Genomic DNA, 72,089 nt, shown 5'->3' with positions numbered 1-72,089 from the left:
AAACTTCTCTCCCATTTGAGGATTTGGGAAACTTAAAAGACCCGCTTGATAGGAAGGCCGAGGTGTTCCTTAAAGGAGCTTGGGAGACGTCAGCGGGATCCCTGAGGCCAGCAATTGCGGCCACCTGCACAGCCCGGTCGTTGATGGTGTGGCTGGGTCACCTAGAAGACCAACTCAAGGATAAAGTTCCTAGGAATGAGATCCTATTGTCTATGTCCATGATTCAGGATGCAGCAGCCTTCCTTTCGGATGCGTCAGCAGATTCCGTTAGGCTGGCCGCAAGGTCCTCAGCCTTGTCTAATGCAGCCCGTCGAGCTCTTTGGATAAAATGCTGGCCAGGAGACTTACAGGCCAGATCGAAGCTATGTGGCATCCCCTGTGAAGGTGTTCATTTGTTTGGCCCAGTACTAGATGAACTTCTAGAAAAGGCGTGTGACAGTAAAAAACGTTTCCCTCTTTTGAAAAGGCCCTTCTATAGGCGGGATTACAACAGAGGAGGGCCGTATCGCCGAAGATCGGACAGAGATTCAAATAGAGAATCAACCAGATATAACTCTTACAGAAGAAGAGGTAGAGGTTATATGTTTAACTCCTCTAGAGACTCTAAAAAAACCTCAATGACTGGCGGTCCAGGTGGGCGGTAGGCTTTTAGCCTACTACCCAGCCTGGTTAAGAATCACCAATAGTCCATGGATACTCAGTATCATTAAAGAGGGGTTAAAGTTCCAGTTCCATCATATCCCTCAGGACAAATTTAAATTAACTCCTATCCGTTCTTCTCCTGCAGAACAGTTGGCATTGGAGTCAGAGGTTCAAGATCTCCAACAAAAGGGGGTTCTTATTAAAGTACCCACGGAAGAACAAGGTACGGGGTTTTATTCCCCTTTATTCATGGTAAAGAAGCCAGATGGGTCATATCGTACCATCATCAATCTGAAAGGCCTGAATGAATTCTTGCTGGTCCCATCCTTTAAAATGGAATCTGTGAAAACGGCAATAAAGCTTCTTTTTCACAATTGCTTCATGGTTGTCTTAGATCTGAAAGACGCCTATTACCATGTCCCGATACATGTAAATCATCAGCGCTTTCTCAGGGTGGCGGTTTCACTTGCCGGCACAGTGGAGCACTTTCAATATCGGGCACTCCCCTTTGGTGTTGCAGTCGCACCACGGATTTTCACTAAAATTATGGTAGAGGTTATGGCACACCTTTATGAGCAAAACATACTATTAATCCCCTACCTGGATGATTTATTGATCGTTGGGCGTTCAGAGTCACACTGTAAAGAGCAATTGGAGAAAGTGATGACAGCATTACATAACTTAGGATGGATTATTAATCTCAAAAAATCGCGTCTTCAGCCCTTAACATCACAGCAATTTTTGGGTCTTATTGTTGATTCGGGTCAGGAGGAATGTCGCCTGCCAGACTCGAAAGTTGATAGTATTCATCGGCTGGCCTCCAGAGCAATTAATAATCCCGTAGTCTCCTTAAGAAGTGCTATGTCACTTTTGGGTTCTCTTACTTCTTGTTTTCCGGCGGTGCTGTGGGCACAGTTTCACTCCAGGTCTCTGCAGTGGGATGTTCTACATAATTTTCGCCGGCTGGGCGCTAACCTCAATAAGAAATTTTCTCTATCTGTTGAGGCCACTGATTCACTAATTTGGTGGACGCACATTCCAAATCTACGTAAAGGGGTACCCTGGACAAATCAAATAACGCGAGTAATAACAACTGATGCTAGCCCCACGGGTTGGGGGGCACACTGGGAAGATAATTGCATTCAGGGTCTGTGGTCCCAGTCTGAGCGAGACATGTCTTCCAATCTAAAAGAATTGTTGGCGGTAGAACGCGCCTTGAATGGATTCCTTATACCTCTGTAGGGTAGACATGTCAGACTACTCTCTGACAACCAGGTGACCGTTGCTTATGTTAACCACCAAGGAGGTACGCGGTCTAGGTCATTAATGAACGTTACAAATCGTATTTTTCAGATGGCCGAAAATCACCTACTCTCCCTTACGGCCCTTCATATAAAGGGAAAACTAAATACCATGGCCGATTATTTAAGCCGCAACGAACTCAAACAAGGGGACTGGTCTCTAAAACCGGCTGTCTTCAATCAGATCGTACGTTTATGGGGGTGTCCAGAAATAGATCTTTTTGCCAGTCGAGGAAACAGGAAACTACATAAATTCTGTTCCCTAAATCCAGAGGACAACCCGTATGCAGTCGACGCTCTTCTAATCTCCTGGAACTTCAGTCTCGCCTATGCTTTTCCCCCTCTGAATCTGATTCCTATAGTTCTGAGGAAAATTCGGGAAGACCGGGCCCGAGTGATATTAATAGCCCCGTTCTGGCCCAGAAGGTCGTGGTTCCCATGGCTGAGAAGCATGTCCATTTCCCAGCCATGGATCCTCCCAGAAACACCAGACCTCCTTTCCCAGGCTCCAGTCCTGCATCCACGAGTAACCAACTTACACCTGACAGCGTGGAATTTGAGAGGTCACTTCTGAAGGGGAAGGGATTTTCTCAAAGTCTTATAAATATGCTGCTTAAAAGCAGGAAAACCTCCACGACTAACATTTATGTTAGGGTTTGGAAAAAATTCCTATCGAGTTCAGGGGCACAAATTAATCAAAGACCTGATATTACTCAAATCTTAGAATTCTTACAAAAGGGCCTAGAATTAGGCTTAGCCACCAGCACCCTTAGAGTTCAGGTTTCAGCTCTAGGGGCGCTATATAATTCTAACTTAGCCAGTAATCACTGGATAACAAGATTTTTCAAAGCGGTTACCAGATCTAGGCCGGTTATTAAACAAAAAATAGTCCCATGGGACCTAAATCTTGTGCTCTCAGCTCTAACACAAGCCCCGTTCGAGCCTATTGACTCTGTCTCAATCAAGATCCTGTCGGTCAAAACGGCCCTCTTAGTTGCCCTCACATCCGCGAGAAGGCATTGTCCAGACATCCATATATGCAATTCAGGGAAGATAGAGTGGTTATGAGACCTGACCCTCTTTATCTTCCAATGGTTGCTTCAAAATTTCATAGATCCCAAGAGGTGGTCCTACCTTCATTTTGTCCTAATCCCTCTAACGACAAGGAACAGAGATTTCATTGTTTGGATGTACGAAGGTGTCTTCTCAAATACATTTCAGTAACAGACGCCTGGAAAAAAGATCACTCCTTATTTTTATCATACCAGGGAGTTAGGAAGGGGCTTAGAGTATCAAAAAATACGCTAGCCAGATGGATTAGGGAGGCGATATCTCTTGCTTATACCGCAGGTGGCGTGGAAATTCCAGAAGGTATAAAGGCTCACTCCACTCGTGCGGTAGCCACATCCTGGGCTGAGAGAGCAGAAGTGTCGATTGAGGACATTTGTAAAGCGGCCACATGGTCTTCTCCATCTACCTTTCTTAGACACTATAGATTAGATCTAGGTGGCTCCTCCGACCTCACGTTTGGGAGAAGGGTGCTGGAGGCAGTGGTCCCTCCCTAGTCACTTTTTCACTTCTCTGAAAGTCTCTCGTTGTGCTGTCATGGCGACTGAATAAATACGTATGCTACTCACCTGGTAGCAGTGTTTTTTCAGGAGCCATGACAGCACCCTTATATTCCCTACCCTCTTTGCTTTATGGGTTCAACACTTCCTTTAGTTAATCCTAAGTTTATTCACTGGGTGAATTGTACCATATATTAATATTGTTTATGTGCTAATAACCTAGAAAGTCCTTTCATACTCTGTAAACCAACTGGCGGGGGAGTGAGGTGCCGCCCTTTTTATGTCTGAGGTTTCCTGTCCCTGAAGGGCGGATCCCCTCTCTCGTTGTGCTGTCATGGCTCCTGAAAAAACACTGCTACCAGGTGAGTAGCGTACGTATTTTCTTTTACTGTGGACCTTCTGCCGCCTGAGTTCCAGCACCGTTAGCTGGTTCTTGGCAACACAATCTTATCTAGGTCCCCCTGGTTCCAGCACCGTCAGCTGGTTCCGGGCAGAGCCTTTGGCTTAGGTGCCTCCTTCTGGGTATCCGAGTTCCACCAACATCAGGTGGTCCTTGGTAGTGCTTTGTGGCACGGATACCTCCTGCTTAGTAACCGGGTTCCAGCACCGTCAGCTGGTCCTCGGTCGTGCCATTGGCTCTTCTACCTTTGGGTAGCCATCCAGGTTCCAGTACTGTCAGCTGGTTCTTGGCAAGGTCTTTTGCTCTTTTACCTTCTGCTCCCCATCCTGGTTCCAGCACCATCAGCTGGTTTCGGGCAGAGCCTGTGGCTTAGGTGTCTCCTTTTGGGTATCCGAGTTCCACCAATGTCAGGCGGTCCTTGGTAGTGCTTTGTGGCACGGGTACCTCATGCTTAGTAACCAGGTTCCAGTACCGTCAGCTGGTTCTCGGTCGTGCCATTGGCTCTTGCGCCTTGGGCAACGCATCTGGGTTCCAGTACATTCAGCTGGTTCTCGGCAGTGTTTTTGGCACGGGTACTCCCTCCTGCCCAGCCTGGTTCCAGCACCGTCAGCTGTTTCCGGGTAGTGTCAAGGTCACTTAGACTCCGAAAAGTTGTCCTGTCGTGTCGCGGTCGGGTTAGCCGACTCCATGGTGCCTGTAGTTTAGGTGCTTCCTATGTGGGCTGCGGGAAGTGGCAATCAAGGCTGGTTCTGTAGTGCCAAAAGGACAAGCTCTGTTATGAACTGGTGGTTTAGGAGCAACATGGGATGAGCTCTGAAGGAGGTGGTACCTGTACTGACCTCAGTCCCTAAGCTCAACACAACACTAGAAGTAGCCGTGGGATGCTCCTGTCACTCCCTAGGCACCTCGTCACAGCCTGAGAATGAACTACCCCTAAAGATAGAAACAGGAAAACTATCTTGCCTCAGAGAAAATCCCCAAAGGATAGATAGCCCCCCACAAGTAATGACTGTGAGTGGAGAGGGAAAAGACATACACAGAATGAAACCAGGATGTAGCACAGGAGGCCAGTCTAGCTAGATAGATAGGACAGGATAGAATACTGTGCGGTCAGTATTAAAAGCTACAAAAATCCACACAGAGTTTACAAAAATCTCCACACCTGACTAAAGGTGTGGAGGGTAACTCTGCTTCCCAGAGCTTCCAGCTTAACTGAATTAATCCATACTGACAAGCTGGACAAAACATAGAATGCACAGAACGAATAAGTCCACAACATGTGGACAGAAAAGAGCAAAGCAAGGACTTATCTTTGCTGAACTGGTCAGGATATCAGGGAAATCCAAGCAAAGATGTGAATCCAACCAGGAACCATAGACAAGTGGCACTGGCTGAAGGGAAGAGCCAGGCATAAATAGCCGAACAGAAAGACAATCAGAGGAAGCAGCTGCAGACTGCTAAATCCAAGGAGCAGCCATTCCACTTAAAATCACGGGAGGGAGCCCAAGAGCAGAACTCACAAAAGTGCCACTTATAACCACCGGAGGGAGCCCAAGAACGGAATTCACAACAGTACCCCCCCTTGAGGAGGGGTCACCGAACCCTAACCAGAGCCCCCAGGCCGATCAGGACGAGCCAAGTGAAAAGCACAAACCAAATCGGCGGCATGGACATCGGAGGCAACAACCCAAGAATTATCCTCCTGGCCATAACCCTTCCAGTTGACAAGATACTGAAGCCTCCGCCTCGAAAAACGAGAATCCAAAATTTTCTCAACCTCATATTCCAACTCTCCCTCAACCAACACCGGGGCAGGAGGATCAACCGAGGGAACAACAGGCACCACATATCTCCACAACAAAGATCTATGGAAAACATTATGAATGGCAAAAGAAGCTGGAAGAGCAAAATGAAAAGACACCGGATTGATAATTTCAGAAATCTTATAAGGACCAATAAACCGAGGCTTAAACTTAGGGGAAGAAACCTTCATAGGAACATGACGAGAAGACAACCAAACCAAATCCCCCACACGAAGCCGGGGACCAACACACCGACGGCGGTTAGCAAAACATTGAGCCTTTTCCTGAGACAACTTCAAATTGTCCACCACATGAGTCCAAATCTGCTGCAGCCTGTCCACCACAGAATCCACACCAGGACAATCAGAAGGCTCAACCTGCCCCGAAGAAAAACGAGGATGAAAACCAAAATTACAAAAGAAAGGTGAAACCAAAGTAGCCGAACTAGCCCTATTATTAAGGGCAAACTCGGCCAACGGCAAGAAAGCCACCCAATCATCCTGATCAGCAGACACAAAGCATCTCAAATAGGTTTTCAAGGTCTGATTAGTTCGCTCAGTTTGGCCATTAGTCTGAGGATGACACGCCGAAGAAAAAGACAAATCAATGCCCATCCTAGCACAAAAGGCCCGCCAAAACCTAGAGACAAACTGAGAACCTCTGTCAGACACAATATTCTCCGGAATGCAATGCAAACGAACCACATGCTGAAAAAACAATGGAACCAAATCTGAGGAGGAAGGCAACTGAGGCAAAGGTACCAGATGGACCATTTTAGAGAACCGGTCACAAACAACCCAGATAACAGACATCTTCTGGGAAAAAGGAAGATCCGAAATAAAATCCATGGAAATATGCGTCCAGGGCCTCTCAGGGATCGGCAAAGGCAAAAGCAACCCACTAGCACGGGAACAGCAAGGCTTGGCCCGGGCGCAAGTCCCACAGGACTGCACAAAAGCACGCACATCGCGCGACAAGGAAGGCCACCAAAAGGACCTAGCAACCAAATCTCTGGTACCAAAAATCCCAGGATGACCAGCCAACACTGAACAATGAACCTCAGAAATTACCTTACTTGTCCATCTATCAGGAACAAACAGCTTCCCCACTGGGCAGCCTAAAATTCCCGAAGCACCCGCCGCAAATCAGGGGAGATGGCAGAAAGATTCACCCCTTCCTTAAGAATGCCAACCGGCTCAAGGACTCCAGGAGAATCAGGCAAAAAAACTCCTAGAGAGGGCATCAGCCTTAACATTCTTAGATCCCGGAAGATACGAGACCACAAAATCAAAACGGGAGAAAAACAGGGACCATCGAGCCTGTCTAGGATGCAGCCGCTTAGCCGACTCGAGGTAAATCAGATTCTTATGATCAGTCAAGACCACAATGCGGTGCTTAGCTCCCTCAAGCCAATGTCGCCACTCCTCAAATGCCCACTTCATAGCCAACAACTCCCGATTGCCGACATCATAATTGCGTTCCGCAGGCGAAAACTTTCTGGAAAAAAAGCACACGGTTTCATCAAAGAACCATCAGAATCCCTCTGAGACAAAACGGCCCCTGCCCCAATCTCAGAAGCGTCAACCTCAACCTGAAAAGGAAGAGAAACATCCGGCTGACGCAACACAGATGCAGAAGTAAATCGGCGTTTAAGCTCCTGAAAGGCAGAAACAGCCTCAGAGGACCAATTCGTCACATCAGCGGCTTTCTTCATCAAATCAGTAAGGGGCTTAACCATACTGGAAAAGTTGGCAATGAAACGGCGATAGAAATTAGCAAAGCCCAAAAATTTTTGAAGGCTCTTCACAGATGTGGGTTGAATCCAGTCATGAATAGCTTGGACCTTAACAGGATCCATTTCCATAGACGAGGGAGAAAAAATAAAACCCAAAAAAGAGACCTTCTGAACTCCGAATAGCCACTTAGACCCCTTCACAAATAAAGCATTATCACGAAGGATTTGGAATACCATCCTGACCTGCTTCACATGAGACTCCCAATCATCGGAAAAAATCAAAATATCATCCAAATATACAACCATGAATTTATCAAGATAATTGCGGAAAATATCATGCATGAAAGATTGGAACACAGATGGAGCATTAGAGAGCCCGAATGGCATCACGAGGTATTCAAAATGGCCTTAGGGCATATTAAATGCAGTTTTCCATTCGTCACCCTGTTTAATACGAACAAGATTATATGCCCCTCGAAGGTCAATCTTAGTAAACCAACTAGCCCCCTTAATCTGAGCAAACAAATCAGAAAGCAAAGGCAAGGGGTATTGGAATTTGACCGTGATCTTATTAAGAAGACGATAATCTATACAGGGTCTCAAGGAGCCATCCTTCTTAGCAACAAAAAAGAAACCCGCTCCCAATGGTGACGAAGACGGTCGAATATGCCCCTTCTCCAAAGATTCCTTAACATAACTCCGCATGGCGGCATGCTCTGGCACAGACAGATTGAAAAGTCGGCCCTTAGGGAACTTACAACCTGGAATCAAGTTAATAGCACAATCACAGTCCCTATGTGGAGGAAGGGAACTGGACTTGGGCTCATCAAATACATCCTGGAAATCCGACAAAAACTCAGGGACCTCAGAAGAGGGGGAAGAGGAAACTGACATCAAGGGAACGTCACTATGTACCCCCTGACAACCCCAACTAGTCACAGACATAGTTTTCCAATCCAGCACCGGATTATGTTCCTGTAACTATGGAAAACCCAGTACAACAACATCATGCAGGTTATGCAACACCAGAAAACGGCAATCTTCCTGATGTGCTGGAGCCATGTTCATGGTCATCTGCGTCCAGTACTGAGGATTATCCTTGGCCAATGGTGTCGCATCAATGCCCCTCAAAGGAATAGTGCTCTGCAAAGGCTGCAAGGAAAAACCACAGCGCCTGGCGAATTCTAAGTCCATTAAGTTCAGGGCAGCGCCTGAATCCACAAATGCCCTGACAGAAAAGGACGACAATGAGCAAATCAGGGTCACAGATAAAAGAAATTTAGGCTGTACAGTACTGATGGTAACAGACCAAGCGACCCTCCTAGTACGCTTAGGGCAATCAGAAATAACATGAGCAGAATCACCACAGTAAAAACACAGCCTATTCTGACGTCTGAATTCCTGCCGTTCTGTTCTAGTCAAAATCCTATCACATTGCATAGGCTCAGGACTCTGCTCAGAGGACACTGCCATATGGTGCACAGGTTTGCGCTCGCGCAGACGCCGATCAATCTGAATGGCTAGAGTCATAGATTCGCTCAAACCAGCAGGCGTAGGGAAGCCCACCATAACATCTTTAAGGGCTTCAGAAAGACCTTTTCTGAAAATAGCAGCCAGAGCATCCTCATTCCATTTAGTGAGCACAGACCATTTCCTAAATTTCTGGCAGTATAATTCTGCCTCTTCCTGACCTTGACACATGGCCAACAGGGTTTTTTCTGCATGATCCACAGAATTAGGTTCGTCATACAATAATCCGAGCGCTTGAAAAAATGCGTCTACATTCAGCAATGCCGGATCCCCTGATTCAAGGGAGAATGCCCAGTCCTGAGGGTCACCACGCAGCAAGGATATGATAATTTTAACTTGCTGAATGGGATCACCAGAAGAACGGGGTTTTAAAGCAAAAAACAATTTGCAGTTATTTTTAAAGTTCAAAAACTTGGATCTGTCCCCAAAAAACAAATCAGGAGTAGGAATTTTAGGCTCCAAAGCCGGAGTCTGGACAACATAATCTTGGATACTCTGTACTCTTGCAGCAAGTTGATCCACACGAGAAAACAAATCCTGAACATCCATGCCAGAGCATAAATCCTGAACCACCCAGAGATCAAGAGGAAAAAGAAGACAAAACAGAGCACAGAAAAAAAAATGGCTCAGAATTTTTTTTTTCCTTCTTTTGAGATGCATTTAATTCATTTTTGGCCACTTGTACTGTTATGAACTAGTGGTTTAGGAGCAACATGGGACGAGCTCTGAAGGAGGTGGTACCTGTACTGACCGCAGTCCCTAAGCTCAACACAACACTAGACGTAGCCGTGGGATGCTCCTGTCACTCCCTAGGCACCTCGTCACAGCCTGAGAATTAACTACCCCTAAAGATAGAAACAGGAAAACTATCTTGCCTCAGAGAAAATCCCCAAAGGATAGATAGCCCCCCACAAGTAATGACTGAGTGGAGAGGGAAAAGACATACACAGAATGAAACCAGGATGTAGCACAGGAGGCCAGTCTAGCTAGATAGATAGGACAGGATAGAATACTGTGCGGTCAGTATTAAAAACTACAAAAATCCACACAGACAAATACAATAATCAATAAGCACGAAAATTAAGTGGCCGAGAGCATATTCAATGAAAAGAGCTCTCCCAAATAAAGAATAGTAAAGAAGTGTCACTCCCCTTTGAGAAAGCAACTTGGCGAAACGCGCGTCAGGGGTAGTGGTGAGGCTGCATAGAAGTCTGGACTGACTATGACTAGGTGTTACTCTCCTTTAGGTTATATGCGCACATGTTTTTATGGGAGAATATGAAGCTGTGTCTCTGTAGATAGGACTCCTCATTGTAGGATCAGATAGACTTTGGAACAGTGTATCACCAACCCAGTCCTATGGACTTGTATCCTTGCCCTTTAGTGTACTGGTTGATTCCTTCCTCCTTTCCATGTATTGGAATTTTTTTACATTAATGTTGTAATGTGTATGTATATTGTATTTGTCTTTTTGAATATGTAACAAAATAAAATGTTTATATTTTTATATATTTTGGTGTCTAAAGCTCCCTTTTTCGCTAGTATGACAAAAATCCACACAGAGTTTACAAAAATCTCCACACCTGACTAAAGGTGTGGAGGGTAACTCTGCTTCCCAGAGCTTCCAGCTTAACTGAATTAATCCATACTGACAAGCTGGACAAAACATAGAATGCACAGAACGAATAAGTCCACAACATGTGGACAGAAAAGAGCAAAGCAAGGACTTATCTTTGCTGAACTGGTCAGGATATCAGGGAAATCCAAGCAAAGATGTGAATCCAACCAGGAACCATAGACAAGTGGCACTGGCTGAAGGGAAGAGCCAGGCATAAATAGCCGAGCAGAAAGACAATCAGTGGAAGCAGCTGCAGACTGCTAAATCCAAGGAGCAGCCATTCCACTTAAAACCACCGGAGGGAGCCCAAGAGCAGAACTCACAAAAGTGCCACTTACAACCACCGGAGGGAGCCCAAGAGCGGAATTCACAACAAAGCTCCCCCTGTAGGACTGTTGGTTTTCGGTAACTGCGGCTGGATCGCGGCCTACCTATTTTTTCTTTTACTGTGGACCTTCTGCCACCTGAGTTGCACCACTGTTAGCTGGTTCTTGGCAACGCAATCTTATCTAGGTCCCCCTGGTTCCAGCACCGTCACCTGGTTCCGGGCAGAGCCTTTGGCTTAGGTGCCTCCTTCTGGGTATCCGAGTTCCACCAATGTCAGGTGGTCCTTGGTAGTACTTTGTGGCACGGGTACCTCTTGCTTAGTAACCGGGTTCCAGTACCGTCAGCTGGTCCTCGGTCGTGCCATTGGCTCTTGCACCTTTGGGTAGCCATCCGGGTTCCAGTACCATCAGCTGGTTCTCTGCAGTTCCTCGGCCTTCTTGTACCTCCTGCTACAGCTCAAAGTTCAAGACCCTAAGTGTTATGACCTGGTGGTCAGGACAATAATGGACCTGGTGGTTAAGAGCACACGGAATGACCTGATAGTTACTGATAATATAGGACGAGCTCTGGGACGTGGGAACTCTGCTGACTGCAATCCCTAATCCTATCAACCACACTAGAAATAGCCGTGGATTGCTCCTAACGCTCCCTATACAACTCGGCACAGCCTAAGGAACTAGCTAGCCCTAAAGATAGAAAAATAAAGCCCACCTTGCCTCAGAGAAATTCCCCAAAGGAAAAGGCAGCCCCCCACATATGACTGTGAGTAAAGATGAAAATACAAACACAGAGATAAAATAGATTAAGCAAAGTGAGGCCCGACTTACTGAACAGACAGAGGATAGGAAAGGTAGCTTTGCGGTCAGCACAAAAACCTACAAAAAGACCACGCAGAGGGCGCAAAAAGACCCTCCGCACCGACTCACGGTGCGGAGGCGCTCCCTCTGCGTCCCAGAGCTTCCAGCAAGCAAGACAACAATCCAAATAGCAAGCTGGACAGAAAAATAGCAAACCAGAGAACAACAAGCAGCCACTTAGCTTCTGCTGGGAAGACAGGTCACAAGAACGATCCAGGAGTGAACTAGACCAATACTGGAACATTGACAGGTGGCATGGAGCAAAGATCTAAGTGGAGTTAAATAGAGCAGCAGCTAACGAATTAACCTCGTCACCTGTGGAAGGAAACTCAGAAACACCCACAGCCACCAGAGAAAGTCCATGGACCGAACCAGCCAAAGTACCATTCATGACCACAGGAGGGAGCCCGACAACAGAATTCACAACAGTACCCCACCCCCTTGAGGAGGGGTCACCGAACCCTCACCAGAGACCCCAGGCCAACCAGGACGAGCCAAATGAAAGGCACGAACCAGATCGGCAGCATGAACATCAGAGGCAAAAACCCAGGAATTATCTTCCTGACCATAACCCTTCCACTTGACCAGGTACTGGAGTTTCCGTCTCGAAATACGAGAATCCAAAATCTTCTCCACCACATACTCCAACTCCCCCTCAACCAACACCGGGGCAGGAGGATCAACGGATGGAACCACAGGCGCCACGTATCTCCGCAACAACGACCTATGGAACACATTATGGATGGCAAAAGAAGCAGGAAGGGCCAAACGAAATGACACAGGATTGATAACCTCAGAAATCTTATACTGACCAATGAAACGAGGCTTAAACTTAGGAGAGGAAACCTTCATAGGAACATAACGAGACGACAACCAAACCAAATCCCCAACACGAAGTCGGAGACCCACACAACGCCGGCGGTTAGCGAAACGTTGAGCCTTCTCCTGGGACAATGTCAAATTGTCCACCACATGAGTCCAAATCTGCTGCAACCTATCCACCACAGTATCTACACCAGGACAGTCCGAAGACTCAACCTGCCCTGAGGAGAAACGCGGATGGAAACCAGAATTGCAGAAAAACGGCGAAACCAAAGTAGCCGAGCTGGCCCAATTATTAAGGGCGAACTCAGTCAACGGCAAAAAGGACACCCAATCGTCCTGATCAGCAGAAACAAAGCATCTCAGATATGTTTCCAAAGTCTGATTAGTTCGTTCGGTTTGGCCATTTGTCTGAGGATGGAAAGCCGAGGAAATAGACAAATCAATGCCCATCCTAGCACAAAAACATCGCCAAAACCTCGAAACAAACTGGGAGCCTCTGTCAGAAACGATGTTCTCCGGGATACCATGTAAACGAACCACATGCTGGAAAAATAATGGCACCAAATCGGAGGAGGAAGGCAATTTAGACAAAGGTACCAAATGGACCATCTTAGAAAAGCGATCACAAACCACCCAAATGACCGACATCTTTTGAGAGACGGGGAGATCCGAAATAAAATCCATAGAAATATGCGTCCAGGGCCTCTTCGGGACCGGCAAGGGCAAAAGCAACCCACTGGCACGAGAACAGCAGGGCTTAGCCCAAGCACAAGTCCCACAGGACTGCACAAAAGAACGCACATCCCGCGACAGACGGCCACCAAAAGGATCTAGCCACCAAATCTCTGGTACCAAAGATTCCAGGATGCCCAGCCAACACTGAACAATGAATCTCAGATGGACTAGTAGAGTTATCTCTATCAGGGACAAACAGTTTCTCTGCTGGGCAACGGTCAGGTCTATCAGCCTGAAATTTTTGCAGCACCCGCCGCAAATCAGAGGAGATGGCAGACAAAATTACCCCCTCTTTGAGAATACCCGCCGGCTCAGGAACACCCGGAGAGTCAGGCACAAAACTCCTTGACAGGGCATCAGCCTTCACATTCTTAGAGCCCGGAAGGTACGAAACCACAAAATCAAAACGGGAGAAAAATAACGACCATCGAGCCTGTCTCGGATTCAACCGTTTGGCAGACTCAAGATAAGTCAAATTCTTGTGATCTGTCAAGACCACCACGCGATGCTTGGCTCCTTCAAGCCAATGACGCCACTCCTCGAATGCCCACTTCATGGCCAACAACTCTCGATTACCAACATCATAATTGCGCTCAGCAGGCGAAAACTTTCTAGAAAAGAAAGCACATGGCTTCATCACCGAGCCATCAGAACTTCTTTGCGACAAAACAGCCCCAACTCCAATCTCAGAAGCATCAACCTCAACCTGAAACGGGAGCGAAACATCTGGCTGGCACAACACAGGGGCAGAAGAAAAACGACGCTTCAACTCCTGAAAAGCCTCTACAGCTGCAGAAGACCAATTGACCACATCAGCACCCTTCTTGGTCAAATCAGTCAACGGTTTAGCAACACTAGAAAAATTAGCGATGAAGCGCCGATAAAAATTAGCAAAGCCCGGGAACTTTTGCAGGCTCTTCACAGATGTCGGCTGAGTCCAATCGTAAATGGCTTGGACTTTAACAGGGTCCATCTCGATAGTAGAAGGGGGAAAAAATGAACCCCAAAAATGAAACCTTCTGAACTCCAAAGAGACACTTTGACCCCTTCACAAACAAGGAATTAGCACGAAGGACCTGGAACACCATTCTGACCTGCTTCACATGAGACTCCCAATCATCCGAAAAGACCAAAATGTCATCCAAATACACAATCAGGAATTTATCCAGGTACTCTCGGAAGATGTCATGCATAAAGGACTGAAATACTGATGGAGCATTGGAAAGCCCGAATGGCATAACCAGGTACTCAAAATGGCCCTCGGGCGTATTAAATGCTGTTTTCCATTCATCGCCTTGTTTAATACGCACAAGATTATACGCCCCTCGAAGATCTATCTTGGTGAACCAACTAGCCCCTTTAATACGAGCAAACAAATCAGACAGCAATGGCAAAGGATACTGAAATTTGACTGTAATTTTATTGAGAAGGCGGTAATCAATACAAGGTCTCAAAGAACCATCCTTCTTGGCCACAAAAAAGAACCCTGCTCCTAACTGTGATGACGACGGGTGAATATGGCTTTTCTCCAAGGATTGGCACCGATAAATTGAACAATCGGCCCTTAGGAAACTTACTACCAGGAATCAAATTAATTGCACAATCGCAATCCCTATGAGGAGGTAGGGCACTGGCTTTGGGCTCATCAAATACCTCCCGATAATTCGACAAAAACTCTGGAACTTCAGAAGGAGTGGAAGACGAAATAGACAAAAATGGAACATCACCATGTACCCCCTGGCAACCCCAGCTGGACACAGACATAGATTTCCAGTCCAATACTGGATTATGAACCTGTAGCCATGGCAACCCCAAAACGACCACATCATGCAGATTATGCAACACCAGAAAGCGGATATCCTCCTGATGTGCAGGAGCCATGCACATGGTCAATTGGGTCCAGTACTGAGGCTTATTCTTGGCCAAAGGCGTAGCATCAATTCCTCTCAATGGAATAGGATACTGCAAGGGCTCCAAGAAAAAACCACAGCGCCTAGCATACTCCAAGTCCATCAAATTCAGGGCAGCGCCTGAATCCACAAATGCCATAACAGAATAGGATGACAAAGAACAAATCAGAGTAACGGACAATAGAAATTTAGACTGTACCGTACCAATGGTGTCAGACCTAGCAAACCGCTTAGTGCGCTTAGGACAATCTGAGATAGCATGAGTGGAATCACCACAGTAAAAACATAGCCCATTCCAACGTCTGTGTTCTTGCCGTTCAGCTCTGGTCAAAGTCCTATCACATTGCATAGGCTCAGGCCCATGCTCAGATAATAACGCCAAATGGTGCACAGCTTTACGCTCACGCAAGCGTCGATCGATCTGAATGGCCAAAGACATAGACTCATTCAGACCAGCAGGCATGGGAAATCCCACCATGACATCCTTAAGGGCTTCAGAGAGACCCTTTCTGAAGATTGCTGCCAGGGCACATTCATTCCACTGAGTGAGCACAGACCACTTTCTAAACTTCTGACAATATATCTCTGCTTCATCCTGACCCTGACACAGAGCCAGCAAGATTTTCTCTGCCTGATCCACTGAATTAGGTTCGTCATAAAGCAATCCAAGCGCCAGGAAAAACGCATCAACATCACGCAATGCCGGATCTCCTGGCGCAAGGGAAAATGCCCAGTCTTGAGGGTCACCACGTAACAAAGAAATAATGATCTTTACTTGTTGAACAGGGTCACCTGAGGAGCGAGGTTTCAAGGCAAGAAACAATTTACAATTATTTTTGAAATTCAAGAACTTGGATCTGTCACCAAAAAACAAATCAGGAATTGGAATCCTAGGCTCTGACATCGGATTCTGAACCACAAAATCTTGAATGTTTTGTACACTTATAGTGAGATTATCCATCAAAGAGGACAGACCTTGAATGTCCATGTCTACACCTGTATCCTGAACCACCCAGAGGTAAATGGGAAAAGAGAGACAAAACACAGTGCAAAGAAAAAAAAAATGGTCTCAGAACTTCTCTTATCCCTCTATTGAGATGCATTAGTACTTTGGGCCACCTGTACTGTTATGACCTGGTTGTCAGGACAATAATGGACCTGGTGGTTAAGAGCACACGGAATGAGCTGATAGTTACTGATAATATGGGACGAGCTCTGGGACGGGGGAACTCTGCTGAACGCAAACCCTAATCCTATCAACCACACTAGATATAGCCGTGGATTGCTCCTAACGCTCCCTATGCAACTCGGCACAGCCTAAGGAACTAGCTAGCCCTGAAGATAGAAAAATAAAGCCTACCTTGCCTCAGAGAAATTCCCCAAAGGAAAAGGCAGCCCCCCACATATAATGACTGTGAGTAAAGATGAAAATACAAACACAGAGATGAAATGGATTAAGCAAAGTGAGGCCCGACTTACTGAACAGATTGAGGATAGGAAAGGTAGCTTTGCGGTCAGCACAAAAACCTACAAAAAGACTATGCAGAGGGCGCAAAAAGACCCTCCGCACCCCAGAGCTTCCAGCAAGCAAGAGAACAATCCAAATAGCAAGCTGGACAGAAAAATAGCAAACCAGAGAAAAACAAGCAGTCACTTAGCTTCTGCTGGGAAGACAGGTCACAAGAACGATCCAGGAGTGAACTAGACCAATACTGGAACATTGACAGGTGGCATGGAGCAAAGATCTAAGTGGAGTTAAATAGAGCAGCAGCTAACGAATTAACCTCGTCACCTGTGGAAGGAAACTCAGAAACACCCACAGCCACCAGAGAAAGTCCATGGACCGAACCAGCCGAAGTACCATTCATGACCACAGGAGGGAGCCCGACAACAGAATTCACAACACCTAAGGATGACGACCCTGAAGACCGAGAAGCAAAAGAACAAGAAGCTGCAGAACAAAAAGCAGAAGAACATTAAGCATAAGACTAAAAATCAGAGCAAAAGATATTATCTAAATTACAAGCAGAAGAAGACTAAGCAGTGTATGGGGGTGAGTCCGTTCCTCCTCGTGGTGCCCCTGGAAAAAACCTGCTGCTGCAGGCCAAACTGAACGCAGACAAATCCTGTTTTAAATCTTTTGTGACAGGCAGAACGGAAGGTGTAATCTTCAAACTTTGACAGATAACAACTACAGGAATGCCTGTTTGTCACACATAAGATTTTGATGAAGAAGAGGAATATGAAGGAGATTATGAAGTTGAATAGGAAGAAGAAGAGTTGAATGAGAAGAATATGAGGAATTAAAAAAAAAAAGAATAATGGGAAGAAGGTGAAGAATAAGATGAATAAGGTGAAGAAGAAGTTAATGAAAAAGATTCTGCTGAGGATGATGAAGAAGAAAGTGTGGTAGAAGTGAAAAAAAAAAAAAAGGTGCAGAGCATGGAAGTAGAGAAACATAAATATATGACAAAATCTAAAAAAAATAAACATAGTCAAAATCTTTAACTCCGAACGTCTTAAAAAATTTATAATTCCTGCTATTCCATTTGAATGCCATTAATGTCTCCTCCACCTTCTCCGATACATTCTACGTTATTCTTAGTTGTTTTCCTTCATGTGGAATTACCTACAAGGAAAGAAAGGTTTTATTTTAATTCCAATATTTTGGTCCCATTGACTTGCATTGGTATCGGGTATCGGTATCGGCGAGATCCGATATTTTTACGATATCGGCCGATCCAATCCGATACCGATACTTTCAAATATCGGAAGGTATTGCTCAACACTAATAGTTACCACTCATTTCCCTCTACATCTAATTTGGTGGCGTGCACTCCACAGTTGCTTTGTTGCTCCGCACACACGTCCATTAGTTTGGATGTCTCACTATTTCTGTTACAGTTGTGGGCGGTATTGTTGACCTCTCCTATAATGATGGTGACATACATGCGGGAAGGCACAGGGATTATCTCGCCGCTCGTTACGTGTCACATCTGCGGTCTTCACTTGTCATATTCATTCCCTGAAGTTGGAAATCCAGTCATCTCAGGCTGCGAATTGCTAATTCTGTTACCATGGTAATGGTGGGTGGTAATGTCCTAGACCCCAGAGCTTAGGTGGTGAATGCTTTTGCACTTTGTAGGCTAAGTAGCTGCAATCACTCAGAGAAATATTGAACCACCACCTGCCACGTCTGCCATGTTCTACTGTGCTGCCAGCAAAAGGGATGAGAGAGGAGTGAATATGAGTCATGGGGGAAGAGGAGACACTGGGGACATAGTTTATGACAGAGTGAGGGACTCTGTCTTCCTTCTCCTCCAGACTCCTCTTTAGGCTACGTTCACATTTGCGTTGTGCGATGTTGCGTCGGCGACGCAACGCACAACGCAAACAAAAACGCACGCTAAAACGCATAGTTTTGCGACGCATGCGTCCTTTTTTGCCAAATTTTGGATGCAAAAAAAAAGCATCTTGCTGCGTCCTCTGCGCCCTAACGCTTGCGGCAAAAAAAGCGCATGCATCGCAAAACGCATGCAAACGCATGTCCATGCGCCCCCATGTTAAATATAGGGGCGCATGCGTCGCCGTGGCTGCGCCCGACGCAGCCCGGCAGAACGCAAATGTGAACGTAGCCTTTACTAGTCCTCCTCAAGACTCTTCTGTACTAGTCCTCCTCCAGACTGCTCTGTCATTTCCTCCTCCAGACTGCTCTGTCCTCTTCCTCCTACAGACTCCTCTGTCCCCTCTTTCTGATTTTTCTGTTCTTCTCCCTCCTCCAGACTTCTCTGTCCTCTTCCTCCTCCAGACTTCTGCCCTCTTCCTCCTCCAGACTCCTCTGTCCTCTCCTCTTTCAGACACCTCTGTACTCTTCTCTTTCAGACTCCTTCATCCTTCACTTCCAGACTCCTCTGTCCTACTCATCTGCACTCCTATGTTCTTCTCTTCTTCCAAACATCTGTGTCCTCCCCCAGACTTTTCTGTCCTCCTCCTTTTCAAAATTCCTCTTTTTGCCTCCTCCTATATACTCGACTGTTCTGTCCTCCACCAGACTCCTCTGCTTCCTGCTCCACACAAATTTATTCCCTCCATATTACTCTTTACTCTCCCTGATTCTTGTCTTCCTCATCCAGAACCCTGTATCATTCTTCAAACTCCTCTGTTCACCTCGTCCAAACTCATTTGTCCTCCTCCTTCAGAGTCCTCTGTTCTCCTCCTACCAGACTCCCCGGTCCTCCCTCTAATAATCCAAAATCCTTTTTGCCCCTTCTCTTCAACTCATCTCTGTCCTCCTCTTCCAGATTCCTAAGTATTCTTCTTCCAGACTCCTCTGTCTTCCTCCTTTACACTTTTTCTGTACTCCTCCTCTTCCATACACCTGTTTACTAGTCCAGCCACTTTATCTTCCCCAGACATTTATGTCCATATCCTTTTCCCCAACCTTTGTTCTTCTCTTCCTCCAAACTTTACTACTTTGTCCTACTCCAGACTATTGTTTCTTGCTCCACACTCCTGTCTTCCTCCATACTCCTCTGTCTTTCTCCTTCAGAATCCTTTGTCCTTCTCCTCCAGACTCCCCTGTTCTCCACCTCAAGACTCCTGTCCTCCCTCTCCTCCTCCAGTCTATTTCGTGCTCCATCTCCTCCAGGCATCTCTGTTCTCTGTCTTCTCCTCCCAGACTCCTCTACACTCCTGCTCCCCACTCCTCTGTCTTCCTCTCTCCAGAATGCACTGTCCTCCTCCTCCACACTCCTTTCTTCCTCCTTCTCATTCCTTCACAGTTCTGTCATCCTGCTCATCCATACACATTGGGGTTGTGGGAGGTCTGCCTGTCAGTGCTCAGACCATACACATTGCTGCAAATGTTACAGTGGTGTGGGGTCTGCTAGTCAGTACTCAGACCATACACATTGCTTTAGCGGTTACTGGGGTGGGGGGTCCACCTGTCAGTGCTCAGACCATACACATTGCTGCAGAGGTTACCAAGGTGGGGGGTCCACCTGTCAGTGCTCACACCATACACATTGCTGCAGAGGTTAGGGGGATGGGCGGTCCGCCTGTCTGTGCTCACACCATGCACAATGCTGTAGAAGTTACAGGGGTGGGGGTCCGCCTGTCAGTGCTCAGAGGATACGCATTGCTGCAGAGGGTACAAGTGTAGGGCATCCGCCTGTTAATGCTCAGACCATACACATTGCTTCAGAGGGTACAGAGGTGGGGGGTCCGCCTGTCAGTGCTCAGACCATACACATTGCTTCAGAGGGTACAGAGGTGGGGGGTCCTCCTGTCAGTGTTCAGATCATACACATTGCTGCATAGGTTACAGAGTTGGGGGTCTGCCTGTCAATGTTCAGACCACCATACACATTGCTTCAGAGGGTACAGAGGGGGCTCCTCCTGTCAGTGCTCAGATCATACACATTGCTGCCGAGGTTACAGAGGTGGGGGTCCTCCTGTCAGTGCTCAGGCCATACACATTGCTACAGAGGTTACAGAGGTGGGGGGTCCTCCTGTCAGTGCTTAGATCATACATATTGCTGCAGAGGTTACAGAGGTGGGAGTCCACCTGTCAGTGCTCAGACAATACACACTGCTGCAGAGATTAAAGGGGTGAGGGTCCGCCTGTTAGTGCTCAGATCATACACATTGCTGCAGAGGTTACAGAGGTGGGGGTCCTCCTGTCAGTGCTCAGGCCATACACATTGCTGCATAGGTTACAGGGGTGGGGGTCCGCCTGTCAGTGATCAGACCATACACATTGCTGCAGAGGTTACAGGGGTGGGGGTCCTCCTGTCAGTGCTCAGACCATACACATTGCTGCAGAGGTTACAGGGGTGGGGGTCTTCCTGTCAGTGCTCAGACCATACACATTTCTGCAGAGGTAACATTGGTGGGAGGTCCGCCTGTCAGTGCTCAGACTATACACATTGTTGCAGATGCTACAGAAGTGAGGGTCCACCTGTCAATGTTCAGACTAAAGATATTGCTGCAGAGGTTACAGTGGTGAGGGGTCTGCCTGTCAGTGCTCAGACCATACAAATTACTGCAGAGGTTATTGTGGTTGGGGGTCTGCCTGTCTGTGCTCAGACCATACACATTGCTGCAGAGGTTACAGAGGTGGGGGTCTTCCTGTCAGTGCTCAGACAGTACACATTGCTGCAGAAGTTACAGGGGTGGGGGTTCGCCTGTCAGTCCTCAGACCATACACATTGCTGTAGAGGTTAAAGTGGTGGAGTGTCCGCCTGTCAATGCTCAGACCATACACATTTCTGCAGAGGTAACATTGGTGGGAGGTCCGCCTGTCAGTGCTCAGACTATACACATTGTTGCAGATGCTATAGAAGTGAGGGCCCACCTGTCAATGTTCAGACTAAAGATATTGCTGCAGAGATTACAGTGGTGAGGGGTCTGCCTGTCAGTGCTCAGACCATACAAATTACTGCAGAGGTTACGGAGGTGGGGGTCTTCCTGTCAGTCCTCAGACCATACACATTGCTGCAGAGGTTACACGGGTGGGGGGTCCTCCTGTCAGTGCTCAGACCATACACATTGCTGCAGAGGTTACAGTGGTGGAGGGTCATCCTGTGAGTGGTCAGAGCATACACATTGCTGCAGAGTTTACCAGGGTAGGGAGTCCACCTGTCAGTGCTCAGACCATACACATATCTGCAGAGGTTACAGGGGTGGCGGTCCACCTGTCTGTGCTCAGTCCATACATATTGCTGCAGAGGTTACAGGAATGGGGGTCCACTTGTCAGTGCTCGGACCATACACATTGATGCATAGGTTACAGGGGTGGGGGTCAACCTGTCAGTGCTCAGACCATACACATTGCTGCAGAGGTTACAGAGGTGGGAGGTCCGCCTGTCAGTGCTCAGACTATACACATTGTTGCAGATGCTACAGAAGTGAGGGTCCACCTGTCAATGTTCAGACTAAAGATATTGCTGCAGAGATTACAGTGGTGAGGGGTCTGCCTGTCAGTGCTCAGACCATACAAATTGCTGCAGAGGTTATTGTGGTTGGGGGTCTGCCTGTCTGTGCCCAGACCATACACATTGCTGCAGAGGTTACAGAGGTGGGGGTCTTCCTGTCAGTGCCCAGACAGTACATATTGCTGCAGAGGTTGCAGGGGTGGTGGTCCACCTGTCAGTGCTTAGACCAAACACATTGCTGCAGAGGTTACAGGGGTGGGGGTCCACCTGTCAGTCCTCAGACCATACACATTGCTGCAGAGGTTAAAGTGGTGGAGTGTCCGCCTTTCAATGCTCAGACCATACACATTTCTGCAGAGGTTGCAGGGGTGGTGGTGGTCCACCTGTCAGTGCTTAGACCAAACACATTGCTGCAGAGGTTACAGGGGTGGGGGTCCACCTGTCAGTCCTCAAACCATACACATTGCTGCAGAGGTTAAAGTGGTGGAGTGTCCGCCTTTCAATGCTCAGACCATACACATTTCTGCAGAGGTAACATTGGTGGGAGGTCCGCCGGTCAGTGCTCAGACAATACACATTGTTGCAGATGCTACAGAAGTGAGGGTCCACCTGTCAATGTTCGGACCAAACATATTGCTGCAGAGGTTACAGTGGTGAGGGGTCCACCTGTCAGTGCTCAGACCATTTAACTGCCACTAGATCACCAGGGTGAACGTGCTCTCTACGGTGAATTTTGGGCTAGGGGGCTGTGCTGGCACTCTTTTATTTTTTTTAAAAAAGGACCCCACATTGGGGAATTGGGCATGACATTACATTGGACCTACTTCATTCTGTCTCCTGCAATGTGTCCTTTAACAGCCACTAGATCACCAGGGTGAACTTGCTCAGTACTGTTATAGGTCGGTGAATTTTTGGCAAGGGGCCTGCGATGGCAATAGTCTATTTGTAAAAAAGGTACCCCCATTGGGGAATTGTTTGGCAGCTCATGCACTCCCTTTTAAGTCTCAGTGACCCACACCACTACATTGGGCCTAATTCTTAACTCTGTCTCCTGCAATGTCTCTTCTTTAACAGCCACTAGATCACCAGGGTGAACGTGCTTTGTACTGTTATAGGCTGATGAAGTTTGGGCAAGGGGAGCTGTGATGGCAATAGTATATTTTTAAAAAAGGTACCCCACATTGGTGAAACCACATCCTTTTTGGCAAACACTTCATAGCATGTGTGTACCTTAAAGAGCTCACTTGAAAAGCTCCTTTTTTGTGTTGCTTGGTTGCTCACATTGGACACAATACACTTCATATAAATTTGATAAAGCAATGCTGTTAGTTTGGCTTAGTAGTTCATTAAAAATATAGCTTTGTCCACTATATTGGTTTCTCTCCTTGAGAGCCATAACTGGCTGCCTCAAATGTACAAATGGCGAATATGCAAATAGCGATTTGTAAACAAGATTGAAATACTGTATACCGAATGCATTTAGACAGTCACGTAGCTGCATTTCTTGTAAAACATTTACAGATGTGACAGACAATGCTCATAGTGACAGAATCTTGACTTCACAAACAGTTCTAAGCCTCAATATGTTTGCTGTTTGTCATTGTAAAACATTAAGGTTTACTGAAACTATCCCTGTGGTGGTTTGATCTAAATTCTTGTGGCTTTTCTTTTCTAGGGGTTTATGGCCCCTCGTCTGATGACTCCATGATATCTTAGTTTCATTCAACCTTGAAGAATGGCCACTTGAAGGTCTGGGTGAAACTAGAGTTACTACATAGTGTAAATCACTGTATAAGACCAGAGAAACATGACTAAGACAGATGCCAAAACTGGGGTACCTGTTGTGAATTCCGCTCTTGGGCTCCCTCCGGTGGTTTTAAGTGGAATGGCTGCTCCTTTGATTTAGCAGTCTGCAGCTGCTTCCACTGATTGTCTTTCTGCTCGGCTATTTATGCCTGGCTCTTCTCTTCAGCCAGTGCCACTTGTCAATGGTTCCTGGTTGGATTCACATCTTTGCTTGGATTTCTCTGATATCCTGACCAGTTCAGCAAAGAAGTCCTTGCTTTGCTCCTTTCTGTCCACATGTTGTGGACTTATTCGTTCTGTGCATTCTATGTTTTGTCCAGCTTGTCAGTATGGATTAATTCAGTTAAGCTGGTAGCTCTGGGAAGCAGATTTACCCTCCACACCTTTAGTCAGGTGTGGAGATTTTTGTAAACTGTGTGTATTTTTGCAGTTTTTAATACTGACCGCACAGTATTCCATCCTGTCCTATCTATCTAGCTAGACTGGCCTCCTGTGCTACATCCTGGTTTCATTCTGTGTATGTCTTTTCCCTCTCCACTCAGTCATTACTTGTGGGGGGCTATCTATCCTTTGGGGATTTTCTCTGAGGCAAGATAATTTTCCTGTTTCTATCTTAGGGGGTAGTTAGTTCTCAGGCTGTGATGAGGTGCCTAGGGAGAGACAGGAGCATCCCACGGCTACTTCTAGTGTTGTGTTGAACTTAGGGACTGCGGTCAGTACAGGCACCACCTCCTTCAGAGCTCGTCCCATGTTGCTCCTAAACCACCAGTTCATAACAGTACAAGTGGCCAAAAATGAATTAAATGCATCTCAAAAGAAGGAAAAAAAAAATTCTGAGCCATTTTTTTTTCTGTGCTCTGTTTTGTCTTTTTTTTTCCTCTTGATCTCTGGGTGGTTCAGGATTTATGCTCTGGCATGGATGTTCAGGGTTTGTTTTCTCGTGTGGATCAACTTGCTGCAAGAGTACAGAGTATCCAAGATTATGTTGTCCAGACTCCGGCTTTGGAGCCTAAAATTCCTACTCCTGATTTGTTTTTTGGGGACAGATCCAAGTTTTTGAACTTTAAAAATAACTGCAAATTGTTTTTTGCTTTGAAACCCCGTTCTTCTGGTGATCCCATTCAGCAAGTTAAAATCATCATATCCTTACTGCGTCGTGACCCTCAGGACTGGGCATTCTCCCTTGAATCAGGGGATCTGGCATTGCTGAATGTAGACGCATTTTTTCAAGCGCTCGGATTATTGTATGACGAACCTAATTCTGTGGATCATGCGGAAAAAACCCTGTTGGCCTTGTGTCAAGGTCAGGAAGCGGCAGAATTATACTGCCAGAAATTTAGGAAATGGTCTGTGCTTACTAAATGGAATGAGGATGCTCTGGCTGCTATTTTCAGAAAAGGTCTTTCTGAAGCCCTTAAAGATGTTATGGTGGGCTTCCCTACGCCTGCTGGTTTGAGCGAATCTATGACTCTAGCCATTCAGATTGATCGGCGTCTGCGCGAGCGCAAACCTGTGCACCATATGGCAGTGTCCTCTGAGCAGAGTCCTGAGCCTATGCAATGTGATAGGATTTTGACTAGAACAGAACGGCAGGAATTCAGACGTCAGAATAGGCTGTGTTTTTACTGTGGTGATTCTGCTCATGTTATTTCTGATTGCCCTAAGTGTACTGGGAGGGTCGCTAGGTCTGTTACCATCAGTACGGTACAGCCTAAATTTCTTTTATCTGTGACCCTGATTTGCTCATTGTCGTCCTTTTCTGTCAGGGCATTTGTGGATTCAGGCGCTGCCCTGAACTTAATGGACTTAGAATTCGCCAGGCGCTGTGGTTTTTCCTTGCAGCCTTTGCAGAGCCCTATTCCTTTTGAGGGGCATTGATGCTACACCATTGGCCAAGGATAAACCTCAGTACCGGACGCAGATGACCATGTACATGGCTCCAGCACATCAGGAAGATTGCCGTTTTCTGGTGTTGCATAACCTGCATGATGTTGTTGTACTGGGTTTTCCATGGTTACAGGAACATAATCCGGTGCTGGATTGGAAAACTATGTCTGTGACTAGTTGGGGTTGTCAGGGGGTACATAGTGACGTTCCTTTGATGTCAATTTCCTCTTCCCCCTCTTCTGAGGTCCCTGAGTTTTTGTCGGATTTCCAGGATGTATTTGATGAGCCCAAGTCCAGTTTCCTTCCTCCACATAGGGACTGTGATTGTGCTATTAACTTGATTCCAGGTTGTAAGTTCCCTAAGGGCCGACTTTTCAATCTGTCTGTGCCAGAGCATGCCGCCATGCGGAGTTATGTTAAGGAATCTTTGGAGAAGGGGCATATTCGGCCGACTTTGTCACCATTGGGAGCGGGTTTCTTTTTTGCTAAGAAGGATGGCTCCTTGAGACCCTGTATAGATTATCGTCTTCTTAATAAGATCACGGTCAAATTCCAATACCCCTTGCCTTTGCTTTCTGATTTGTTTGCTCAGATTAAGGGGGCTAGTTGGTTTACTAAGATTGACCTTCGAGGGGCATATAATTTTGTTCGTATTAAACGGGGTGACGAATGGAAAACTGCATTTAATACGCCCGAAGGCCATTTTGAATACCTCGTGATGCCATTCGGGCTCTCTAATGCTCCATCTGTGTTCCAATCTTTCATGCATGATATTTTCCGCAAGTATCTTAATAAATTCATGGTTGTATATATGGATGATATTTTGATTTTTTCCGATGATTGGGAGTCACATGTGAAGCAGGTCAGGATGGTATTCCAGAACCTTCGTGATAATGCTTTGTTTGTGAAGGGGTCTAAGTGCCTATTCGGAGTTCAGAAGGTCTCTTTTTTGGGTTTTATTTTTTCTCCCTCGTCTATGGAAATGGATCCTGTTAAGGTCCAAGCTATTCATGACTGGATTCAACCCACATCTGTGAAGAGCCTTCAAAAATTTTTGGGCTTTGCTAATTTCTATCGCCGTTTCATTGCCAACTTTTCCAGTGTGGTTAAGCCCCTTACTGATTTGACGAAGAAAGGCGCTGATGTTAAGAATTGGTCCTCTGCGGCTGTTGAGGCCTTTCGGGAGCTTAAACTCCGATTTACTTCTGCCCCTGTGTTGCGTCAGCTGGATGTTTCTCTTCCTTTTCAGGTTGAGGTTGACGCTTCTGAGATTGGGGCAGGGGCCGTTTTGTCTCAGAGGGATTCTGATGGTTCTTTGATGAAACCGTGTGCTTTTTTTTCCAGAAAGTTTTCGCCTGCGGAACGCAATTATGATGTAGGTAATCGGGAGTTGTTGGCTATGAAGTGGGCGTTTGAGGAGTGACGACATTGGCTTGAGGGAGCTAAGCACCGCGTTGTGGTCTTGACTGATCATAAGAATCTGATTTACCTCTAGTCGGCCAAGCGGCTGAATCCTAGACAGGCTCGATGGTCCCTGTTTTTCTCCCGTTTTGATTTTGTGGTCTCGTATCTTCCGGGATCTAAGAATGTTAAGGCTGATGCCCTCTCTAGGAGTTTTTTTGCCTGATTCTCCTGGAGTCCTTGAGCCGGTTGGCATTCTTAAGGAAGGGGTGATTCTTTCTGCCATCTCCCCTGATTTGCGGCGGGTGCTTCGGGAATTTCAGGCTGATAAGCCTGACCGCTGTCCAGTGGGGAAGCTGTTTGTTCCTGATAGATGGACAAGTAAGGTAATTTCTGAGGTTCATTGTTCAGTGTTGGCTGGGCAACCTGGGATTTTTGGTACCAGAGATTTGGTTGCTAGGTCCTTTTTGGTGGCCTTCCTTGTCGTGCGATGTGCTTGCTTTTGTGCAATCCTGTGGGACTTGCGCACGGGCCAAGCCTTGCTGTTCCTGCGCTAGTGGGTTGCTTTTGCCTTTGCCGGTCCCTGAGAGGCCCTGGACGCATATTTCCATGGATTTTATTTCGGATCTTCCTGTTTCCCAGAAGATGTCTGTTATCTGGGTTGTTTGTGACCGGTTCTCTAAAATGGTCCATCTGGTACCTTTGCCTAAGTTGCCTTCCTCCTCAGATTTGGTTCCATTGTTTTTTCAGCATGTGGTTCGTTTTGCATGGCATTCCGGAGAATATTGTGTCTGACAGAGGTTCTCAGTTTGTCTCTAGGTTTTGGCGGGCCTTTTGTGCTAGGATGGGCATTGATTTGTCTTTTTCTTCGGCGTTTCATCCTCAGACTAATGGCCAAACTGAGCGAACTAATCAGACCTTGGAAACCTATTTGAGATGCTTTGTGTCTGCTGATCAGGATAATTGGGTGGCTTTCTTGCCGTTGGCCGAGTTTGCCCTTAATAATAGGGCTAGTGCGGCTACTTTGGTTTCACCTTTCTTTTGTAATTTTGGTTTTCATCCTCGTTTTTCTTCGGGGCAGGTTGAGCCTTCTGATTGTCCTGGTGTGGATTCTGTGGTGGACAGGCTGCAGCAGATTTGGACTCATGTGGTGGACAATTTGACGTTGTCTCAGGAAAAGGCTCAATGTTTTGCTAACCGCCGTCGGTGTGTTGGTCCCCGGCTTCGTGTGGGGGATTTGGTTTGGTTGTCTTCTCGTCATGTTCCTATGAAGGTTTCTTCCCCTAAGTTTAAGCCTTCGTTATTGGTCCTTATAAGATTTCTGAAATTATCAATCCGGTGTCTTTTCGTTTGGCTCTTCCAGCCTCTTTTGCCATTCATAATGTTTTCCATAGATCTTTGTTGTGGAGATATGTGGTGCCTGTTGTTCCCTCGGTTGATCCTCCTGCCCCGGTGTTGGTTGAGGGAGAGTTGGAATAGGAGGTTGAGAAAATTTTGGATTCTCGTTTTTCTAGGCGGAGGCTTCAGTATCTTGTCAAGTGGAAGGGTTATGGCCAGGAGGATAATTCTTGGGTTGTTGCCTCCGATGTCCATGCCGCCGATTTGGTTTGTGCTTTTCACTTGGCTCGTCCTGATCGGCCTGGGGGCTCTGGTGAGGGTTCGGTGACCCCTCCTCAAGGGGGGGTACTGTTGTGAATTCCGCTCTTTGGCTCCCTCCGGTGGTTTTAAGTGGAATGGCTGCTCCTTGGATTTAGCAGTCTGCAGCTGCTTCCTCTGATTGTCTTTCTGTTCGGCTATTTATGCCTGGCTCTTCCCTTCAGCCAGTGCCACTTGTCAATGGTTTCTGGTTGGATTCACATCTTTGCTTGGATTTCCCTGATATCCTGACCAGTTCAGCAAAGATAAGTCCTTGCTTTGCTCCTTTCTGTCCACATGTTGTGGATTTATTCGTTCTGTGCATTCTCTGTTTTGTCCAGCTTGTCAGTATGGATTAATTCAGTTAAGCTGGTAGCTCTGGGAAGCAGATTTACCCTCCACACCTTTAGTCAGGTGTGGAGATTTTTGTAAACTCTGTGTGTATTTTTGTAGTTTTTAATACTGACCGCACAGTATTCTATCCTGTCCTATCTATCTAGCTAGACTGGCCTCCTGTGCTACATCCTGGTTTCATTCTGTGTATGTCTTTTCCCTCTCCACTCAGTCATTACTTGTGGAGGGCTATCTATCCTTTGGGGATTTTCTCTGAGGCAAGATAGTTTTCCTGTTTCTATCTTAGGGGGTAGTTAGTTCTCAGGCTGTGATGAGGTGCCTAGGGAGAGACAGGAGCATCCCACGGCTACTTCTAGTGTTGTGTTGAGCTTAGGGACTGCGGTCAGTACAGGTACCACCTCATTCAGAGCTCGTCCCATGTTGCTCCTAAACCACCAGTTCATAACAGGTACCTGTACATGTACAGTTTCCTGATACCTGCATAATTGGGGATGCCCATGCAGTGTAGGTAATCTCCCAGGGGTTGTCTGTCTTAGTGTTGCTTCTCTGATATTCCACACGGACAATGTTTAAAAGCCTCTTGGTGATGATCTAAGTATACTGTATGTAGTTCTTAAAGGGAACCTGTCACCCCGTTTTTTTCAAGAAGAGCTAAAAATAGCATTAAATAGGGGCAGAGCTGTGCTTTACATTAGTGTATTTTGTGAGCCTTTACTCCCCACCTATGCTGCCGAAATACCTTTGTAAAGTCGCCGTTTTGGGCTGTCACTCACGCTGGTCAGGTCATATGGGCGTGGTGACAGCGCTGTTTCTCCCCCAGATCTCCATTGGTGACGTAGTGGTGTGCGCATGTCCAACTGGCAAATCCACTGCGCAGCTTGAAGGAAAATAGCGCGATCTGTGCTATTCAGCCGTTTATCGGTGGGCGCGGCCATCTTTGTGAGGCCGCGCGTGTGCATATGGTTCTTCTCGGCTTCCCGGGGCTTCAGGAAAATGGTCGCGGGATGCCGCACGTGCGCAGATGGCGATCGCGGCGGCCATTTTCCTGCAGCCAAGATGCGAACTCGGCTTCCGAAAAATGGCCGCCGAGATCGCCATCTGCGCACGCGCGGCATCTCGCGGCCATTTTCCTGAAGCCCCGGGAAGCCAAGAAGAACCATCTGCGCACGCGCGGCGCTACAAAGATGGCCGCGCCCACCGATAAACGGCTGAATAGCGCAGATCGCGCTATTTTCCTTCAAGCTGCGCAGTGGATTCGCCATTTGGACATGCGCACACTACTACGCCACCAACGGAGATCTGGGGGAGAAACAGCGCTGTCACCACGCCCATATGACCTGACCAGCGTGAGTGACAGCCCAAAACGGCGACTTTACAAAGGTATTTCAGCAGTATAGGTGGGGAATAAAGGCTCCAAAATACACTAATGTAAAGCACAGCTCTGCCCCTATTTAACACTATTTTTAGCTCTTCTTGAAAAAACGGGGTGACAGGTTCCCTTTAATCTTCATATATACGTAATCACTATATTTATGTAATCCTTATATGTATTTATTAACCTTTGTATGTTAACATATATAAAAGTGTACGCACTCACACTATTTAATCATACTGTTCCTTGAATTTTGTAGTTTGCATTAAAATTGCGTTGTATTGCAAGTATTAGCCTTTTTTAAAGCCGTATCTGAACCTTAGTGTTAAAAACATGGCAAATAAAATTGCCAAATTCTCCTGTAAATAATTCTGCAAAGAGGGAGCCATCATACCATTTAAAAATACGAGTGGATTTTCATGGGCCCATCCAATATGTGTGTTCTAAGGCGTCATGGGGTGCATATGACTATGCAGCAGGGCTGGCCTTGCTGCCAATGTGTAAAACAAAGGAGTACTGGACTACAAAATGCATATTGGGAAGTGGATTTTTCATGGGCCCATCCAGTATGTGGGTTCAAAGGCTTATTGGGGTGCATATGACTATGCAGCAGGGCTGGCCTTGCTGCCAATGTCTAAAACAAAGGAGTGGGGAGTATAAAATGAATATTGTGAAGTGGATTTTCATGGGCCCATCCAGTATGTGGGTTCAAAGGCTTATTGGGGTGCATATGAATTGGTAGCAGGGCAGGCCTTGAATTCAATGAAACATTTTTTCAGGAGTCCCCCCTAGACATCTTATGACAGGGGTATTGTGGTGCGTCGTAATTCTTGGCAGACCATCCACTCACAGCATAGGCTACAACAGCTTAGGAGACCCACTGTTTCATAATGGCCCTTTAAGAAGATTAATGCCGCCTGATGCACCAGTAAAAATAGGCTCTGTGACTTTAAGAGTCCCTCCTTCATAAATGAAACATGATGGGTCTGCTTATGTGTCACACACCACATGGCCAACTAGGGGTGTTAAATGTTACAATGACATTTCCCAATGAATGCATTTGTAGTGGTTGAAAGCAATGTTAAAGTTGAAAAACGCTTCAAAAACACTGCGTCTGAACTAAGCCTAAGTGGAGGAGGAAATTTTCGGTCTGGGGTTAAATATTTGGACTTACAGGCAAGTCATTAACCTGCAAACGATGTACCTTGACATGTTTCCAAGCAAAACCCGTTTTGATTTCGTTTTAATGTGTAATGTGTCACCGGGAAAAATGACATGAGTCTCGGAAAAAATGGTTTAAAGCTGTGAACTAGGAGTCAGGAATGCTTCCAGGGGCGATTCCCATGATGTTCCTGTGTCATTTGAGCAGTGTTTTCATCATTTTCAGACGTTTTTAGACCTTAAAAGGACCCTCGGGGGGGATCGCATTAAAAATACTCGTGTCTTCCATAGACTTACATTGGGCTCGTTGTTCGGGTATAAGGCTATGTTCACACCTTGCGGCGTCCCTCTGCGGGTTTTCCCGCAGCGGATTTGATAAATCTGCAGGGCAAAACAACTGCGGTTCTCCCTGCAGATTTATCGCGGTTTGTTCCGCGTTTTCCGCTGCGGGTTTCCGCCTATACTATTGATGCTGCATATGCAGCAATATGCAGCATCAATAGTAATGTTAAAAATAATAAAAATTGGTTATACTCACCCTCTGACGTCCCGATCCCTCGGCGCTGCACCCGGCGGTCCGGTTCCAGAGATACTGTGCGAGAAGGACCCTTCGTGACGTCACGGTCATGTGACCGCGACGTCACCGCAGGTCCTGGTCGCACAGCAACTCTGACCGGACAGCCGCGTGCAGCGCCCAGGAGCTCCGGACATCAGAGGGTGAGTATAACCAGATTTTTTATTTTTTAACCCCAAATATGGTTCCCAGGGCCTGGAGGAGAGTCTCCTCTCCTCCACCCCGGGTACCACCCGCACATTATCCGCTTACTTCCCGCAACGTGGGCACAGCCCCATGCGGGAAGTAAGCGGTTCAATGTATTCCTATGGGTGCAGAATCGCAGCGATTCTGCACAAAGAAGTGACATGCTGCGGGTTGTAAACCGCTGCGTTTCTGCGTGGTTTTTCCCGCAGCATGTGCACAGCGGTTTGCGGTTTCCATAGGGTTTACATGTTACTGTAAACGCTATGGAAACTGCTGCGGACCCGCAGCATCAAAATCGCGGCGGTTCCGCGGTAAAAACCGCTAAGTGTGAATATAGCCTAACAATCGGCTCAACCCGAACAATGAGCACCCGAGCATTTTAGTGCTTGCTCATCACTAATCATCTTCTTCAAGGCTTTGGAATATAATGTTGCAAAAGTGAAAGCAAGTTGGTGAAGTGTGTGGTAACTCATTTGTGAAAGTAATTGTAATCTTTATTTCTCCATTGCGTGTGCCGCACCTCATTGATCTTATTTAGTTTCTTTGGCAAGAAAACAACAGCTCCATCAATACCATGTGCTTTTCCTATTAATTCATTATGCTGGTAAAGTAGAGGTGACATTAGTGATATAGATAACATCTGTGGACTGTACCCAACATGCCACTGTGACAATACCAAATAGGGTCTAGCTATCAATTTGACATAGTTTGTGCACATATCATAATATCATAGAAGTCACATCTTGTACGACCACCATGCTCTCCAATCGACACCTCTTGAAATCCAGCTGAAATGTCAAAATCTCTAGCTTCTGTTCTAGAAACTGCAGGGACTTCTTTTTAATGTCCTTGTACAATAAGTTCAGTATTAGTAGGTGATGGATTGTCAGAATATGGCCCAGGAACAAAAGGCTTCGTTAGTTGCGAGTCCTGGCCCCGTGCTCTTCCACGTACTCTTGCTCTGGCTCTTCCAGTCATGATTTCATCTAAAAGATTTCACCTTCGTAATCCAGAGACAGAGTACAGCACCGCCCAAGCGTTCACCCTCTGCTCCTCAGACTTTATATCTGCACAGTAATTGCCTCTAGGCAGAAGATGATAATGGTGGTAGTAGTTGGTGCATTTAAGACACAGACATGAAGCAGCCGTAGCAATTTGAAACAGAAGTATTTTTACCGAGATACCAGACTGATCAATATGTGGCCTGTATTTTTTTAATTTTTTTTTACCCAAAAATAGTGTATAGACTTAGGGTAACAGACAGCAAATACAGTGGAATGTAGGCCTGAAATGCCACAATTTGAACACCTCAGATAGCAGAGGCGTGTCACTGACATACCACACTGTAAAATATGTGACCTGTTTTATTAATTTTTTATCCCCAAATAGTATTTAGACCTAGGGTAACAGACAGCAAATACAGTGGAAAGTAGGCCTGAAATGCCACAATTTGTAGCCCCTACTGTAGATAGTTTAGGCGTCTGATGGCAATACCAGACTCTTTTATATGTGGCCTGTATTTTTCTATTTCATACCCCAAAATAGTATATAGACCTAGGGTAACAGACAACAAATACAGTGGAATGTAGCCCAGAAATGCCACAATTTGCAGCCCCCAGATAGATCTGCCGTTTGACGGAGATACCAGACTATTCTGTATTTTTACATTTTTTACCCCAAAGTATTCTATTGAACTAGGGTAAGATAGATCAAAAAAGGAGAATGTAGGCCTGTAATGCCACAATTTGTAGGCCACAGATAGATTAGGCTTCTGATGGACATAGCACACTGTTAAATATGTGGCCTGGATTTTTTTTTTTACCCCAAAATAGTATATAGAAATAGGGTAACAGAAAGCAAATATGGTGGAATGTAGCCCTGAAATGCCACAATTTGTAGTCCACAGATAGATCTGGCGGTTTTAATTTTTTTTTACCCCAGAGTAGTCTTTTGAACTCGGTTAAGACACAGTAAAAAAAGGGGAATGTAGCCCTGAAATGCCATAATTTCTAGCCAACAGATAGATCAGGCTTCTGGCGGAGATAGCACACTGTTAAATATGGGATCTGGATTTTTTTTTTTTTGCCCACCAAAATTTTGTCAATAAGTAGGTTATGCCACTACAAAAAAAATTATTTGGAGGACTAAAATTGTAAAATATTTAGCGCAATGATATGCGATGCGTGTGGCGGACAAAACACAGTGTTAAATATATGAACTGTAGCTAAATATTTTTGGGGCAGAAAAATATTTTTGGGGCAGCTAAATCTTTTTTGGGCAGCAAAATGGTATAAATGTTTATAAAACACTCCAAAAAATACTACAGTACCACAAAAAATGCCAGAATTTTCTGCGCACTCAGATGTGATGCCTGGGACGGGCAAAGCTGTTTAAAATTGCTGGATTTTCACACTGTAGCATTAAAATGATTTGGCTGTAGTCTGCATTGTCAACAAGCAAATGGAGACAAAAAGGGACTCTGGATAGCTTTGGAATAAAATAATCAGGACTAAAGCCGGGGTCACACTACAACGTAATACGGATGAGTGCTATGCAATAAAATAAATCGCATAGCACTCGGACCAGTATTCTTCTATGGGGCAGTTCACATAACCGTTTTTTCCTCGGCCGTTTTCAGTGTGCAAGTGAAATCGCAGCATGCGGCGATTGTCACCGACACTCGGCCGAGTCTCTGCTCACTCGCACCCATATAAGCCTATGGGTGCGAGTGACGCAACGCACATCATTCAGATATCATCCGAGTGATGTGCGTTATACGCTGACCCCGGCAATGGAGGAGATGGAGAAATTCATTTCTCCGCCTCTTCTGCAGCTGTGCTCCGATCCACTCTCTGTGAGAGGGTCGGAGCACAGACGTATGACACTCGGCTCCTGCTGAGGGCAGAGCAGGAGCCGAGGGTCATTAGCATATCGCATCTGATGCTCTCGCAAGTGTGACCCCGGCCTTAAGGTGCAAAAAAAAAATATTGCCAGCCACTGATACCTGAAGCTAGATATATATGTAATAGACAGCAGCAGCAGACAGTAAAGAAACCACCGGAGACTAGATGGAGGTGGACATGACTTGGGGATGGGTGGACTGAGAACTCCTGCAGCCTTTGTTTGTATTGCAGTGTAGATTTTAAACAAGAGAGTTGTTGCTTTAAGAGGAAGGAGTTTAGATGTTTGTGCCTGGTGTATTACTGTGAGGAGGGTGGGGCTTATATAGGGGAGGCAACTCTGGCTCTCCCTCTTTCTCTCACACGATGGACAGGAGGAAACATTACCCGCCCTCCCGCCCTGTTTATAATCTCTGTCCTTAAACTTTTTAATTATTGCTTGTATAATGATAAATGCTTTATTGTATTTTTGTATTTGTCATTGTATATCTTGTACCAGGTTCAATTGTATATTGGCTATAAAGAGTTATTATTTGCGGTAACCTGCTAAGCCCAAGGGAAGGGCAATCCTTCAGCCATGGTTCCCTGGAGGTTTCCTCCACAGGAAGTTTTCCTTTCCTGAGCGCTGTAGGATGACTCTCTGTGAGTCGGGGGTTTGCCAAGTTTAGTCCCATTAATGCTTTTGCAGGGACTCCTAGTTTTTAAGTTTTCAAAAATTATTTAATTATTTAAAAAAAAAAAAAAAGGTGTCAAATGAGACTTGGAATTTATAACCCGTCACGGCTTTGCGGTTTAGGAGTCAGGTGGAAGTTGCAGACAAGTTAAGGTGGACTCATTTTAACTAATAGAGGATGTAAAACCTCATGGTGGTGAGCAGGCTCGGCTTTGGTGGCCAGCCTCAAGGACGTTGTAATGGTAACATCAATCAGGGGTGGGCACAGTGGTTAAGCACAGGAGTGAGGATAATAGGGTCATTGGTGCCCTGAAAGTTTACTGGCTCTGCTTGAATGGCAAGCCAGTGCGTGCCGCCCCTTTATGGCTGTCTGTCCTGGTGCTGTATGTCAGACAGCTGGGGATATTGCAGTACTTGTGAATCCCAATGTACTAGCACTCCACCTGACTCCTACTGTGATTATTTAATCCTGTGATTTGAATAAAAGCTGTGGCCATTTTGACAACCAAAATAATGTGTTTTGTGTATTTATTTTAGTACCTAGATTTACAGTAGTTATGGTGGTTTTAAGAAGGAGTGGGGTCCATCCCATATCCAAAAGTCATGGATCCTCTTGATGTATGTATTGATATCTATATAGCCATATACAGTGCCTGCATGCCTTGCACTGATGTGTATATGTGCACATACACTCCCCTGCCTACCTAGCACTGCAATCAATATACCCTCTAATTAGCCCTAAAAGGGACTGTTGGTTTAGTTGGATATGTGGATTCAACGATGGTATACCCACACTAACTAATAAAAGCACAAATCTGACCCTATCTCGGCAGCAGATCTCCCTACACTGTCTGATTCCGGATGTGATTGTGATGAGCAGGACAGTGTCAGGTCTCTTATAGACCTGATGATGCTGTGCAGCCAGCCAATCATTGTAATACCACAACAACGATGTCTGCGGCATTACAGTGAGTAGCAGACAATCCCTGCATGTTGATTGGCTCTGTAAAGAACGCCAATCATGCAGGGCGGTGACCCGAGCTCCCACCGAGCAAACTCGGAAATGCTCGGTGCTCGCCGAGTACCGCGAGTACAGCGATGCTCGGGCGAGTAACGCGCATTACCGAGTATGCTTGCTCATCACTAGCTGTTTGTTGAGTTATTTAGAGTCACTATTTACACTGTTATACAAGCTGTATTCTGACTACTATACATTGTATCACAGGGTCAGAACTTCAGCGTTGTCCCATGAAAAGATATAATAAAATATTTACAAAAATGTGAGGAGTGTACTCACTTTTGTGATATACTGTATTGCAATGGTCCACAACCTTTCTGACCTAGAGAGCCACATTCCGCTCTGAGAGGGCGTCGCGAGCCACATATTGCTCCCTCACCCTCACAGTAGTGGCAACCAGAGCCCCCATTATGGGTATAATGATAACCAAAGCTTTTCCACAGAAATCACCCCGAAGGATTATAACAAGATCCAGCATTCCCCACAATACTCCCATACATTATTCTCCCATGCAGCACTCTCAACGTACTGTCACATTTAGCTTCAGGCACCTTCTACGACAGGTGCTATCATCCTGTCTCTAGCGTCCCATACTTAAATTATCTCTAAACCCCTAAAACCAGTATATGTGCATCAGATCAGCTTTTCTGTTCAGGGCTACACACAAAATTCACCATTTTTAGATTTTCTCCTCATACCTGTTTGCTAGACCCGGAGCTCATGCACCAAGCTGGCAGACAGCCGCGAGCCACAATTCATGGGACCGCGAGCCACATGTGGCTCCCGAGCTACAGGTTGGGGACCCCTGCTGTACTGTATGTGTTTTGCTGCAGCTGTTTCATTTATTTTCAGTGTATGCTTCCATAAATTAATAAACAAGATGCTGTATGGTGGCAATGCTGCAAATGGGCCCACCAGGGGATTCTCCTGTTCCTCGGTGGGTCAGTGCAAGCCTTTATGTAGCATGTATGCAGGGGCGGATTATCAGAGGGTCAATATGGGCGGTAGCCCAGGGCCCAGTGGTGTGAGGGGGCCCTGGGCTACCGCACAGATTGACCCTCTGCTAATCTGCCCGAGTGTGACTGTGAATGCCCGCCGGCATTTATGTGCCCCTGGACCCGGTGGGCAGAGAGAGGGGGCCCGCATCGGGCCCCTTCTCATCTGCTCACCGGGCCCCTTCTGGCGCTGTGGCGGTTTCCTATTGACGTGCGGACGCGTGCCCGCACGTCAATAGTTAACAACAGCCGCCAGCCAATTGGAGGCTGGCAGCTGAAATCGGCCGCAGCGCACACGTCGCCGGCGTCTGACGTCATTGTCAGTCGCCGGCGGGTGTGCGCTGCTCGAGGGTGCTCGCCACCTGGAGCGCTGGTCAGGTTAGGAGACTCTGTTTTTTTTTGTTTTGTTTTTTGATAACCTAACGGTGGACACACTGGGGGCAATGCTGGAGACACTGGGGCAGATTGCTGGACACACTGGGGGCAATGCTGGAGACACTGGGGCAGATTGCTGGAGACACTGGGGCAGATTGCTGGAGACACTGGGGCAATGCTGGAGACACTGGGGCAATGCTGGAGACACTGGGGCAGATTGCTGGAGACACTGGGGCAATGCTGGAGGACACACTGGGGCAGATGATTGCTGGAGACATTGGAACAATGCTGGAGACACTGGGGCAATGCTGGAGGACACACTGGGGCAGATTGTTGGAGACACTGGGGCAATGCTGGAGACACTGGGGCAATGCTGGAGACACTGGGGCAATGCTGGAGACACTGGGGCAGATTGCTGGACACACTGGGGGCAATGCTGGAGGACACACTGGGGCAGATTGCTGGAGACTCTGGGGCAATGCTGGAGACACTGGGGCAGATTGCTGGACACACTGGGGGCAATGCTGGAGGACACCTTGGGGCAGATTGCTGGAGACACTGGGGCAATGCTGAAGACACTGGGGCAATGCTGGAGACACTGGGGCAGACTGCTGGACACACTGGGGCAATGCTGGAGGACACTGGGGCAGACTGCTGGACACACTGGGGGTAATATGCTGGAGACACTGGGGCAGATTGCTGGACACTGGGGCAGATTGCTAGACACTGGGGCAGATTGCTGGACACACTGTGGGGCAATGGTGGATACTCTGGGGCAATATGCTGGATATACTGGGGCAGATTGTTGAACACACTGTCTGTGGGCAATGCTGGATACACTGGGGCAATGCTGGATACACTGGGGCAATGCTGAAGACACTGGGGCAATGCTGGACACACTGGGACAGATTGCTGGACACACTGTGGGCAATGCTGGACAATTGTACATACTGGGGAAGATTGCTGGACACACTGGTGGTAATATGCTGGACACACTGGGGCAGAGATTGCTGGACACACTGTCTGGGGGCAATGCTGGACACACTCGGGCAATATGGTGGACATACTGGGGCAGATTGCTGGACACACTGGGGGTAATATGCTGGACACACTGGGGCAGATTGCTGGACACACTGGGGCAGATTGATGGACACACTGTCTGGGGGCAATGCTGGACACACTGGGGCAGATTGCTGGAGACACTGGGGCAGATTGCTGGAGACACTGGGGCAGATTGCTGGAGACACTGGGGCAATGCTGGAGACACTGGGGCAGATTGCTGGACACACTGGGGGCAATGCTGGAGGACACACTGGGGCAGATGATTGCTGGAGACACTGGGGCAATGCTGGAGACACTGGGGCAGATTGCTGGACACACTGGGGGCAATGCTGGATGACACCTTGGGGCAGATTGCTGGAGACATTGGGGCAATGCTGGAGACACTGGGGCAATGCTGGAGACACTGGGGCAGACTGCTGGACACACTGGGGCAATGCTGGAGGACACTGGGGCAGACTGCTGGACACACTGGGGCAGATTGCTGGAGACACTGGGGCAATGCTGGAGACACTGGGGCAATGCTGGAGACACTGGGGCAATGCTGGAAACACTGGGGCAGATTGCTGGACACACTGATGGCAATGCTGGGCATACTGGGGCAGATTGCTGGACACACTGGGGGTAATATGCTGGACACACTGGGGCAGATTGCTGGACACACTGTGGGCAATGCTGGACAATTGTACATACTGGGGAAGATTGCTGGACACACTGGGGGCAATGCTGGACATACTGGGACAGATTGCTGGACACACTGTGGGCAATGCTGGACAATTGTACATACTGGGGAAGATTGCTGGACACACTGGGGGCAATGCTGAAGACACTGGGGCAATGCTGGACACACTGGGACAGATTGCTGGACACACTGTGGGCAATGCTGGACAATTGTACATACTGGGGAAGATTGCTGGACACACTGGGGGCAATGCTGGACATACTGGGGCAGATTGCTGGACACACTGGTGGTAATATGCTGGACACACTGGGGCAGAGATTGCTGGACACACTGTCTGGGGGCAATGCTGGACACACTTGGGCAATATGGTGGACATACTGGGGCAGATTGCTGGACACACTGGGGGTAATATGCTGGACACACTGGGGCAGATTGCTGGACACACTGGGGGCAATATGCTGGAGTGAGACACTGGGGCAGTTTGCTGGAGACAGTGTCTGGGGCAATGCTGGACACACTGGGGAAGATTGCTGGACACTGGGGCAATATGCTGGACATACTGGGGCAGATTGCTGGACACACTGGGGGTAATATGCTGGACACACTGGGGCAGATTGCTGGACACACTGGGGGCAGGACTGGAGGCATGGGCAGAATGTAGACATGGGGCATGATTGGAGACACGGGGCAGAATGAAAGACATGGGGCAGGATGGATACGATGGAGACAGATGGGGCAGGATGGGGAGATCATATGGTGTAGAATGGATACTCATGAGTGCAGGATGGGAGAACATATGGCTGGAGCCAGGAATGAGACACGGAGCCAGGGTGGGGAATATTATTACCATAGGGGCTAATTAAGGGATTTTATTTCTGCAGTGATGTATTTATTTTATTTTTTCAGTATACTGTTTTAAATGGGGGGGCGGTCCTGTTACTGTGCAGAGTGACACTATATCGCCTTTTTTTCTTCATGTGGTGTAATGTAGAAGTTGTGAATAGAGTTGAGCGACCTTGACCTTTTTAGAGTCGAGCCGGGTTTCGCGAAACCCGACTATCTCAAAAGTCGGGTCGAGTGAAATCGGCCGATTATGACGTAAAGTCGGGATCGACCGAAACACGAAACCCAATGCAAGTCAATGGGGCAGCATAGTCGGCAGTGAGTGGGGGCCAGGAAAACACCTAGAGTGCCCATTTTAATGTCAAAACCATCCATTCTTCTTAATGAAGCTTGTCAATCGTAATTTACCTTATAATAATTGGAAGGCATTTGAAATTGGGGGTCATTTGGCTAAAGTTGTGGTGGGTAGGGCTGGTTCAAGTAATTAGTGGGCCCAGGAAATCTGGACCACGTCACGGCAGTGGAGCAGGGAGAGGTAAGTATTTCAACTTTGCAAGTGCTGTGAACCTGAGCAAGCAGGGGGGGCCCACTCGTTGGCATTGGCACTGGCACAGGGCCCCTCAAAGTACAGCGGTGTGTTTGCACGGCGGGGGCGCCTCCCACCGGCAGCAACACTTTTGCGTACCATGAGAGGCCCTGTGCCAGTGACATCGCCAACTAGTATTCCTCCCCCCACCTGATGAAGGAACCTGCACTTTCATCTGCACCTTCCTGTTTGTCCCCGTGTAAGGTGGTATGGTATGCGGGAAGGGGGACCTGACTTTCAGCAGGGTCACAATCTTGCAGTGTAGCGTGCACGGGAAATGTTGCGTTATGGGTCAATGTACCAGCAGACTCATCTATCACTGGCTGGGCAATGGGCAGGATGAGGAGGAAACACAGATATAGGCCCAAAGAATAAAGTGGGCTAAATGCAGTTCAAAATTGGTAACACAGGACTAATCAGGGGGCATTGCAGTGGAGGACAACTGGAATGAGAGGCTGACACAGAGAGTAGGCCCAAATCAGTAAGTAGTCGAAATGCAGTTCAAAATTGGCAACAGTAGTAAACAGGCGGCACAGCTTTGTTCAGTGGAGGAGAACAGCAAGGAGTGGCAGACACCGATAGTAGGCCCCAACCCAACTAGTAGGCCAAATGCAGTCTAACATTAACAACTACTTAACGAGCGCCTGAAAACGGAATTTCAGGACAGGAAACCAGGAGAACAGCAAGGAGCGGCAGACACCGATAGTAGCCCCAAACCAACTAGTACGCCAAATGCAGTTGTTCCGTTTAACCACAATTTAATGAGAGCCTGAAGATAGAAGTTCAGGAAAGGCAACCTGGAGAACACCTTGGAGTGTAACACACCATCTCTCTACACCCCATACCCAATTTGTAGGCCTAATGCAGCGTAGTTTCCAACAACTACTAAACGAGAGCATGATGATCGAAGCATTGGCGAGGAAACCTGGGGAACACCTTGGAGTGGAACACACCATCTCTCTACAGTGGAACACACCATCTCTCTACACCCCATACCCAATTTGTAGGCCTAATGCAGCGTAGTTTCCAACAACTACTAAACGAGAGCCGGAAGATCGAAGCAATGGAGAGGAAACCTGGGGAACACCTTGGAGTGTAACACACCATCTCTCTACACCCCATACCCAATTTGTAGGCCTAATGCAGCGTAGTTTCCAACAACTACTAAACGAGAGCCGGAAGATCGAAGCTCAGGAAAGGCAACCTGGAGAACACCTTGGAGTGGAACACACCATCTCTCTACACCCCATACCCAATTTGTAGGCCCAATGCAGCGTAGTTTCCAACAACTACTAAACGAGAGCCGGAAGATCGAAGCAATGGAGAGGAAACCTGGGGAACACCTTGGAGTGTAACACACCATCTCTCTACACCCCATACCCAATTTTTAGGCCTAATGCAGCGTAGTTTCCAACAACTACTAAACGAGAGCCGGAAGATCGAAGCAATGGAGAAGAAACCTGGGGAACACCTTGGAGTGGAACACACCATCTCTCTACAGTGGAACACACCATCTCTCTACACCCCATACCCAATTTGTAGGCCTAATGCAGCGTAGTTTCCAACAACTACTAAACGAGAGCCGGAAGATCGAAGCTCAGGAAAGGCAACCTGGGGAACACCTTGGAGTGGAACACACCATCTCTCTACACCCCATACCCAATTTGTAGGCCCAATGCAGCGTAGTTTCCAACAACTACTAAACGAGAGCCGGAAGATCGAAGCAATGGAGAGGAAACCTGGGGAACACCTTGGAGTGGAACACACCATCTCTCTACAGTGGAACACACCATCTCTCTACAGTGGAACACACCATCTCTCTACACCCCATACCCAATTTGTAGGCCTAATGCAGCGTAGTTTCCAACAACTACTAAACGAGAGCCGGAAGATCGAAGCAATGGAGAGGAAACCTGGGGAACACCTTGGAGTGTAACACACCATCTCTCTACACCCCATACCCAATTTGTAGGCCCAATGCAGCGTAGTTTCCAACAACTACTAAACGAGAGCCGGAAGATCGAAGCAATGGAGAGGAAACCTGGGGAACACCTTGGAGTGTAACACACCATCTCTCTACACCCCATACCCAATTTGTAGGCCTAATACAGAGTAGTTTCCAACAACTACTAAACGAGAGCCGGAAGATCGAAGCAATGGAGAGGAAACCTGGGGAACACCTTGGAGTGGAACACACCATCTCTCTACAGTGGAACACACCATCTCTCTACACCCCATACCCAATTTGTAGGCCTAATGCAGCGTAGTTTCCAACAACTACTAAACGAGAGCCGGAAGATCGAAGCTCAGGAAAGGCAACCTGGGGAACACCTTGGAGTGGAACACACCATCTCTCTACACCCCATACCCAATTTGTAGGCCCAATGCAGCGTAGTTTCCAACAACTACTAAACGAGAGCCGGAAGATCGAAGCTCAGGAAAGGCAACCTGGGGAACACCTTGGAGTGTAACAAACCCTCTCTCTACACCACGGAAGGGCTGATTCTTAGGAAGGAAGGCTGTCGGAAAGAAGCAGGGCGCGTCCGAGGGTGATTATATTCTTATTAGGTATATACTCACCCTCGGACGCGCCCTGCTTCTTTATTTGTAATGAATGTTTATTTGCAATGTGGTTTTGACTTACTCTATTTTTTTGGTAAATAATGATTTTATTATTTTCATTGTTTTGCATCTTCTTGGCAATAATATAAAGAAGACGCGACAGGACAACACTCGGTGGATGCCATATCTGTGTTTAAAATTGAAAAAACCTTTCAGTTAACTACTTGCAGGAGAAAGTTATTGTAGCTGGTGGCCATTTTTAGTACTGTACCAGATTTTTGTTGTATGTGTTTGTTTTTAATGTTAAAATGTCTGCATTTGATATCTCTCCAGTATTTTCTTTTTTATAAGCAAAATACTTATTTTTATATTTTCTGATGTTGGTTCCAGGGGTACACGGGCAGCAGTGGTGTGGTCAGTGGAGGCCTAGTGGAAGGAGTCACCGCAGACAGGCATCGAAGGCCTAAAATAATAACACATGGCTGTAGGCAATTTTAAATTGGTTCCAGGGGTACACGGGCAGCAGTGGTGTGGTCAGTGGAGGCCTAGTGGAAGGAGTCACCGCAGACAGGCATCGAAGGCCTAAAATAATAACACATGGCTGTAGGCAATTTTAAATTGGTTACAGGGGTACACGGGCAGCAGTGGTGTGGTCAGTGGAGGCCTAGTGGAAGGAGTGACCGCAGACAGGCATCGAAGGCCTAAAATAATAACACATGGCTGTAGGCAATTTTAAATTGGTTACAGGGGTACACGGGCAGCAGTGGTGTGGTCAGTGGAGGCCTAGTGGAAGGAGTGACCGCAGACAGGCATCGAAGGCCTAAAATAATAACACATGGCTGTAGGCAATTTTAAATTGGTTCCAGGGGTACACGGGCAGCAGTGGTGTGGTCAGTGGAGGCCTAGTGGAAGGAGTCACCGCAGACAGGCATCGAAGGCCTAAAATAATAACACATGGCTGTAGGCAATTTTAAATTGGTTACAGGGGTACACGGGCAGCAGTGGTGTGGTCAGTGGAGGCCTAGTGGAAGGAGTGACCGCAGACAGGCATCGAAGGCCTAAAATAATAACACATGGCTGTAGGCAATTTTAAATTGGTTCCAGGGGTACACGGCCAGCAGTGGTGTGGTCAGTGGAGGCCTAGTGGAAGGAGTCACCGCAGACAGGCATCGAAGGCCTAAAATAATAACACATGGCTGTAGGCAATTTTAAATTGGTTACAGGGGTACACGGGCAGCAGTGGTGTGGTCAGTGGAGGCCTAGTGGAAGGAGTGACCGCAGACAGGCATCGAAGGCCTAAAATAATAACACATGGCTGTAGGCAATTTTAAATTGGTTCCAGGGGTACACGGGCAGCAGTGATGTGGTCAGTGGAGGCCTAGTGGAAGGAGTCACCGCAGACAGGCATCGAAGGCCTAAAATAATAACACATGGCTGTAGGCAATTTTAAATTGGTTACAGGGGTACACGGGCAGCAGTGGTGTGGTCAGTGGAGGCCTAGTGGAAGGAGTGACCGCAGACAGGCATCGAAGGCCTAAAATAATAACACATGGCTGTAGGCAATTTTAAATTGGTTCCAGGGGTACACGGGCAGCAGTGGTGTGGTCAGTGGAGGCCTAGTGGAAGGAGTCACCGCAGACAGGCATCGAAGGCCTAAAATAATAACACATGGCTGTAGGCAATTTTAAATTGGTTACAGGGGTACACGGGCAGCAGTGGTGTGGTCAGTGGAGGCCTAGTGGAAGGAGTGACCACAGACAGGCATCGAAGGCCTAACATAACAAAAATGTCAATACAATGGTATTGTCAGTGGCAGGCATTGAAGGATGTCAGCGCATAGACTAAACATTGGTGGAGCTGTGAGATAATTTTGCAAGTGGTAGAGCACTGTTTGAGCTGGGGTGGGGGGAAACTGTCTTGTGGCCGGCGGTACAGGCCCAGGGCCCCTCATATTACAACGGTGTGTCTGACGTTGGGTGCGCACCACCACCACCAGAGACACTTTATTGTACTAGGAGGGACCCAGTGGCAGTGCCGTCGACCAAAAGCGGGCTCACCCACCTCTTCAGACAAACTGCACTCTCACGGGTGCTGTCGCCAAGTGTCGATACCACGGCCCCGTGTGGGGAGTTTGGCCATTTAGTGAGGTGTAAACATGTCGTATGCTGGACAATCAGGTGCAGAAAATTACGAGATTGGAAAAGGCATTCAGAATAGTCCACAGGCAAGAACTTTTCATAGGAAAGCTAGGTGTCAGCCGGGCAAGGTGGGGCAAAAGATTTCAAAATCCAGTTGTGGTTCATTTTAATGAAGGTTAGATCATCTACATTTTGGGTAGCCAGACGAGTCCTTTTTTCTGTTAGTATTGAACCTGCAGCACTGAATACTCTTTCTGATAGGACACTAGCTGCCGGGCAAGCAAGCTCCTGCAATGCATATTCTGCCAATTCTGGCCAGGTGTCTAATTTTGATGCCCAGTAATCAAATGGGAATGACGGTTGAGGGAGAACATCGATAAGGGATGAAAAATAGTTTGTAACCATACTGGACAAATGTTGTCTCCTGTCACTTTGAATTGATGCTGCAGTACCTGTCCTGTCTGCGGTCATAGCAAAATCACTCCACAACCTGGTCAGAAAACCCCTCTGGCCAACGCCACTTCTGATTTCTGCCCCTCTAACTCCTCTGGTCTGCTGGCCCCTGCAGCTCGTGTGAGAACGATCACGGGCGCTGTGTGCAGGGAATGCCAGAAGCAAACGGTCAACAAGAGTTGATTGTTTGGTTGCTAATATTAGTTCCAAGTTCTCATGTGGCATTATATTTTGCAATTTGCCTTTATAGCGAGGATCAAGGAGGCAGGCCAACCAGTAATCGTCATCATTCATCATTTTAGTTATGCGTGTGTCCCTTTTGAGGATACGTAAGGCATAATCCGCCATGTGGGCCAAAGTTCCAGTTCTCAAATCTGCGGTTGTGCTTGGTTGAGGGGCAGTTTCAGGCAAATCCACGTCACTTGTGTCCCTCAAAAAACCGGAACCCGGCCTTGCCGCGCCACCAATTTCCAGTGGCCCCGGAAAAGCTTCCTCATTAAAAATATAATCATCCCCATCATCCTCCTCGTCCTCCTCCTCCTCTTCGCCCGCTACCTCGTCCTGTACACTGCCCTGGCCAGACAATGGCTGACTGTCATCAAGGCTTTCCTCTTCCTCAGCTGCAGACGCCTGATCCTTTATGTGCGTCAAACTTTGCATCAGCAGACGCATTAGGGGGATGCTCATGCTTATTATGGCGTTGTCTGCACTAACCAGCCGTGTGCATTCCTCAAAACACTGAAGGACTTGACACATGTCTTGAATCTTCGACCACTGCACACCTGACAACTCCATGTCTGCCATCCTACTGCCTGCCCGTGTATGTGTATCCTCCCACAAAAACATAACAGCCCGCCTCTGTTCACACAGTCTCTGAAGCATCTGCAGTGTTGAGTTCCACCTTGTTGCAACGTCTATGATTAGGCGATGCTGGGGAAGGTTCAAAGAACGCTGATAGGTCTGCATACGGCTGGAGTGTACGGGCGAACGGCGGATATGTGAGCAAAGTCCACGCACTTTGAGGAGCAGGTCGGATAACCCCGGATAACTTTTCAGGAAGCACTGCACCACCAGGTTTAAGGTGTGAGCCAGGCAAGGAATGTGTTTCAGTTGGGAAAGGGAGATGGCAGCCATGAAATTCCTTCCGTTATCACTCACTACCTTGCCTGCCTCAAGATCTACAGTGCCCAGCCACGACTGCGTTTCTTCTGCAAGAACTCGGACAGAACTTCCGCGGTGTGTCTGTTGTCGCCCAAACACTTCATAGCCAATACAGCCTGCTGATGTTTGCCAGTAGCTGCCCCATAATGGGAGACCTGGTGTGCAACAGTGGCAGCTGCGGATGGAGTGGTTGTGCGACTGCGGTCTGTGGACGAGCTCTCGCTTCTGCAGGAGGACGAAGAGGAGGAGGAGGGGGTGCGAACGGCTACAGCCAATTGTTTCCTAGACCGTGGGCTAGGCAGAACTGTCCCAAACTTGCTGTCCCCTGTGGACCCTGCATCCACCACATTTACCCAGTGTGCCGTGATGGACACGTAACGTCCCTGGCCATGCCTACTGGTCCATGCATCTGTTGTCAGGTGCACCTTTGTGCTCACAGATTGCCTGAGTGCATGGACGATGCGCTCTTTAACATGCTGGTGGAGGGCTGGGATGGCTTTTCTGGAAAAAAAGTGTCGACTGGGTAGCTCGTAGCGTGGTACAGCGTAGTCCATCAGGGCTTTGAAAGCTTCGCTTTCAACTAACCGGTAGGGCATCATCTCTAACGAGATTAGTCTAGCTATGTGTGCGTTCAAACCCTGTGTACGCGGATGCGAGGCTAAGTACTTCCTTTTTCTAACCATAGTCTCATGTAGGGTGAGCTGGACTGGAGAGCTGGAGATCGTGGAACTAGCGGGGGTGCCGGTGGACATGGCAGACTGAGAGACGGTGGGAGATGGTATTGTTGCCACCGGTGCCCTAGATGCAGTGTTTCCTACTACGAAACTGGTGATTCCCTGACCCTGACGGCTTTGGCCTGGCAAAGAAACCTGCACAGATACTGCAGGTGGTGCGGAAAATGGTGGCCCTACACTGCCGGAAGGGATGTTGCGTTGCTGACTAGCTTCATTGGCCGAGGGTGCTACAACCTTAAGGGACGTTTGGTAGTTAGTCCAGGCTTGCAAATGCATGGTGGTTAAATGTCTATGCATGCAACTTGTATTGAGACTTTTCAGATTCTGTCCTCTGCTTAAGGTAGTTGAACATTTTTGACAGATGACTTTCCGCTGATCAATTGGATGTTGTTTAAAAAAATGCCAGACTGCACTCTTTCTAGCATCGGATACCTTTTCAGGCATTGCAGACTGAGCTTTAACCGGATGGCCACGCTGTCCTCCAACAGGTTTTAGCTTTGCCACGCGTTTTGGGCAAGATACGGGCCCGGCAGATGGAACCTGTTGCGATGTTGATGCCTGCTGCGGCCCCTCCTCCTCCGCTTCAGAACTGCTGCCGCCTGCACCCTGTTCCCCCAATGGCTGCCAATCGGGGTCAAGAACTGGGTCATCTATTACCTCTTCTTGTAGCTCGTGTGCAACTTCGTCTGTGTCACCGTGTCGGTCGGTGGTATAGCGTTCGTGATGGGGCAACATAGTCTCATCAGGGTCTGATTCTTGATCAGCACCCTGCGAGGGCAATGTTGTGGTCTGAGTCAAAGGACCAGCATAGTAGTCTGGCTGTGGCTGTGCATCAGTGCACTCCATGTCAGATTCAACTTGTAATGGGCATGGACTGTTAACTGCTTCACTTTCTAAGCCAGGGACGGTATGTGTAAAGAGCTCCATGGAGTAACCCGTTGTGTCGCCTGCTGCATTCTTCTCTGTTGTTGTTTTTGCTGAAGAGGACAAGGAAGCGACTTGTCCCTGACCGTGAACATCCACTAACGACGCGCTGCTTTGACATTTACCAGTTTCACGAGAGGAGGCAAAAGAGCTAGAGGCTGAGTCAGCAAGATAAGCCAAAACTTGCTCTTGCTGCTCCGGCTTTAAAAGCGGTTTTCCTACTCCCAGAAAAGGGAGCGTTCGAGGCCTTGTGTAGCCAGACGACGAACCTGGCTCCACAGCTCCAGACTTAGGTGCAATATTTTTTTTCCCACGACCAGCTGATGCTCCACCACTACCACTACCCTCATTACCAGCTGACAATGAACGCCCCCGGCCACGACCTCTTCCACCATACTTCCTCATTGTTTTAAAAACGTAAACAAACTAACGGTATTTGTTGCTGTCACACAAATTACACGGTGAGCTATAACTTCAGTATGATTTAGCTACCCCTTTACAGGTGAGTGAGACCACAACGAAAATCAGGCACAATGTTACACACTCTGTTGTTGGTGGCAACAAATGAGAGAGATGCCACACACGCAGGACTGTCACTGAAGCACAAATGTAAATATTAATCTCCCACTGATTTGATTATTTTTTTTTTTTTCAGGGAGACTTTAGGAAAAAAAAAAATAGAATAAAATGATTTTTTCAGGAAGAATTTAGAAACCAAAGAAAATAAAATAATTTTTTCAGGGAGAATTTAGAAAACAAATAAAACAAAAAAAGGCTTTCTATGGCCCACTGAGTGAGAGATCACGCACACAGGAGTCAGGAGTGGCACACAAGCCCAGAGGCCAATATTTATCTCCCACTGATTGATGTAGTGATTTTTTCAGGTAGATTTTGGAACCCAAATCAAGCTAAAAAAAATAATAGGCTTTCTATGGCCCACAATTGGAGAGAGAGAGAGAGAGAGATGGCACACCCAGGAGTCAAGACTGGCACACAAGCAGAAAGGGCAATATTAATCTCCCACTGATTTGTTTTTTGTTTTTTGTTTTTTCAGGGAGACTTTAGGAAAAAAAAATAGAATAAAATGATTTTTTCAGGAAGAATTTAGAAACCAAAGAAAATAAAATGATTTTTTCAGGGAGAGTTTAGAAAACAAATAAAACAAAAAAAGGCTTTCTATGGCCCACTGAGTGAGAGATGACGCACACAGGAGTCAGGAGTGGCACACAAGCCCAGAGGCCAATATTTATCTCCCACTTTTTGTTTTTTGTTCCAGGGAAAATTTATAAACCCAATAAAAAAAATAATAAATAGGCTTTCTATGGCCCACTATCTGAGAGACAGAGAGAGATGGCACGCTTAGGACTGGCACACAAGCCCAAAGGCCAATATTAATCTCCCTTTTTTTTTTAAGGGAGAATTTATAAAACCAAAAAAAAAATAAATAAATAGGCTTTCTATGGCCCACTATTTGTGAGAGAGATGGCACGCTCAGGACTGGCACACAAGCCCAGAGGCCAATATTAATCTCCCACTTTTTTTTTTTTTTCCAGGGAAAATTTATAAACCCAATAAAAAAATAAATAAATAAATAGGCTTTCTATGGCCCACTATCTGAGAGAGAGAGATGGCACGCTTAGGACTGGCACACAAGCCCAAAGGCCAATATTAATCTCCCACTGATTGATTTATTGATTTTTTCAGGTAGAATTTAGAACCCAAATAAAGCAAAAAAAAAAAAAAAAGGGCTTTCTATGGCCCACTGAGTGAGTGATGATGCACACAGGAGTCAGGAGTGGCACACAAGCCCTGAGGCCAATATTTTTCTCCCACTGATTGATGTAGTGATTTTTTCAGGTAGATTTTAGAACCAAAATCAAGCAAAAAAATAAATAGGCTTTCTATGGCCCACTGAGTGAGTGATGATGCACACAGGAGTCAAGAGTGGCACACAAGCCCTGAGGCCAATATTTTTCTCCCACTGATTGATGTAGTGATTTTTTCAGGTAGATTTTATAACCCAAATCAAGCAAAAAAATAAATAGGCTTTCTATGGCCCACTGAGTGAGAGATGACACAGACAGGGATGGCACTCTAGCAGAAATGTCAATCTTAATCTCCCACAAAAAAAAAAAAAAAACAGGGAGTGTCCTTCAATTACTATCTCCCTGCAGTAATCTCAGCCAGGTATGGCAGGCAGCAATAAGGAGTGGACTGATGCACAAATTAAATAAAAAGTGTGTACAAACCAAAAAGATAGCTGTGCAGAAAGGAAGGAACAAGAGGATTTGTGCTTTGAAAAAAGCAGTTGGTTTGCACAGCGGCGTACACACAGCAATGCAGCTATCAGGGAGCCTTCTAGGGCAGCCCAATGAGCTACAGCGCTGAGGGGGAAAAAAAAAAAAATGTAGCTTCCACTGTCCCTGCACACCGAAGGTGGTGTTGGGCAGTGGAAATCGCTACAGCACAAGCGGTTTGGTGGTTAATGGACCCTGCGTAACGCTATCCCTGCTTCTGACGAAGCGGCAGCAACCTCTCCCTAAGCTCAGATCAGCAGCAGTAACATGGCGGTCGGCGGGAACTCCCCTTTATAGCCCCTGTGACGCCGCAGAGAGCAAGCCAATCACTGCAATGCCCTTCTCTAAGATGGTGGGGACCAGGACCTATGTCATCACGCGGCCCACACTCTGCGTTTACCTTCATTGGCTGAGAAATGGCGCTTTTCGCGTCATTGAAACGCGACTTTGGCGCGAAAGTCGCGTACCGCATGGCCGACCCCGCACAGGGGTCGGATCGGGTTTCATGAAACCCGACTCTGCCAAAAGTCGGCGACTTTTGAAAATGAACGACCCGTTTCGCTCAACCCTAGTTGTGAAAAATTAAGTAATGTGTTCTGCAAGCGGAGCTCGAGATAACTGTCTTATTTCCTGTAGAAACGAGTCCTGGCTGGAAGAAATGATGGCGGTCTGTGCTGGATGAAAGATGAAGGACTTCAGCTAGAGACGTCACTGGTGAGTCAGTGTTACCTATACACTGACACTATACACTGTATACTATATACAGAGGTCCTGTGTACAATGTCACCAGTGATCACTGTATTACCTATACATTATATACAGAGCTCCTGTGTATAATACCACCAGTGATCTCTGTATTACCTCTACACAGACACTGCATACTAAGTACAGATCTCCTGTGAATACTGGCACTTATGGTGATAGTATTGTGTTTTTGTTTTTTTTTATTACTGATCAGTATTGTAGTATTCAGTGACTATGTGGTGGTAATATGTGGTCTGGAAATGGTGTTGTGGTATTTGTCACTTGTATGTGTTATTTGGTCACCAAGTGTTGGTAATATGTGGTCTTGACATGGTGCGGTGGTATTTGTTCCTTGTATGTAATATTCGATCACTGTGGTTGTAATTTGTGGTCTGGTCATGGTGCGGTGGTATTTGTCCCTTGTATGTGCTATTATTCGATCACTGTGGTTGTAATTTGTAGTCTGGTCATGGTGCGGTGGTATTTGTTCCTTGTATGTGATATTATTGGTCAAAATATACCTAAATTGTATTGCAGATTTTAAGAAATATTTAATAGGTTACAGTAGAGTAGGGCCCGGCGATTTTTCTGGAATAATCTGGTTCGGGTATATCATGACCCCCGTCACATGACCGGGGGGGCCCACAGTGTCTGAACAGCCCGGGGCCCTGGCTACCCTTGATCCACCCATGTATGTAAGTTACTATACAGTCATGGCCAAAAGTATTGACACCTCTGCAATTCTGTCAGATAATACTCAGTTTCTTCCTGAAAATGATTGCAAACACAAATTATTGGTATTATTATCTTCATTTAATTTGTCTTAAATGAAAAAAAACACAAAAAGAATTGTCCTAAAGCCAAATTGGATATAATTTCACACCAAACATAAAAAAGGGGTGGACAAAAGTATTGGCACCCTTCGAAATATCATGTGATGCTTCTCTAATTTGTGTAATTAACAGCACCTGTAACTTACCTGTGGCACCTAACAGGTGTTGGCAATAACTAAATCACACTTGCAGCCAGTTGACATGGATTAAAGTTGACTCAACCTCTGTCCTGTGTCCTTGTGTGTACCACATTGAGCATGGAGAAAAGAAAGAAGACCAAAGAACTGTCTGAGGACTTGAGAAACCAAATTGTGAGGAAGCATGAGCAATCTCAAGGCTACAGGTCCATCTCCAAAGACCTGAATGTTCCTGTGTCTACCGTGCGCAGTGTCATCAAGAAGTTTACAGCCCATGTCACTGTGGCTAGCCTCCCTAGATGTGGACGGAAAAGAAAAATTGACAAGAGATTTCAACGCAAGATTGTGCGGATATTGGATAAAGAACCTCGACTAACATCTAAACAATTTCAAGCTGCCCTGCAGTCCGAGGGTACAACAGTGTCAACCCATACTATCCGTCGGCGTCTGAATGAAAAGGGACTGTATGGTAGGAGACCCAGGAAGACTCCACTTCTTACCCCAAGACATAAAAAAGCCAGGCTGGAGTTTGGCAAAACTTACCTGAAAAAGCCTAAAACGTTTTGGAAGAATGTTCTCTGGTCAGATGAGACAAAAGTAGAGCTTTTTGGCAAAGGAATCAACATAGAGTTTACAGGAGAAAAAAAAAAAGTCATTCAAAGAAAAGAACACGGTCCCTACAGTCAAACATGGCAGAGGATCCCTGATGTTTTGGGGTTGCTTTGCTGCCTCTGGCACTGGACTGCTTGACCGAGTGCATGGCATTATGAAGTCTGAAGACTACCAACAAATTTTGCAGCATAATGTAGGGCCCAGTGTGAGAAAGCTGGGTCTCCCTCAGAGGTCATGGGTCTTCCAGAAGGACAATGACCCAAAACACACTTCAAAAAGCACTAGAAAATGGTTTGAGAGAAAGCACTGGAGACTTCTAAGGTGGCCAGCAATGAGTCCAGACCTGAATCCCATCGAACAACTGTGGAGAGATCTAAAATTGGTTGTTTGGAGAAGGCACCCTTCAAATATCAGGGACCTGGAGCAGTTTGCCAAAGAAGAATGGTCTAAAATTCCAGCAGAGCATTGTAAGAAACTTATTGATGGTTACTGAAAGCAGTTGGTCACAGTTATTTTGGCTAAAGGTTGTGCAACCAAGTATTAGGCTGAGGGTGCCAATACTTTTGTCTGGTCCATTTTTGGAGTTTTGTGTGAAATGATCAATGTTTTGCTTTTTGCTTCATTCAATTTTGTGTTTTTTCATTTAAGACAAATTCAATGAAGATAATAATACCAAATAATTTGTGTTTACAATCATTTTCAGGAAGAAAATGAGTAGTATTTGACAGAATTGCAGGGGTGTCAATACTTTTGGCCATGACTGTACATATGCATTTTCCTGATCTATGTGTTCATTTCCTCCATGTTTAGTCTATAATCCCTGCTACAAGTAGCATGTAATAAATGGTTATCTGTGTGCTGCAGTGCAATGTGCAAAGACATGTGCAGCAGAATATTTCTATCACTAACGCTTCATCACATCTCCTAGAACAAAAGATTGACAACCTGCACAATCAATGCTTCCTTAATGTATGAGAGTCGCGTGTTAAACCGATTCAATCCCATTCCCCCACCACAGAGTAAAGAGTTAAATCCTATTTCTAGATGAAAGCAAATCAGCACTGTTGCAGGGCTCGTCATTCCTGACAGCCGCGGCCTTGTGTATTTTTAGTGTCATAATGTGAGTAGCCGGGAACACCAGACAGGTGATCATTAGGAGGTGAGGGCCCTTTAATTAATCAGTCAATCATCAACCCAGGAAGATCCTTCTGCCTACAGCCAAGTGCAATGAGTAATAAAACGGGAGCTTCCAATCCACCACCCCTCCACCCAATGTCAGCTTATTTTCTGAAACATCCGCCTGTTACACTCGACTTGTGCTGAACTTTATCCATCAGGTAATTGTCAGCCCAGTCTGAGATCTTCACTCTTCATTGTAGGGCCTGTGAGGCTGGAGCTGATGCCCATCTGTCCTCAGGATCCACATTGCTCCTCAAAGAAAGAACTATTGGTTATTGATGGGTGGCGAAGGATATTAGTATGGTCAGTGAAGAACTGCAATCATCAGGATTAGAGTTGAGCGACTTTTACTTTTTTAGGATCGAGTCGGGTTTCGCGAAACCCGACTTTCTTAATAGTCGGGTCGTGTGAAATCGGCCGATTATTGCGAAAAGTCGGGGGCCGACTGAAACACGAAACGCAATGCAAGTCAATGGGGAATCAAAGTCGGCAGTGAGTGGAGGACAGGAAAACACCTACAGTGCCCTTTTTAATGCCAAAAACATAAATTCGTATTACTGAAGCTTGTCAATCTTAATTTACTTTATAATAATAGTTAGGCATTGAAAACAGAGGGTCATTTGGCTAAAGTTGTGGGGGGGTAGGGCTGGCTCAAGATTTTCGTTGGCCCAGGAAATGCGGAATACATCACGGCGGTGGAGCAGGGAGAGGTAAGTATTTCAACTTTGCAAGTGCTGTGATCCTGAGCAAGCAGGGGGGGCCACTAGTTGGCGCTGGCACAGGGCCCCTCATAGTACGGCGGTGTGTTTGACGGCGGGCGGCGCCTCCCACTGCCAGAGACACTTTTGCGTACTATGAGGGGCTCTGTGCGAGTGCCAATGAGTATGCCCCCCACCTGATGAAGGAACCTGCACTTTTATCTGCACCTTCCTCTTTGTCCTCATGTAAGGTGGTGTAGTATGCGGGAAGGGGAACCTGACTTTCAGCAGGGTCAGATTCTGGCTGTGTAGAGCGCAAGCGGAATGTAGTGGTCTGGGTCAATGTACCAGCAGACTCATCTAGCAGTGGCTGGGCAATGGGCAGGATGAGGAGGAAACACACATATAGGCCCAAAATAAAAAAGTAGGCTAAAAGCAGTTCAAATTTGGTAACAGGACTAAACAGGCGGCAAAGCTTTGTTCAGTGGAGGAGGACAACTGTAAGGAGTGGCTGACACAGTTACTAGACCCAAATAAGTAAGTAGGCTAAATGCAGTTCAAAATTGGTAACAGGAGTACACAGGCGGCATAGCTTTGTTCAGTGGAGGACAACTGTAAGGAGCGGCTGACACAGTTACTAGGCCCAAAAAAGTAAGTAGGCTAAAACCAGTTCAAAATTGGTAACAGGACTAAACAGGCGGCATAGCTTTGATCAGTGAAGTACAACTGTAATGAGTGGCCCAGACAGACTTAGTAGGCCTAAAATAAAAAAGTAGGCTAAATGCAGTTCAAAATTGGTAACAGGAGTACACAGGTGCCATAGCTTTGTTCAGTGAAGGAGGACAACTGTATTGAGTGGCGCAGAGAGACTTAGTAGGCCCAAAATAAAAAAGTAGGCTAAATGCAGTTCATAATTGGTAACAAGACTAAACTGGCGGCATTGCTTTGTTCAGCGGAGGACAACTGTAATGAGTGGTGCAGTCAGACTTAGTAGGCCTAAAATAAAAAAGTAGGCTAAATGCAGTTCAAAATTGGTAACAGGAGTACACAGGCGGCTGTTGTGATAAGGCAATTCAGTACCACAATGGACATAGAGGTCAGAGCACATACAGTGACTTGACAATAACCCAAAAACATTGAACGAGCTCTGAGACGTGGGAACTCTGCTGACCGCAATCCCTAATCCTCTCCAACACACTAGAGGCAGCCGTGGATTGCGCCTAACGCTCCCTATGCAACTCGGCACAACCTGAGAAACTAGCTAGCCTGAAGATAGAAAATAAGCCTACCTTGCCTCAGAGAAATACCCCAAAGGAAAAGGCAGCCCCCACATATAGTGACTGTGAGTTAAGATGAAAAGACAAACGTAGAGATGAAATAGATTTAGCAAAGTGAGGCCCGACTTTCTGAACAGAGCGAGGATAGGAAAGGTAACTTTGCGGTCAACACAAAACCCTACAAAAACCACGCAAAGGGGGCAAAAAGACCCTCCGTACCGAACTAACGGCACGGAGGTACACCCTCTGCGTCCCAGAGCTTCCAGCAAGCAGGAAAAAACAAATAGACAAGCTGGACAGAAAAAAACAGCAAACAAAATAGCAAAGCAGAACTTGGCTATGCAGAGCAGCAGGCCACAGGAACGATCCAGGAGGAAACAGGTCCAATACTAGAACATTGACTGAAGGCCAGGATCAAAGCACTAGGTGGAGTTAAATAGAGCAGCACCTAACGACTTCACCACATCACCTGAGGAAGGAAACTCAGAAGCCGCAGTACCACTTTCCTCCACCAACGGAAGCTCACAGAGAGAATCAGCCGAAGTACCACTTGTGACCACAGGAGGGAGCTCTGCCACAGAATTCACAACAGGCGGCATAGCTTTGTTCACTGGAGGACAACTGTGTCATGCCGTTCTGTCTGTTTCTGGTTTTTGGCATGACAATGCATATGTTTGCTTTAACCCTTTACTCTTTTCCCCCTAATTTGAGCTGGGATACTGCTGGCTGTTGCCTTAATGGAGCCTTCTCAGTTCCCTGCTCTGCTGCGCAGTCGTACATGGGCATTTAGGTATTTGCCCTGCTGCATACCTTCCTCATGTGCGGTCCCTGGTTGCTGCTGTGAAGCTGTCCGCGGGTTGTGAGGTCATTTGCAGATTGTGCATGACTTTCCACGTGGCTCAGTGCATGCAGTCTCAGCCAGATGCTCTGAGCCTCAGATTCTGCACTGATGGTGCTGTAATGGTTTCTGTGTGTGTGCTTAGGGCGTGCGCGGCCACACCTCCCCTGCTTTTATCAGGTTGGGGTGTGTACTTCAAATGCTGTCCCCAGCCAATTGCTGAGGGGCAGCTCATATATATATATATATATATATAAAGCTCCCCTGCCCTATGGGCGGGGCCTGAGCTACACTCACAAAGCTCTTGAACTTTGCTATGTGTGTTTCTGTTCCTGCACCTCTCCTGTCTGTTTTGGTACCAAAGTCCTTGCCTTGATTCCTGCTTTGTCCTGTTCTGGCGCCTGTCCTGGAGGCGGCAAATCCAGGCCCGAATTTTTGATCTTGTACCTGAACCTGTCTGAACTGTGTCTGTTGTGATTATGTTCCTGGAATCCTTCTGCATCTGGAGCCTCATTTCCAGTGACTTTGAGTCTCTTGAAACCGGTGTTTCTGCTGAGCATCTACTACTCTGTGCTCTGACTACCATGCAGTGTTAACCCCGTCTGGCTCATGTCCAGTATGGCGGTGTCTGCACCATCATGCTTGAGTTCCTTCCTAGGTCCTATGCCCGGAGCCTGACAACCGCAGTCTGGAACCTGATGACTGCTGTCTGGAGTTTGGAGCCTGATGTCTCTGGTGGTGCCTGTAGGTCATGTCGGATGTCCGGAACCGAACGACTCCTGACTGAGGTCTGCCGGTGACCCTGGGTCCAGATGTCCTGATATCCTGTCTGTGCTCTGATGTCCTGCCTGTGTCTTGATGACCTCATAGACCCTGATGTCCTGCCTGTGTCTTGATGACCTCATGGACCCTGATGTCCTGATATCCTGTCTGTTCCCTGATGTCCTGATGTCCTCCCTGTGTCATATCCTGATGTACCTGATTTCCTGGGCTGCCACGCCATTGTCCCAGCTGATGACCTGAGCTGCCACGCCAGTGTCCCAGATGTCTGTCCAATACTCCTGTGTCCTGATGCCCTGCCTGTGTCCTGATGCCCTGCCTGTGTCCTGATGTCCTGAGGTCTTTCCTTGTCCACATGCTCAGCTGCCACAGAACCTCGGTCGCTGCCCTCCCCTAGTTCGGGTAGGCCGGGTCCCCCTCTGCAGTTTAAAGGGTCCGTATTTCGTCCCCGGGGGACGCACGCACCCATGCCTTCTGAGGTTGGTCGGCTTGGGGGCGGCTATGGGCTGGGACGCTTCTGCGGCCGCAGCTGACCGTGACAGAAGTTCAGGCCTCGGACTCAGCTGAACATGTATGGACGGTAGGACTCCTTCCGTGCCACGCTTAGCCAGCGGATGATATGGCTTGGATCCCAGCTGGTAGTGGACTAGATTGCTCAACCCTGCGCTTGGTAAGCGGTGTGGATTTCTGGAGCAATGAACTCTGCTGCTTGTGAACTGGGACTTACGGCCTTTCCCAAGAAAAGTTTCTGTTTCTTTTTGTTTTGTTTTTTGGGAGGGGACTTCAGAAGAGGGGGCTTTAAGAGGGGATAATGTCATGCTGTTCTGTCTGTTTCTGGTTTTTGGCATGACAATGCATATGTTTGCTTTAACCCTTTACTCTTTTCCCCCTAATTTGAGCTGGGATACTGCTGGCTGTTACCTTAATGGAGCCTTTTCAGTTCCCTGCTCTGCTGCGCAGTCGTACATGGGCATTTAGGTATTTTCCCTGCTGCATACCTTCCTCATGTGCGGTCCCTGGTTGCTGCTGTGAAGCTGTCCGCGGGTTGTGAGGTCATTTGCGGATTGTGCATGACTTTCCACGTGGATCAGTGCATGCAGTCTCAGCCAGGTGCTCTGAGCCTCAGATCCTGCACTGATGGTGCTGTAATGGTTTCTGTGTGTGTGCTTAAGGCAGGAGTCCCCAACTCCAGGCCTCGAGGGCCGCCAACAGTGCAGGTTTTCAGGATTTCTTTAGTATTGCATTGGTGGTAATGTGATCATCTGCACAGGTGATGATTCCAACCCCTGTGCAATACTAAGGAAATCCTGAAAACCTGCACTGTTGGCGGCCCTCGAGGCCTGGAGTTGGGGACCACTGGCTTAAGGCGTGTGCGGCCACACCTCCCTTGCTTTTATCAGGTTTAGGGTGTGTACTACAAATGTTTTCCCCAGCCAATTGCTGAGGGGCAGCTCATATATATAAAGCTCCCCTGCCCTATGGACGGGGCCTGAGCTACACTCACAAAGCTCTTGAACTTTGCTATGTGTGTTTGTGTTCCTGCACCTCTCCTGCCTATGTTTTGGTACCAAAGTCCTTGCCTTGATTCCTGCTTTGTCCTGTTCTGGCGCCTGTCCTGGAGGCGGTAAATCCAGGCCCGAATCCTTGATCCTGTACCTGAACCTGTCTGAACTGTGTCTGCTGTGATTATGTTCCTCGAATCCCTCTGCATCTGGAGCCTCACTCCCAGTGACTTTGAGTCTCTTGAAACTGGTGTTTCTGCTGAGCATCTACTACTCTGTGCTCTGACTACCATGCAGTGTTAACCCCGTCTGGCTCATGTCCAGTATGGCGGTATCTGCACCATCATGCTTGAGTTCCTTCCTAGGTCCTATGCCCAGAGCCTGACGACTGCGGTCTGGAACCTGATGACCGCTGTCTGGAGTTTGGAGCCTGATGTCTCTGGTGGTGCCTGTAGGTCGTGTCGGAAGTCCGGAACCGAAAGACTCCTGTCTGATGTCTGCCGGTGACCCTAGGTCCCGATGTCCTGATGTCCTGTCTGTGCTCTGATGTCCTGCCTGTGTCTTGATGACCTCATGGACCCTGATGTCCTGATATCCTGTCTGTTCCCTGATGTCCTGATGTCCTCCCTGTGTCATATCCTGATGTACCTGAATTCCTGGGCTGCCACGCCAGTGTCCCAGCTGATGACCTGGCCTGCCACGCCAGTGTCCCAGATGTCTGTCCAATACGCCTGTGTCCTGAAGCCCTGCCTGTGTCCTGATGCTCTGCCTATGTCCTGATGTCCTGAGGTCTTTCCTTGTCCACATGCTCAGCTGCCACAGAACCCCGGTCGCTGCCCTACCCTAGTTCGGGTAGGCCAGGTCCCCCTCTGCGGTTTAAAGGGTCCGTATTTCGTCCCCGGGGGACGCACGCCCCATGCCTTCTGAGGTTGGTCGGCTTGGGGGCGTCTATGGGCTGGGCCGCTTCTGCGGCTGCAGCTGTTCGTGACAAACTGTATTGAATGGCACAGAGAGACTTAGTAGGCACAAAATAAAAAAGTAGGCTAAATGCAGTTCAAAATTTGTAAAAGGAATACACAGGCGGCATAGCTTTGTTCAGTGGAGGACAACTGTAAGAAATGGCTGACACAGTTACTAGGCCCAAAAAAGTAAGTAGGCTAAAACCAGTTCAAAATTGGTAACAGGACTAAACAGGCGGCATAGCTTTGATCAGTGGAGGACAACTGTAATGAGTGGCGCAGACAGACTTAGTAGGCCTAAAATAAAAAAGTAGGCTAAATGCAGTTCAAAATTGGTAACAGGAGTACACAGGTGCCATAGCTTTGTTCAGTGGAGGACAACTGTAATGAGTGGCGCAGAGAGACTTAGTAGGCCCAAAATAAAAAAGTAGGCTAAATGCAGTTTAAAATTGGTAACAAGACTAAACTGGCAGCATTGCTTTGTTCAGCGGAGGACAACTGTAATGAGTGGCGCAGACAGACTTAGTAGGCCTAAAATAAAAAAGTAGGCTAAATGCAGTTCAAAATTGGTAACAGGAGTACACAGGCGGCATAGCTTTGTTCAGTGGAGGAGAACAACTGTATTGAGTGGCGCAGAGAGACTTAGTAGGCCCAAAATAGAAAAGTAGGCTAAATGCAGTTCAAAATTGGTAACAGGAGTACACAGGCGGCATAGCTTTGTTCGGTGGAGGACAACTGTAAGGAGTGGCTGACACAGTTACTAGGCCTAAATAAGTAAGTAGGCTAAATGCAGTTCAAAATTGGTAACAGGACTAAACAGGTGGCATTGCTTTATTCAGTGGAGGACAACTATAATGAGTGGCTCAGACAGACTTAGTAGATATAAAATTAAAAAAAAGTAAACTAAAAACACTTCAAAATTGATAACAGGACTAAACAGGCGGCATATCTTTGTTCAGCGGAGGGCAACTGTAAGGAGTGGCTGATATAGTTACTAGGCCCAAATAAGTAAGTAGGCTAAATGCAGTTCAAAATTGGTAACAGGACTAAACTGGCGGCATTGCTTTGTTCAGCAGAGGACAACTGTAAGGAGTGGCTGACACAGTTAGTAGGCCCAAAATAAAAAAGTAGGCTAAAAGCAGTTCAAAATTGGTAACCGGACTAAACAGGCTGCATAGCTTTGTTCAGTGGAGGACAACTGTAAGGAGTGGCTGACACAGTTACTAGGCCCAAAAAAGTAAGTAGGCTAAATGCAGTTAAAAATTGGTAACAGGAGTACACAGGCGGCATTGCTTTGTTCAGTGGAGGTCAACTGTATTGAGTGACGCAGACAGACTTAGTAGGCCTAAAATAAAAAAGTAGGCTAAATGCAGTTCAAAATTGGTAACAGGAGTACACAGGCGGCAAAGCTTTGTTCAGTGGAGGACAACTGCATTGAGTGGCGCAGACAGACTTAGTAGGCCCAAAATAAAAAAGTTGGCTAAAAGCAGTTCAAAATTGGTAACAGGACTGAACTGGCGGCATTGCTTTGTTCAGCGGAGGACAACTGTAAGGAGTGGCTGACACAGTTACTAGGCCCAAATAAGTAGGTAGGCTAAATGCAGTTCAAAATTGGTAACAGGACTAAACAGGCGGCATTGCTTTATTCAGTGGAGGACAACTGTAATGAGTGGCTGACACAGTTAGTAGGCCAAAATAATAAAGTGGGCTAAATGTCTGCCAAAAAATTGTTCATAAATAAAAAGGTGGCATAGCTAGGTACAGGGGTGGGCTCCTCTGGTGAGTAGCAGACAGTGGTAGTTGGCACAAAGTATTAACTGGCCTAAATGGAGGCCAGGGCCCCTGTATATTTTTACTATCATCTATCATTTCAACAAATTTGTATTGGCAGTGCCATTGAAGGATTTAACAGCACAGACTACACAGTGGTAGAGCAGGGAGAGGTAAGTTTTGCAAGTGATAGAGTACTGTTCGAGCTGGGGGGGAACATTCTCTTGTGGGTGGCGGTACTGGAACAGGACCCCTTATATTACGACGGTGTGTCTGACGTTAGTTGTGCACCACCACCATCAGAGACACTTCATTGTACTATGAGGGACCCTGTGCCAGTGACATCGCCCAAGAGTGGGCACACCCACCTGTCCAGGCAAACGGCACTCGCACGGGTGCTTGCGCCAAGTGGTGACCACGGCCCTGTGGGGGGAGTCAGCCCATTTAGGGACGTATAAAAATGGCCTATGGTGGACATTCAGCAGCTGCAAATAGTGGAATTGGAGCAGTCAGTAAGAGGAGGCCAAAAGCAAGACATTTTTCAGGCAAGCTACGTGTCAGCAGAGGAAGGTGGGGCAAAATAATTTGAAATCCATGATTGGTTCATTTTAATGAAGGTTAGATCATCAACATTTCGTGTAGCCAGACGTGTCCTTTTTTCGGTCAGTATTGAACCAGCAGCACTGAAGACTCTTTCTGATAGCACACTAGCAGCTGGGCAAGCGAGCTCCTGTAATGCATATTCTGCCAATTCAGGACAGGTATCTATTTTAGATGCCCAGTAATCAAAGGGGAATGACCTGTGAGGGAGAACATCGATAAGGGAGGAAAAATAGTTTGTAAACATACTGGACAAATGCTGTCTTCTGTCACTTTGAATCGATCCAGCAGTACCTGTCGTGTCTGCGGTCACTGCGAAATCACTCCACAACCTGGTCATAAAACCCCTCTGTCCAACGCCACTTCGGATTTGTGCACCTCTAACACCTCTGCCATGTTGCCCCCTATGGCTCGTGTGAGAACCGTCACCGCCGCTGTGTGCTGGGAATGCCTGAACCAAACGGTCTACAAGAGTTGCTTGTTTGGTAGCCAATATTTGCTCAAGGTTCTCATGTGGCATGATATTTTGTAATTTTCCTTTATATTCTATTATCGTGGATCCAGGAGGCAGGCCAACCAGTAATTGTCATCGGTCATCATTTTGATAATGCGGGGGTCCCTTTTTAGGATATGCAAGGCATACTCAGCCATGTGGGCTAATGTTTCAGGTGTCAATTCACTGCTTGTGCTGGGTTGAGGAGCACTTTCTTGCAAATCAACATCACTTGTGTCCCTCAAAAACCCAGTACCTGACCTTGCAACGCCACCAGTTTCTATTGCCCCCTGAGAAGCATCCTCCTCCCATAAATTTTCATCCCCATCATCCTCCTCCTCCTCCTCTTCACCACCTCGTCCAGGAGAGTTCCCTGACCAGACAATGGCTGACTGTCATCAAGGCTTCCCTCCTCCTCGGCTGCAGACGCCTGCTCCTTAATGTGCATCAAACATTGCATCAGCAGACACATTAGTGGGATGCTTATGCTTATGATGGCGTCTTCTGCACTTACCAGCAGTGTGCATTCCTCAAAACACTGAAGGACTTGACAGAGGTCTTGTAGCTTTGACCACTGCACACCAGACAACTCCATGTCTGCCATCCAACTGCCTGCCCGTGTATGTGTATCCTCCCACAAATAAATTACAGCACGCCTCTGTTCGCACAGCCTCTGAAGCATGTGCAGTGTGGAGCTCCACCTTGTTGCAATGTCGATTATGAGGCGGTGCTGGGGAAGATTCAGCAATCGCTGATGGTTCAGCATACGGCTGGAATGTACGGGCGACCGGCGGATGTGCGAGCAAAGTCTTCGCACCTTCAGGAGCAGGGCTGCTAACTCCGGATAATTTTTCAGGAAGCACTGCACCACCAGGTTCAAGGTGTGAGTGCACCACCAAGTTCAAGGTGTGAGCCAGGCAAGGTATGTGTTTTAGTTCTGAAAGGGCTATGGCAGCCATAACATTTCTTCCGTTATCACTGACTACCTTGCCTGCCTCAAGATGTACACTGCCCAGCCATGACTGAGTTTCTCGCTGCAAGTACTCGGCTAGTACTTCCGCAGTGTATCTGTTATCTCCCAAACACTTCATTTGTAGCACAGCCTGCTGACGCTTACCACTAGCTGTTGGATAATGGGACACCTCGTGTGCAACACTGCCAGCTGCGGATGGAGTGGTAGTGCGACTGCGCTCTGTGGATGAGCTTTCACTTCTGGAGGAGGAGGAGGGGTGGCGAACGCCTACAGCCAACTGTTTCCTAGACCGTGGGCTAGGCAGAACTGTCCCACTATGGCTGTCCCCTGTGGACCCTGCATCCACCACATTAACCCAGTGCGCCGTGATGGACATGTAACATCCCTGGCCATGCCTACTGGTCCATGCATCTGTTGTGAGGTGAACCTTTCTACTGACTGATTGCCTCAGTGCATGGACAATGCGGTCTTTGACATGCTGGTTGAGGGCTGTGATGGCTTTTCTTGCAAAGAAGTGTCGACTGGGTAGGTCATAGCGTGGTACTGCATGGGCCATCAGGGCTTTGAAAACTTCGCTTTCAACCAACCGGTAGGGCATCATCTCTAACGAGATTAGTCTAGCAATGTGGGCGTTCAAACCCTGTGTATGCGGATGAGAGGATGAGTACTTTCTTTTCCTAATGAGAGTCTCTTGTAGGGTGAGCTGGACTGGAGAGCTGCATATGGTGGAACTAGCGGGGTTGGTAGTGGACATGGCAGATTGAGAGAGGGTTGGTGATGGTATTCTTGATGTTGGCCTACTTACAGTGTTTCCTACCAAGAACCTTGTGATTCCCTGACTGCTTTGGCCTTGCGACGATACCTCCACATTTGCTGCTGGTGGTGTCCTAACCGGTGGGCTTACAGTGAGGGAAGCAATGTAGCGTTGCTGACTACTTTCATTCTGAGCAGGTGCACCAACGGTACTGGACGTTTGGTAGTTAGTCCAGGCTTGCAAGTGCATGCTGGTTAAATGTCTAAGCATGCACGTTGTATTTAAATTTTGGAGATTCTTCCCTCTGCTAAAGGTCCTTGAGCATTTCTTACAGATAACTTTGCACTGATCATTCGGATCTTGGTTAAATAAATTCCCACACTGCACTCTTCCTACTATGGAATACCTTTTCAGGCATTGCACACTGTGCTACTCTCACCGGATGGACACGCTGTCCTAAAACTGTTTTTGGTTTTGACAAACGTTTTTGGCCAGATACGGGCCTGCCAGATGAAAGCTGTTGCGATGTATATGGCTGCTGCGGATCCTCCTCCTCCGCTTCTGAGCTACTGGCAGCGGCACCCTCTTCCCCCAATGGCTGCCAATCTGGGTCAACAAATGGGTCATCTATCACCTCCTCTTCAATGTCATGTGCACCTTCCTTTGTGTAAGGTGCTATAGCGGTCGTGACGGGGCACCATAGTCTCATGAGGGTCAGATTCTGGCTCAGTACACTGCGAGGGCAATGTAGTGATCTGAGTCAATGGAACAGCATAATAATCTAGCTGTGGCTGTGCATCTGTGCACTCCATGTCAGATTCATGTTTTAATGGGCTGTTAACAATTTCCCTTTCTAACCCAGGCACGGTATGTGTAAAGAGCTCAATGGAGTAAACTGTAGTGTCGCCTGCCGCATCCTTCACTTTTGGTTTGGGTGAAGGACACAAGGAAGCAACTTGTTCCTGACCGGGAGCATCCACTGTCGACTCGCTGCTTTTATATTTCGAACTTTCTGAAGAGGAGGCGAAAGAGCTAGAGGCTGAGTCAGCAAGGAAAGCCAAAACTTTTTCCTTCTGCTCCGGCTTTAAAACCTGTTTTTCTACTCCCAGATAAGGGAGCCTTCGAGGCCTTGTGTAGCCAGACGATGATGCTTGCTCAACACCTCAAGCCTTTGGTGCTATTTTGCTTTTCCCACTACCACCAGATGCTCCACCACCACCACCATCAAAGATACACAGGCAGTGTAGTTAGTTTCACAGGCGGGCTACTCTGCTGATGTGCAGACACTGCTCCTAGGCCCAAAACTATTAACTGGATTAGATGCAGTAAAAATTTAGAAACACAGGTGGTATAGTTTGTTTCACAGGCGGGCTACTCTGCTGACTAGTGTTGAGCGATACCTTCCGATATCGGAAAGTATCGGTATCGGATTGGATCGGCCGATATTCAAAAAATATCGGATATCACCGATACCCGATCCCAATACAAGTCAATGGGACCAAAATATCGGAATTAAAATAAACCCTTTCTTTCCTTGTAGGTTCATTCTACATGAAGGAAAACAACTAAGAATAATGCAGGATGTATTTGGGGAGGTGGCGGAGACATTAAAGGCATAGAGGTTTAGCCCAATCAAATAGAACAGCATGATTTTTTTTTTTTTTTTAAAGACGTTCGGAGTGACAAAGATATTGACTATGTAAATTTTTTTTTATTTTGTCAGATATTGATGTTTCACTATTCCACGCCCTTCCCCTTCTTTTTTTTTACTTTTCCCACACTTTCATCTTCATCATCATCATCAACATCTTTGACATCAACTTCTTCTTCACCTTATTCATCTTCTTCTTCATCTTCTACCTATTTTTTTTTATTACATTCTACATATTCATTTTATACAACTATTATTATTCTTCCTATTCTACTTCTTCATCATATTCTCATTTGTGACAGGCATTCCCGTAGTTGTTATCTATAAAAGTTTGAAGATTACACCTTCCGTTCTGCCTGTCACAAAAGTTACATTTGTCCGCATTCAGTTTGGCCTGCAGCATCAGGCTTTATCCATGGGCACCACGAGGAGGAACGGACTCACCCCCATACACTGCTTAGTCTTCTTCTGCATATAATTTAGATAATATCTTTTGCTCTGATATTAAGTGTTATGCTTAATGTTCTTCTGCTCTTTGTTCTGCAGCCTCTTGTTCTTCTGCTTCTCGGTCTTCCATGTCGTCGTCTCCAGGGTCGTCGTCTCCAGGGTCGTCGTCTCCGCCGTCGTCATCGGGGTGGTCTTCAGGGTCGTCATCTCCAGGGTCGTCATCTCCAGGGTCGTCGTCATCTCACTGGTTGTCGTCTCTGGTGTCGTCGTCATCTTAGGGGTGGTCTTCCGGGTCTTCGTCTTTAGGGTCTTCAACTTGGAAATGTAGCAGAAGGTACAAGAAGGCTGAGAAAATGCCAAGAACCAGCTGATGGAACTGGAACTCGGATGGCTACCCGAAGGTTCAAGAGCCAATGGAACTACCGAGGACCAGCTGACGTTACTGGAACCCGGTTACTAAGCAGGAGGTACCCGTGCTAAAAAGCACTACCAAGGACCGCCTGACGTTGGCGGAACTCGGATACCCAGAAGGAGGCACCTAAGCCAAAGGCTCTGCCCAGAACCAGCTGACGTTACTGGAGCCAGGATGGGAAGCAGAAGGTACAAGAGCAAAAGACACTGCCGAGAACCAGCTGACGGTACTGGAACCCGGATGGGTAGTCAAAGGTCCAAGAGCCAATGGAACTACCGAGGACCAGCTGACGTTACTGAAACCCGGTTACTAAGCAGGAGGTACCCGTGCCTGAAAGCACTACTAAGGACCACCTGACGTTGGTGGAACTCGGATACCCAGAAGGAGGCACCTAAGCCAAAGGCTCTGCCCGGAACCAGCTGACGGTACTGGAACCAGGATGGGGAGCAGAAGGTACAAGAGCAAAACACACTGCCGAGAACCAGCTGACGGTGCTGGAACACGGTTACTAAGCTGTAGGTACCCACGCTTAAAAGCACTACCAAGGACCGCCTGGCGTTGGCGGAACTCGTATGACGGTGCTGGAACCAGGTTGTGGACCAGAAGGTCCACAGGAGAGGAGAGAACAGCTAGGCCGCGAGGCAGCCGCAGTTACCGAACCCCAACAGTCCTACAGGGGGAGCTTGGCCTACTGGCACTACAGAACCAGCCTTGACTGCTAATTCACGCAGCCCACATAGGAAGCTCCTTAACTGGAGGCACCATGGAGTTGGCTAACTCGACCGCAACACGACGGGGCAACGCATAGGCGTCTCAGTGAGCTTGACACTACCCGGAACCAGCTGACGGTGCTGGAACCAGGCTGGGCACGAGGGAGTACCCGTGACAAAAACACTGCCGAGAACCAGCTGGCGGTGCTGGAACACGGATGCGTTGCCCAAGTGTGTAAGAGCCAATGGCACCGAGGACCAGCTGACGGTGCTGGAACACGGTTACTAAGCTGTAGGTACCCGCGCTTAAAAGCACTACCAAGGACCGCCTGGCGTTGGCGGAACTCTGATACCCAGAAGGAGGCACCTAAGCCAAAGGCTCTGCCCGGAACCAGCTGACGGTGCTGGAACCAGGATGTGGACCAGAAGGTCCACAGGAGATGAGAGAACAGCTAGGCCGCGAGGCAGCCGCAGTTACCGAACCCCAACAGTCCTACAGGGGGAGCTTGGCCTACTGGCACTACAGAACCAGCCTTGACTGCCAATTCACGCAGCCCACATAGGAAGCTCCTAAACTGGAGGCACCATGGAGTTGGCTAACCCGACCGCAACACGACGGGGCAACGTATAGGCGTCTCAGTGAGCTTGACACTACCCGGAAACAGCTGACGGTGCTGGAACCAGGCTGGGCACGAGGGAGTACCAGTGACAAAAACACTGCCGAGAACCAGCTGGCGGTGCTGGAACACGGATGCGTTGCCCAAGTGTGTAAGAGCCAATGGCACCGAGGACCAGCTGACGGTGCTGGAACACGGTTACTAAGCTGTAGGTACCCGCGCTTAAAAGCACTACCAAGGACCGCCTGGCGTTGGCGGAACTTGGATACCCAGAAGGAGGCACCTAAGCCAAAGGCTCTGCCCGGAACCAGCTGACGGTGCTGGAACCAGGATGTGGACCAGAAGGTCCACAGGAGAGGAGAGAACAGCTAGGCCGCGAGGCAGCCGCAGTTACCGAACCCCAACAGTCCTACAGGGGGAGCTTGGCCTACTGGCACTACAGAACCAGCCTTGACTGCCAATTCACGCAGCCCACATAGGAAGCTCCTAAACTGGAGGCACCATGGAGTTGGCTAACCCGACCGCAACACGACGGGGCAACGCATAGGCGTCTCAGTGAGCTTGACACTACCCGGAAACAGCTGACGGTGCTGGAACCAGGATGGGCACGAGGGAGTACCAGTGACAAAAACACTGCCGAGAACCAGCTGGCGATGCTGGAACACGGATGCTTTGCCTATTCAAGATTGTCTTCCTAGAGCCCCAACTAGCGGTGTTGGAGCAAAGGGTAAGCAGGGGGAGCATAGTGTAGGCCGAAGCCTGCACTGGAGGCAGCTTTGTGTCTGCGTTGCGTTTGCAGGACACGTTGCCGGCTACACAGCGGGGGAACAGTTGGCGTTGCTGAACCCCACTGACACATTGGCTGGTGTTTTTCTCTGTGCAGCTAGCACTTCCGGGCAAAAACTGGCGGTGTTAGAGCCCAGGGTCTGCAGGGGGAGCAGAGTGTAGGCTGAAGCCTTGTAGAACCAATTTCAAAGGTAACCTTTAACCCTCCCTCAGGTGTTACAAAGTAGAAGAGCCACACCTTGTGCAGCAGTACTGCTCCACAAGTGAAAGGTTGCTCTTTAAATTTTGCTCATTGCACACGCTGAATGAAACACGTACACAATTTTGCCCAATATACAGTAAGACTGTATTGGAGGCGTGACTTGTCTTTTTAAGGAAACGCAGCACAGGTGTCCAAAAATAACGCCTTGGTGCTGGGCGCAGCCTCTTGAGCGTTGTTATTTGCTGTACAGGAGTCTGCGCTCTTGTTAGCCCTTGCCCATGCCCTGTTAGCGCTGCCCATCTTATGACCTCATTTCATGTTTGCCGGTGCGGTTAACGATGGCCATGACCCACAGTGTCTTTTCATAAAGTCACAGTGCGGGGCTGGGATTCGTGGCCTTGCGCAGTAAATATCTTCGCCGCTCACACATGTCCTTACACCTGCTTCAGACTGGGTGGCCTCAGCTGATCCCTTATTGCCTTCCGCAGCCATGAGGCCGCAGTCTGAAGAAGGCGGAAGGAGGGGAGTGAAGACAGGCGAAGATATGCACTGCTAGTGCCCATCAATCACACCCTCGCAGTCAAAATAGATCAGACAACGAGGGGCGTTGTGTCGGGCATGGCGGACGCACAGCCAGCCAACCAATGATGTCAGAAGACGCGCAGCACTACCAAGGGGGGTGCTGCGTGTCATTAAAAAGGAAAGTCACACCTCAGGGACAATGTAATGGTCTGTAATGAGACACATTTTGTACGTGTTGAGTTCCACGTGGGCAAGGAAAAAAAGTCAGCCACCTTGTACAAATGCAGCATTACTGCTGTACAAGGTGGCTGTTATACATAGGAACACCTGGGGGGGGGCAGGTTCCCTTTAATTTCAGTTCAGGTGTCTGCATGGCGTTTGCAGGTCACGTTGCCGGCTACATAGCAGGGGAACAGCTGGCGGTGCTGAACCCCACTGACACATTGGCGGGTGTTTTTCTCTATACAGCTAGCACTTCCGGGCTAAAACTGGCGGTGTTAGAGCCCAGGGTCAGCAGGAGGAGGAGAGGAGCAGAGTGTAGGCCGAAGCCTGCACTGTTGGCAGCTTTAGGTCTGTTGTGTCTGTGTGGCGTTTGCAGGACACGTTGCCGGCTTCACAGCAAGGGAACAGCT

Source organism: Ranitomeya imitator, chromosome 1, assembly GCF_032444005.1.
Source record: "Ranitomeya imitator isolate aRanImi1 chromosome 1, aRanImi1.pri, whole genome shotgun sequence".
In the NCBI taxonomy this organism is placed as follows: Eukaryota; Metazoa; Chordata; class Amphibia; order Anura; family Dendrobatidae; genus Ranitomeya; species Ranitomeya imitator.
The sequence above is the reverse complement of the archived record's forward strand: the minus strand, read 5'-3'. Positions refer to the sequence as shown.